General features: G+C 49.0%; 2 protein-coding genes across 3 annotated transcripts; one reads left to right on the forward strand and one right to left on the reverse strand.

Moving 5' to 3' along the window:
* Window positions 1–3,703: 3,703 nt before the first annotated feature.
* On the forward strand, window positions 3,704–31,064 carry DDX17 (DEAD-box helicase 17). Of its 2 annotated transcripts, none has more exons than XM_065415800.1 (13): window positions 3,704–3,754; window positions 8,338–8,476; window positions 17,981–18,080; window positions 18,406–18,539; window positions 19,857–19,922; window positions 20,258–20,399; window positions 23,408–23,568; window positions 23,653–23,825; window positions 24,177–24,287; window positions 24,740–24,801; window positions 25,198–25,257; window positions 29,475–29,714; window positions 30,494–31,064. In XM_065415800.1, the coding sequence occupies exons 1-13, from the start codon at window positions 3,711–3,713 to the stop codon at window positions 30,994–30,996; spliced, it is 1,935 nt and encodes a 644-aa protein (XP_065271872.1). In that variant the 5' UTR covers window positions 3,704–3,710; the 3' UTR covers window positions 30,997–31,064. The 2 variants fall into 2 exon arrangements, with proteins under 2 accessions (XP_065271872.1, XP_065271881.1); XM_065415809.1 differs by having other exon boundaries at window positions 30,497–31,064.
* Window positions 31,065–35,021: 3,957 nt separating this feature from the next.
* KDELR3 (KDEL endoplasmic reticulum protein retention receptor 3) lies at window positions 35,022–44,694 on the reverse strand. The gene is made up of 5 exons (XM_065418843.1): window positions 44,604–44,694; window positions 42,053–42,153; window positions 40,543–40,701; window positions 39,550–39,802; window positions 35,022–35,213 (listed from the first exon to the last, which is right to left on the reverse strand). Exons 1-5 carry the CDS (start codon window positions 44,692–44,694, stop codon window positions 35,173–35,175), a joined length of 645 nt encoding a protein of 214 aa, XP_065274915.1. The 3' UTR covers window positions 35,022–35,172.
* Window positions 44,695–66,840: the final 22,146 nt, after the last annotated feature.

A 66,840-nucleotide genomic window follows, 5' to 3' on the forward strand; every position in this document is an offset into this window, starting at 1 on the left:
ACAAGCAGTTTCCGCGGCTTTCCTGGCACAAGTCCTGATCAAGGAGATCTGCAGGGCAGCCACCTGGTCATCGGTGGATACCTTCACGACCCACTACGCAGTCAACCAGCAGGCCCGAGAGGACGCGGCAGTTGGCAGGGCGGTTCTCCGATCAGTTGTTCCGTGACTCCTACCGTCCTCCAAAGGTAAGCTTGTAATTCACCTAATGTGGAATGGACGTGAACAAGCACTCGAAGAAGAAAAAATTGTTACCTACCTTCTCATAACTGTTGTTCTTCGAGATGTGTTGTTCACGTCCATTCCACCACCCGCCCTCCTACCCCTCTGTCGGAGTCGCCGGCAAGAAGGAACTGGAGGGGGTTGGGCCAGCGGAGGTATATATGCACGGCGCAGTGGCGCCACTCGGGGGGGGGGCCCCCCGCCGGCCCGACGGGGAGCCGCTAAGGGGAAAATGTTCCGACGTTCGTGCACGTGGCGCGCGTACACCTAATGTGGAATGGACGTGAACAACACAACTCGAAGAACAACAGTTACAAGAAGGTAGGTAACCGTTTTTTTTGGAGTCACATGTCCATGCATGACTCAGTTTTTACAGGCAGCAGCCATTGCTTACCTGCTACCTTGAACATCCTCATGTAGACTTCTTATGTGGATTGGAGCCTCCCAAGATACATTGTCCCTTAACTGCTTCTTGACTGGGCACTTAATTTGCACATTCCTTTCTCAAGAAGCTGACCAAATGCTTTACAAAGGCTACATATAAATCAAGACAATACACAGCCAATATTAATAACTTTGAATACAAAAATGATGCATGCATACAAATAGGATGAATAGATTCAGTAGATCATAACCTTTACAGAGATATGTCACATGGCATACGTAGCATAAAACATATTCCAGTTATGTCATATATATACGGTACATTCCTAAGCATATTTCCATAAAGCCTTAAGGGATGCACCGTCACACTTGTCTTTTACTTTCAAGGCCCTTCCCAGCATATATATCCCCAAGCTACCTATCATCACACATTCACTATCAAGATGTCAACTCCCACTGCAGATCGGCCCACAATGCCAACCTCCATCGCCTACTTGTTAAATTTTCAAACAAGCACCTTCACGCTTTCTTTCATGCTGCCCCTCATGCTTGGGAGGAGCTCCCCACAAACATCTGAAAAACTAACAGATTATCCCTCTTCAAATCCCTCCTTAAAACTCTTTACCATGGTGCCAACAAAAAAATTGGCAATGGTTAGGTAGCTGGTGTCTATCACCAACCATCATGCCGACCAGTATTGTCTCATTGTTTCCCCCCATCTGTGTCCATCTGTTGTCTCTTGTCTTATCCTTAGCTTGTAAGCTCCTTGGGACAGGGACTGTTTTTTTGTTCTGTGTTTCTACAGCGCCTGGCACAATGGGGTCAGGGTCCAGGTGCACAACTAGGGCTTCCAGGCACTCCAAATAGTAAATAAATAATAATAATAAACACATTAAAATGGTGCTCAGATTAAATGAACTCATTTATTAAACAGAGTTGAAATTAGTTTAAGTGTTAAACAGGAAATGGAAACATTTTTAACCCGTATTTGTATATGCAGCCACTGAGTAAAAATGATGGTGTGCATGCTACATCCCTTGTCCATTTTCACAAAGATAATGGTAGTAATCCCAGTGTTCTGGCCATATTCTAAATCAGGTGGATAGCTGAAGTTCCCCTGTAGTTTCAAGTGGACACATTTTTAGTTACATTCCACCTGAAAGTTGTATTTTTATGCAGTTAAATAAAGCTGTGTTCCTTCACCAGAGGTGATGGCATTTGAGAGGTGTATGAACTGTGATGCCTGGATATAGTTTGTATGGGCCAGATCCTTTCCTCTGTGAGGGGAAAAAGCTTGCGTAGGACACAAAAATTATGCAAGGTTTCCCCTTTGGAGCTTCTGTTCTGCTGCTCACAGTTGAGGTATTGTGGGGTGATGCTGGTGCAGAGCGGAGACAACTCCTAGCCCTGCACCCTGCCTTCAGCCAGTGTTTCCAAAGGATTGGAATGACACTGCAGAGCTGACATTACCTTACCTCTTTCCACTTCCCCCACCGCTCAGATCAGTGGAGTTTCATGCCTTCCACTCATGGAAGCATAGAAAACATTTGGGCCATATAAAGTATTTTGGAATCCTTCAGCACAAAAGGACCAGAGGAATACAATATACAGAGCCAAATTCATTTTCCATTTACAGTACAAACCTATGAAATCCTATTGATACCAGTGGAGTTACAAAGATGTAATAGAAGGCAGAATTTTGCCAAATATTATTACAAGGTTGTGGAAGGCTTTAAAATATTGTCCTTATTCATACTTTTTAAAATGTAAAATTTTTAATTGTAACAGAACACTTTAAAGCACACAATATACTATCACACAAAATAACATTGTTTGCCCTCTTGTTGTAGCCGTGTTGTCCTGAGAGAGGCAAGATGAGGTAATATCTTGTATTGGACCAGCTTCTGCTGGTGTAAGACAAACTTTTTCAAGCTCCACAGAGCTCTTCTTCAGGTCTGGGCAGCAGAAGTGCTTTAAATGCTTCTGTAGTTTGGGTTTTTGTACAGGTCGCAAGGAATCTCCTTCCTATTGAAGGGGCTGTAACTACTTCACGCAAATAATTACATTAATTTAGCTAAATTTCCTTTCCCCTTCTATTTATTGGAAATAACGAGAGAGTAAATATCATGGCGGCTCCTGCTACTGTCCCTGTGCTGTGTGTGCACTGCGGCAAGATCGCCTTTATGGCATCTGTTACACTGCAACCCCTTGTGTGCTCCAGCAGACACTGAGCTTAAATGTTGTCTGAGGGAAATTCCTTGGGCAGCGGAGTTAAATTGCACACTGAGGCCCTAAACTCTGCAGCCTGCCACCGAGAAGAATTATTGTCTTTCCTGCCTATTGCCGCCTCCCACACATGCAGTTGCTGTTAAGGCAAGAGGCCTTATTCTCCAAGCACAATACGCTACAGAATGCACGTGATTTTGCACACACCCCTCCCCCACGCCAGCTCTGAAGAATTTAACGCAAAATGGAAGGCTCTTCCTTCCCCCACCTACGCTAACCCCAGCTCGGAACAAGCGACAGCTACGAAACTTTCGTATAATATTTACGTAATATGCTGCTTGGCCAGGGTTTTCCACACAGTTCGTAGCTGGGTTACATGATTGGCATTTTGCGCAGTCGAATTTCGGGAATAGGGAGAGCGTTGTCTCCACACGCAAAAAGCCGACTCAGCTACCGGGCACTACATAATTTGCGTACACTGTTCTGTTTTTTTCCGGCCTCGTACGTACCCGGATTTCGAGAATAGGCGCAGCGGCATTCACCCCCTCCCCCCGGCTATTCAGGGACGGAGTTTACGCAAAGTTCAAGCCGCCCTTAACGTAAGTAGAGCGGGCTAGGGCGGTGGCGGCCATTTTGTGCCGGGAGCCCGGAGGAAGAGGACGCTGTCTTGTCTCCGCGCCCGACGGGCCCTGACGCTAACCGAGCCGCTCTCGGCCCCGCGAACCAATCCCGGCCGGATCTCTAGCCTCCCCGCTCCCTCCCCCGGGAAGTGAGGCGGCCAAGGGCGACTCCGCGGGTACACAACTGCCGCCGCCGCCGGCCAAGCCCCCCGCCCCGCGCCGCCCCCAGCTCGCGCCCCTCGGTGCCCCCTCTGCGGGAAAATGCGAGGCTTCGGAGACCGGGGCCGCGACCGTGACCGCGGCGGGTAAGAGGCGGGGGGTGCGGCAGCCCGGTGTGGAGGAGGGTGGGGGTGGGGCGGAGACTTGGGCGGGGGGAGCTCGATCCCCGGCGGGAGGGGGCCTAGGTCGGGGCCTCGGAGTCAGGGCCACGGGAAGGGCTGGGTCCGGGCCTGTGAGGAGCCGAGTGACGGGCTGGGAACCCGGAACTGGGGGTGCCCGCGATGGGAGGAGGCCGGTGGGATCCGGGGGGGGGGGGTGAGGGGCCCTGGGTAGCCACAAGATGTGGAAGGAATCGCCCCCGCACACCGTTGTTCCTGCTCTGCAGTGTCTGGTGCGAGAAGACAGGGAAGTTTCTCCTGTGGCTGGCAGGATACTCCTTCCCTATCCCTAGGCCTGATTTCATGGCCTTTAGGAGTGAGGGCTTGTACTTTGCCTTTCCTTCCTCCACACTGTTCCCACTTCGCGCCGTAAGGATCCCTCTTCCTCCACCTGCTAACCTCGCTTTAGACGCCTTTGCTCACCATGGACGACACACATAACTTGTAGAGTGGGCTGGACCTGACCACTTCTCTGAATGTTATTACCATTAAAATGACCAGAAAGATTGCTATTAAATAACAATGCACATCTCTGCAGTATTCCCAGCCCCTGCTGACTGAGAGAGTGGAAACAGACCTGAAAGTTGAATGTGGGCCTCTTGTGTAGTAACAGAGCCCTGATCCCAGGGACCATGCCCCTGGATTAAGCCTCAGGAGTGTGTCCAGGGTTGGGAAAAAGAAATCCGCAGTCAAACACAATCTTCCATATTGCTGTGCAAAGGCCTAACAATTTGGTTCCCTGCTCTTTTTATTATTCTTGATATCACTCATCATGGGGCCTCATTCAGTTTAGGAGAATCAGGTTTAGTTGAGCTCTGATTTTTGGGAGCAAAACAAAAGTATAAGAAACCATCCAATATCACAAAATTCTTGATAGAAAATATATGAATGGTCCAGGGTTGTTTGTGGTGGTGGTGTTTTTTGTTTTAGTAGAAGGGGGTTAAGAAATGGCAGTACCCCAAGTTTTCCCTGAAAAAGACAAGTAGTGGGGATTAAAAAGGAGGAATCAGGCCCTGAGAGAGAGCAAATAATAAAATATACTCACTGCTCCTCTTATTCCTTCTTTGATGATTGATTTTTGAGTCAGGAAAAATGCCTGCTTGCCACATTTAAATTTATTTCCCCCTTTACTCTAGGTGAAGTTCAAGAATGTTTTCCTTGCACATGGAAGTGCTTGTTAACATTATCTTTCCTAGTAGAGCAGGGGAAGCTAGGAGTTCCACTCTAATTTTATATTCACATCCTCCATACATACAAACAATCCCCTTATGAAATAAAAAGATCCTTTCAGTTGTATTGCAGAGAAGAGGGCCCCACAGTACACAGATACTTAAAGGGGCACTATCCAAATTTTAAGGCATCAGCATTTGATCTGCCTTGACATTTACATGATCTCATTTGGGATAACGAGATGTTTCTTCTTTTTAAGAACTTTGCTTTCAGATTTTAAGCCATCATTGGTGTAGAACCTACAAAAGCACAATACTTTGTTCTCTTTAGAATTTTGCTGACATTGTTGATACACATTGCATCATCAAAATGTATTATGACAGGGTTTAGAGTGACCACAGGAAAGGTAATTTAAAATCTTATTTCATCTCCATGCTAAATGAAGGGGGGAGAAAAATATTTTAGTCAAATAGAAAAGGACAGAATCGGGAATGGGGAAACTACTTGACAATGGATCTTTAATAAAAAAAAAAGTTTAATTCACATAACTGCATAAGTAATGGGCTTTGGCCCTGATGTTATTCCAAGTAATACTTTGCTTTGTTGCATATCTTTATGAACTGCTACAAAAATCTCACAAAACTTAGTTTTCTGTAATATCAAAAACTGGGTTGCATGTGTCTATATCTATATTGTAAATTTGTTTTGATATCGAAAACTCTGTTCCTGGACAGTTATGTACCAGAAGTTCAGCACATCATGACTCTTTTTGAAAAAATCATTTCTGAGATGTAAAACAATGTTTCTAATGATTGCAGTCATCAAAAATTGTATGGTGGTATTTGAAAGATAATTGAGTACTCCACCCAATGTGCTGGACAAACTCCAGTTGGATGTTTACATTCTGTTTACTGTTCATTCCTGTTGTAGGGCAAACTAGATCTGGAATTTTTCTTTGCTTCTTGTCATCTACAACTCATTCAGGACTTTTTAGGACTGGGATGGTGCAGTTTTACTTTGGCACTTGAATAAGCTGCTGCTGCATTCAATTCTGGAGATGGCTGCATTTCATTATTGGTGAAGTGATCACTCAATATCTAAGACCAATCTGGACTCAGTCACTTCTGAATCAGGGGAAATGAAATAACTTTGTGCAAGTAAATAGAATTACTTGAGCTTTACACCAGTGTAACTGGAATTGTAATCTGTTTCATATCGGTATGTAAAATGTCAATTACCTCAGGATCAGTGAATGGAAATGATACATATTGGGGTATTATAAATGCTAAAAGACTCACTTTTTGGAAAGCCAATCTAAAGCTATATTGTGTATAAGCAAAGCAACGTGGAATTGAAATTCTGCGAACTGCATCCTGGTTTTGTGTATTGATGACAGTAAAGCAAACAATGTCCAAATATCTAAGGCTCTGAATTTGCAAGCATTCATGCATATATTTAATTTTTACTCACCTATGTAGTCCTATTGCCTTCATCAGAAAAATTACTTAGGTGCACACCTTCAGGTTCTAAACTAGCATAGTCTGAAGAATGTATTTAATGATTGTGAAATGCTCCTGTAACTAGTAACTTACACTGACAGTCCTAAGAAGTCATAAAAGATTCAAATCACTATTTAATTACAACAGAGGGTCCTGTGGCACCTTTAAGACTAACAGAAGTATTGGGAGCATAAGCTTTCGTGGGTAAGAACCTCACTTCTTCACTTGCATCTGAAGAAGTGAGGTTCTTACCCACGAAAGCTTATGCTCCCAATACTTCTGTTAGTCTTAAAGGTGCCACAGGACCCTCTGTTGCTTTTTACAGATTCAGACTAACACGGCTACCCCTCTGATACTATTTAATTACAGATGGTTGTAAATTACTTTTATGATTTATAGTGTTAAATATGATAAAAGTAAATAAGCAGCCATTTTAGCAATCTGATACGGAATAGAACTACATTTACAGAAAGGAGAAAAGGGCTGTCAAGACTGCAGCTTAACCAACATTTTTGAACCTATAACTTTATAGTTAATTTGATGTTGGTTAAAACACTTAATTTACCTTGCCTTCTACAAGTGTAATCCCGTTTCCCGTTCTGCTTTCTCTGAGTTCTACTCTGTATTGTCACTCTAGCTTCTCTTGGGAAATAACTTTCAGAGGACACTTATTTAACATTTAAAACATTTCCTTGCCAATATTACAAATAAAACCATGGATTATTAAAACAAAAACACTTAAATCTGATTTAGTTTTGACCAGAGTGTAAATTTTTTAATTTTTCTCAGTTTGGATCAAGTAAACCTTTTTTGTTGATAGTTTCTAGTTAGTTTCATTTTCTGGTACTCCAGTATTAGCATAATGTTCTATTGTTTCGATGGAAATACTGCAGGAGTCTTTATTCAACTGGAGTTTAAAAAAAATCAAACACTCTTTCTTGCCTTCAGATTTTTTCAAAAGCTTATTCTTTATCATACCTAAATTTAGAATAGCGTTTGATCTGACACTATTTAAAATAGCAGCTTCTTTTGAAATCTGGCACAATAGTGAAACAATAACAGGTTTTTCTAAGAACTATTTAAAAGATGTACTATTAAGTAAACATAATTATAATAGCTAAACACTTCATGCCAATCTGTGCTTCAGTTTTCAATACTTCCCAACTGTGGTGTAGGCCAGAAAAACCACGTTTATTCTCCTTTGGATAAATGAATAATTACATATAAATCTCCACCTCTTTTAAAAATAAATAAAAATTAAAAGCAGGGTGGAGTGTATACCTTATGTAGTGGATAAACTGTACTAATTTCTGAGTAGCTCGGCCAGTTTTTATTCTTTATTTTCTCTCGAGACTTTCTCAGAAGTGTCTAAGAAATGGGACTCAGTTTCCCCCCCCCCCATCCAAATACTTCTGCTGTGACCCTGGTAAAAATTGTGTCTGCTTTGTAATTGCATCAGATCTGCCTAGCAAAAACTCTGATACTGACATCAGCTTTTCTCTGTGCTTTATTTGTACGTTGACTGGGGCATATTGATGAGGAGGGAAAGAAAAGGTGAAAGAGGAATGATGAAATAGTTACTTTTAATGTAGAATCTAACATTATCGTTGGAGGAGTGGTAATTAGGCAATAGACTTTACTGAAGGGAGCAAGAGTACTGAAGACCTTCCCAACCCTTGTGTCTAGCAGTATTTTAAGGGCATTTTCAGAGTAACTAAAATTTCAATATTTGTTTTAACTTAAAGATAACCATGAAAGCATCTGAGGAATCTACAAATGCCAGAGCTGTGAAATCCTTTTATAAATGTTTTTTTTTAAAAAAACTTATGTTGGTACCCCCAGGTTTGGTAGTCCTCTGCCCCCAAAGAAATTTGGTAATCCAGGGGAGCGTCTACGCAAAAAGAAGTGGGACCTGAATGAGCTGCCCAAATTTGAGAAGAACTTTTATGTGGAGCATCCAGAAGTGGCCAGGCTAACGCCTGTAAGTTTCCTTCTCCTGTCCTTTCTGTTTTCAGTGCACCAGAGAATCTTTAAAAGTGGGAAAACTGGGGATATGCAGACTATATTCTAATTGTATTTCCCTGTATTGTTTTGTATATACACTCAGCAGACAAGTATTTCGAGTGCTTGCTCATGTCCATTCCAATGTAGGTGTGTGCTCGCCCCACGCACCGCCACTGGAAATTTCCCCTTGGTGGTGTGTACACACACACACACACACACACACACACACACACACACACACACACACACACACACACACACACACACACACACACCCCTCTGCTCCGCGGAACTAGTCCTTCCTGGCACCGGGGAGCGCCTCCTGCTTCGTGCCACAAGCTGAAGCCTGTCAGTGACCCCCATTCCAGCTGCCTTAGGTGCCTGGGGGAACCTCACATGGGGGAGCACTTCAGAATCTGCAGACGCTTCAAGGCCTGCGCCAAAAAAGAAACGGACACCAGGCTTAGGTTCCTCCTTGGAGGCAGCACTTTGCCCTCCTTCAGAGCCTAGTCACTCGGACTTGGCGCCGAGTACTTCAGCCTCGATAAGAAGCGCCCTGGCTTCTGTTAGGAATACTCAGCGCCATTCCACACTTCAGGCGCTGAAAAAGGACGCTTCTGCTTCTCGGGACTCCCAGCACCATCCATCATCCTAGGTGCCAAAGAAGATCACTCTGGCAAGGAACTTTCTGCATCGTTCTCCATCGCCAGTGCTGAGAGAGAAACCGAAGACGATGGACAGGGTGCGATCCCTAACTCCAAAGTCCACGAGGCAAAGAGACGCTAACAGGGTGCGACCCATGCTGGGCCACTCTGAGACCCCTGCAACTTGCCTGATGCTGTTGACTTTGGCCCCAGAATGGACACCTTTAAGGCTGGCACCGATGGACTCTCCGCCATACGAGAGCCACCAGAGCTCTGCTGCCCTTGCAATACCATCTGTGCCAGAGGTGTTCGAGGCCGCGAGACATTTACTATCTCTCCTGGTACCACCATCCCCTGCCGTATGGGAGATGTCAGTGGCGACAAGAGCTCCCATGGCACCAAGGCCCCAGGTGCTGTCATAAGGGAAACCAGTCATCCTGGGGCAGCCCCCGTCTCCTCCCTCCTGGCACTGTTTGCCGGTAGCAGTCGGCACCACTCCACTCTGGTTGCCTGGAAGGGAATCCTTGGAGGCGGAGTCATACGTCTCCTGCAGAAGCCGGCACCAACACGCTAGCCAACATCACCCAATGGCAGACATGGGCCAGGGCATCCCTCCTGCGGTTTGGCCACCAGCACAGTGGCAAATGGAACCCCTGGGTTTTTCCTCCAGTCTAGGGTTCATAGTCCATAAGATCTTACTCCATTGTATTGGAATCTAGAGCACCCCCAGTGCCCTCCTAGGAGCAGGACCCAGATCTCGGTACCGAGCCTGGGGCTGAATATCAAGACCTGGCACCATGAGATCCGTCCTGTGCTGAGAGCAAGGAGCCAGTGCCCCCTGCATGCGCAGGTTTTCTCTTCCTCCTCTCCAAATGAGGCAGTGATGAGAACGGACATTGTGTCCTCTCAGGTTGATTACAGGGCGCATAAGTAGCTCCTCAAAAGAGTAGCACAAAATCTGTGGATCCAGGTAGAGGAGATAAAAAGGAGTCCTCACATGCTCTGGTGGATATTCTAGCTGCATCGGGCCCCTCAAGAGTGACTTTGCCCTTCAATGAGGCTACTATGGACCCCATCCAGGCCTTATGGCAGACCACAGAATCCCTTCAGCTGATGGCAAAAAGGGTGGAGAAAAAGTACTTTTTTCCAGCTAAAGAGGTACGCTTATCCACCACCAGGCTCATTGGTATAGTATCAGCAGCCAACGAGCAGGAGTGACAGGGTCAGCAAGGTCCAAGGCCAAGGATGCCAAAACTAGACCTTTTTGACAGAAAGGTCTATTCAGCTGGCAGCCTCCAGCTCAGCAAGTGCTCCTGAGCAACTGTGATTTTAATTCCTGGGACTGTGTGGCAAAATGTAAAGAATTATTACTGTAGGAGTCCAGATGCGAATTTGCAGCCCTAGTTGAGGGAAGATTAGTGGCAAGGGTGTCCTTGCAGGGCGCCTTGGATGCGGCAGACTCTGCAGCCTGATCCATGGTCTCAGTGGTGGCAATGTGGAGAAGCTCCTGGCTTCACTCCTCGGGCCCACCCCATTAGATGCAGCAGACATTGCAGGACCTTCCTTTCCAGGTGTTCATCGTTCTTTTTGGAGCGGGCAGACTCCAAACTGCACAGCCTGAAGGACATGAGAGCCACGCTGAAGTCCCTAGGGCTGCGTACACCAGCTCCCTCTAGGAAATACTTCAAGCCCCAACCAGCTACTGGTTTCTTCCAGGCACCTGCCCGGTCAGACTATAGTAAGAGGGAGGAGCAGGGGCTATAGGAGAAGACCTCTGCCCCAGTCTTCATTTGGGGGGTGGGGCACGACACCTGGCAGGATCTAAGCAGGCCTTTTGATAGGACACTTTGGGACGACGTACCGGGAAAATTTGTGGAGCCAGTTTCCTAAGTTTTTTGTGAACCGATTATCCCACTTCTATCAGGCGTGGGCCCGTGTTACTTTGGAGCTCAGGGTGCTATGCACAATAGCACTGGGACACACCCTTCAGTTCAGTTCCCCTCCTTCCAACCCCCTCTCCCTGTTCCTCTTCAGGGACCCATCTCACAAACAACTTCTAGCCCAAGAGGTGCAGTCGCTCCTAAGGGTGAGAGCAGTGGAGGAGGTTCCACAGGAGTTAAGGGGCTGGGGGCTCTACTCCATTATTCCCTAATCCCAACAGCCAACGGCAGTCTCAGACCAATTCTGGACCTGTGAAACCACAACAGATCTATGAAAAAGCTCAAGTTCCGCATGGTTTCCTTGGCCTCCATCATCCTCTCCCTGGATCCAGGGCATTGGTACGCCGCCCTCGATTTGAAGGATGCTTTCTTTTATATTTCAATCTTTCAGGGACACAGAAGGTTCCTCAGATTTATTGTGAATCATGTGCTCCTGTTCAGCCTATCAGTGGCCCCTCAGATGTTCATGAAGTGCATGGCAGTTATGGCAGCCTTCCTGAGGAGACATGGGGTTCAGGTCTACCCTTACCTCAGTGACTGGCTGATCAAAGATCAGACCTTGCCCAGGTGGAATCCAATATAAAGTTAATACAGTCAACATTCCAGGACTTAGGTCTGCTAATAAATGTGCAGAAGTCTACTCTCTCCCTGGTTCAAAGAATAGAATTCATCGGGGCGATCCTCAACTTGGTCCCAGCCAAAGCCTTCCTCCCGGAAGCTCGATTCCCAGCAATAGGGATGCTTATCGAGAACCTCTGAAATCACCACAGCACCTCTTCAGGCGTGGTTGGCATCTATATACTCAATGGGCCAACACCACGTAGACACGGTCATCACACTTCCCTCATCAGTGATCACCTCCCTTCTTTGGTGGTTGGACCCACTGGCAATGTTTGCAGGAATCCCATTGTCAGGATCCCAACCATCAGTGTCTCTCATAGCAGATGCTTCTCGAATGGGCTCGGGAGCTCACTTAGGGTCCCTCAGAACCTCTGGTCTCCAGAAAAGCTCTCACTATACGTCGTCAGGGAACTTTTGCCTGGGCTGCCAAGCGTTCCAACCCCACATGGCGGGCAAGTGCATGTGAGTTCTCACAAACAACACAACGGTGATGTTCTATATCAACAGGCAGGGTGGCGCACGCTCCTCTCACCTGTGCCAAGAAGCACTTTGCTTGTGGGAATTCTGCATCTCCCACTCAATCCACCTCGAAGCCTATCTCCCAGGGTCGCAGAACAAGTTAGCGGACTACCACAGCTGATCTTTCTCCAGCCATCACAAGCGGTCCATCCATCCAGATGTTGTGAAAGGCGTTTTCCAGAAGTGGGGGGACTCCCCAGATCTGTTCATGATGCACAACAGGAAGTGTCTCCAGTTCTGCTCCTTCATGGTTCACAGTCCGCGGTTACTCGCAGATGCCTCTCTTCTCTCTTGGATGGGCTATCTTTTCTACACATTCCCTCCCATTCCTCTCATACACGAGGCCTTGCTGAGGGTCAGAAGGGACGAAGCGTGTCTCATCCTGGCTTGGCCATGTCTGCACTGGTTCACCACGCTCCTAGACCTTTTGGTAGAAACGCCAATCCATCTGCCACCGTTTCCAGACCTGATCTTCCAGGACCATGGCCGTCTACGTCATCCAAACCTCGAGTCCCTTTGTCTCATGGTCTGGAAGCTCTATGGCTGAACCTCACAGAGCTAGCATGCTGAGGGCTGGTTTGCAAGATGCTTTTAGGGAGCAGAAAATCCTCCACTAGAGCCACTTACCTGGCAGAGTGGAAAAGATTCGCGATCTGATCTACGAAGAAAGGTGCTACACCTACACAGTTAACTCTACATTCATTCTAGATTACTTGCTGCACTTGAAACAGGAAGGCCTAACCGTGCCATCTATTAGGGTCCATCTAGCTGCATTCTTGGCCTTTCACCCATGTTCCGTTTTCTCAAACTCCATTTGCAGTTTGTTTCTTAAGGGCCTTGAGAAATTGTATTCCCATGTATGGCAACCAATCCCTCCCTAGGATCTCAACTTGGTGTTGGTAAGGCTAACAGAACCTCCGTTTGAACCGTTGGCAACATGCTCTCTGCTGTACCTGTTCTGGAAGGTGGCCTTCCTGGTGGACATTACTTCAGAACCACCCCAGACGATACTCTTCAAGGACAAGGTCCAGTTGTGTCTGCATCCGGCCTTCCTCCCTAAGGTGATTTCACAATTCCATAGTAACTGGGATATCTTCCTACTGGTCTCCGAAGCCTTATGCCAACAGGGAGGAACCAGAGGCTCCACTTGCTGGACATCAGACGTGCACTAGCCTTCAACGTAGAAAGGACTACATGATTTTGGAAATCTATTCAGCTATTTGTAGCTATTGTACACAGGATGAAAGATCTTCCAGTCTCAGCCCAGAGAATTTAATCATGGATCACCTGTATTCGTACATGCTACGATGTGGCCCCACTCCTCCTGAACTGGTGATGTATTCCACAGGGGCCTAAGCATCTTTGGCAGCATTTATGGCTCAAGTTCCTATCCAGGACGTTTGTAGAGTGGCATCGTGGTCATCAGTTCACACTTTTGTATCTCACTACACCATCACCCAGCAGGCTAGAGATGATACTGGGTTTGGCCGAGTGGTATTACAATCAGCATATTAGAGAGCACACGAAGAAGAAGAAAAAATGGTTACTAGCCTTGCATAACTGTTCTTCGAGATGTGGTGTTCATGTCCATTCCAACCCCCCGTCCTCCCCGCCTGTCCCTCTGTTGGAGTTAGCCAGCAAGAAGGAACTGAAGGGGCTGTGGGTCAGCGGGACCCTTTATACCAGCCTTTTTCATCTGTCCTGTGTGCTTCTGAATTTCCTTTTCCCCATTGTTAAATTGGATTTTAAATACAAGACTTCAGTTTAATTATTTTCTAATCCATCATCTCCTTGGTTGACCTGTCTGGTTCTATTAGTGAGGCATATCTGATGCCATGATTTATTATTGTGGATAGGAGCTACATTGTTGCAAGCACTACATCAGGAAAGTTTTTGAACAAACTAAACAGTTGAAGGAAAACAAAACACAACAGTTTGTTTGAATCACAGATGCTGCTGCTAATGGATGAGAAATTTAGGAACAGTCCGTTGCCCTTTTCATAATTTATTTTAATCCCATCTTCCTGTTTTTTTCCCTTTAGACCCCCCCCCATATACAGAAAATAAAAGTATAATAAACTGAATTATCTTTTTAATCACCTTTCTTGACAAATTCCATACACCCTCCATAGGAAATAGTTCTTTTTATGTTCATATAAGTGCTCAGCTGTAGGATGCACACATCTGTGAGCTCAGTCGGAAGATTGAATCAGCAAGGTCCTCATCTTCACACTATGCAGCCTCGTGCCTCCAGCAAGGATATGTAGGGAGGCACAGAGCTGCTGCTGCAATTCCTTCTCAGACACCTGCAGGTCAAGACAGCAAATGCATGTCCACTGTGTCCTAGAAGCTCTTTCCAGCCTGTATTGTACTTATTTATTTCCTCTTACTTTGCACAAGATTGTGCTTTGGAGGGAGGGGGATTCCACCATCTCGGTTTCCTGGGAACATTTCCTTGGCCTTTCTCTTCAACCTAGTTTCTGAGGTATGCCAAAGGCCCCAGAATTCAAATCCTGCCAGACCTGCAATACATTTTTCCCCCAAAGGCAAAAGGTTTTCTAGCTGTCTTCGGTGTCCCAGAGACTCTCACATCCCATCCAAGTGCAAAGTTTGCACTGGGTTTAAGAACAGGTTTCACAAAGAAATGTTCTTGAAATCAGGGGAGTTTGTGTGCCAGTGTTTTCCCCACAACATTCAGGGTCACACTACTAGAGTAATGGATGGACAACAGGGTGGATGTGTACTATATAAATTGGGGGCGGGGGCGGCAAAATCCCAGTCTTTGTGCATAGAGTTACTAAAACTATGGAACTGGTGCATTGCCTACCACATAGAGATCTCCACAGGACCATGTGTGGGAGCTCAATAAATTGATCTGCCACAGCAACTGTGAAGAATAGGGCCCCCCATAGTGGATCTCTTTGCAACCCTGACCAGTATGAAATGCCAAATCTTCTGCTCCAAAATGGGATGCAGCTGCAACTCTTTAGGGGAGAGCCATTCTAGTCCCCTGGTCCTGTGCTGTTCTCTGTGCCTACCCTCCAGCACCACTAATCCCCAGCACTTTAGTCAAATTGAGGCAGGAGCAAGTGAGGGTCTTCTTAATAGTACCGTCTTGGCCCAGACAAGTGTGGTACTCATATCTACTCCACTTTTCTGGAGGAATATCTCAACACTTCCCTCTCAGCTGGGAGCTCCTGACACCCCAATTGTGTTTATCTGAACTTCAAGGCTTGGCTCTCAATGGGTCTCAAATTTTAGAATGGGACTGTGTGGTTTAGGTCCAGGCTGTACTTTTGAATAGTAGGAAGCCTTCCACATGTAAGACATACCTGCAGAAGTGGAAACGCTTCCTTTCCTGGTGTTCCTGTCACTCCATATCCATTTCTGAAACTACTCTCTCAAGGATCCTTGGTTGCCTGTTAGAAATTATCGTCTTTTTACCTGAGTTTTCTTTCAGGGTGCACCTAGCAGCTACTATGGCCTTCCATTTGCCTGTTGAAAGATTTTTTTTTTTTTTGGTTTGTTTTTGCTCACCCTACCGTGGCCAGATTCTTTAAGGATCTGTCCAACTTTTCCTCATATCTGGAACTCCACACCTCCTGAGGACCTTAACTTGGTCCTCAGTGCCTTAAACTCTCCTTTCCAACCTATGGCCACCTGCTCATTCCTTCATCTCTCCGTCAAGACCTCATTCCTGGTAGCTTTTGTCTCCGCTGGAAGCTGATCTGCCATACACTGCCTTCTGTTGTGACAGGGTCATGTTATGTCCTCATCTTAATTTCCTGCTGAAGGTCAGGATATCAGTCTACCAGTATTTTCCCCAAACCTCACCCATTGAGGGAAGAGGCTTGCCACCATACGTTTAGATGTTTTGAGGCCCCTCATCGTCTATCTGGACAGGACTAGATCCTTTAGAATGTCCCCATGACTGCTAGTAACCTCTGAAAGAATGAAAGGACAGTCTGTTGCCACTCAGTCTATTAAAGTGAGTTTCAGGTTATATCATCGCTTGCTCTGAGGCTTCCAGGGTACAATTCCCACCTCCAGCTTACAGCCCGCTCCATCAGGGCTCAGTCTGCTTCTTTTGCCCTTCTCAACGACCTTCCTATCGTAAAAATTTGCAGGGCTGCAATCTGATCCTCAGTTCACATGTTCTCCAAATGTTATGCTATCCTACCTGTGTCCAAGATGAATGCGTCCTTTGGCTACACAGTTCTCCAAACTGTCCTGGATCCACCTCCTCAGCACCCACTTCTTTGCTGAGTTACTGCTTGTGAACCTCCTGTGGTGGAGCACCCATAGGGATATATACTTGGAGGAGGAGAAGTTACTTACCTTTCAGTAACTTGAGTTCCTTGAGATGTTTTGTTCCTGTGGGTACTCTACCTCTTGCCCTCCTTCTGCTCTGCTGTGGAGTCTTTGGGTATGTCTACGCTACCCGCCAGATCGGCGGGCAGTGATCGATCCGGCGGGCAGCGGTTTATTGCGTCTAGTCTGGACGCGATAAATCGACCCCCGAGCGCTCTCCCGTTGACTCCTGTACTCCAACGCCTTGAGAGGCGCAGGCAGAGAAGAGTCGACGGGGGAGCGGCAGCAGTCGACTCACCGCGGTGAAGACACCGCGGTAAGTCAATCTAAGTATGTCGACTTCAGCTACGTTATTCACATAGCTGAAGTTGTGTAACTTTGATCCCCCCCCTTGCGCCTCCCCAAGTGTAGACCAGGGCTTTGGCTCTGTAGTTGAGAAGGACCTGGAGCGTCAGCAAATCTATGCCTCCATATACATCCTCGCTTGGGAGTAAGAGACTTCGTAGTGCGTAGTTGATTCACATGGCCAGTCGAGCACGTGGGGGTGCGTGCATCCTACAATGATGCGTCCCTGGGGACAAAACATCTTGAACTCAAGTTACTGAAAGATAAGTAGTCTTTCCTTAATTGCCTTATTTACACAATGCAAAGGGATATCAACTTTAACTCATTTAAAAAACAACAATGAATTTCATTAGTTGCAAGTACTGCACTGCACTTGAATGCCCCTGTTAATTTTTGTTGTTTTACAATCCCATGTTTGTATTTTCAGAATGTTTTTCCTCTCCTCTGTGTCTATGTGAAGGAGTCTCACAAATGGGAAAGTAACCATAGGTTTAATCCAAAACATACATTAGTGGGAGTCTTTCCATTGAGTTCCCTAGGTTTTGGATTAGGCCCTGTACTGGGGGAACAGTGAAACTGACTTTGTGCAAAGTGCTGTCAAATGTGCAAAGTAAACTGGAAAGGTAGAGAAATATTTTTCCTGATCCTTCAGTTAAGCTAACCTGGGATGTTACTTATAACAATAAATAAGTACAGATGTTTCAGAAAATGTTGTCAGTATCCCACTTAAAAAATATTTGGGCCTTAATTTATCGTTGCTATGTTTCTGAGTAATGTTTTCCACAAGAAAGGAAATGTATGTTCACAAGTGGTTCTGAGCAGCAGTTCTAGGTCAGGGCTGCTACCGCATGGAGCTCTGCATGGAGCTCCCATTTAATTGCATTGGAAAGAGAGGGACCACCCTGCTTCATGCCCCATCCTTAGTGAGTAGAAATCTATTTTGCTTCCTTACACAATCAGATCTCTCAACCAGGCTGTCAGCTAAAGCATTTGTGGAATTTATTAATAGTTGACATCAGAAACATGTATTAAATTGCTGCTGACAACCTGGAATTTTATGTTTTTTTGTTCCCCCCCCCCCCCCCCCCTCCACCTAAATAGTATGAAGTTGAAGAAGTGCGACGAAAGAAAGAGATTACAGTTAGGGGGACAGATGCCTGCCCCAAACCTGTGTTTGCCTTCCACCATGCTAACTTCCCACGTGAGTATTCTGTCATTCAAGATGCTGATCAGCTTTGTTGTTGGGGTAAAGGAGGAGTGCTGGGATAACCCCCTTCTGATCAGACCTATTTGGTTCTAGAAAGACTTCATCAGATCTAGTGTAGCTTTAGAGATCTTAATCAGAAAAGTAAACCTTTGAGAATCTCAGATATGACAAGCTGGAGGATTCCTTAAAGTGAGAAACTTTAAATTGCTCCCAAACTGGGTTCTGTAGGAAAATTTCCCCAGCACTTCTGTCTTCAAACTGATGGCTTTTACTCAGACGTACATAGTTTGTGTTCTTCACTTTTTTGTTTAACTTGCAGAGTATGTAATGGATGTCTTGATCGATCAGAATTTCACAGAACCCACTCCAATTCAGTGCCAGGGCTTCCCATTGGCCCTCAGTGGCAGAGATATGGTGGGCATCGCTCAGACAGGCTCCGGGAAGACCTTGGCAGTACGTGTTTGTGACCATTTCCTCTTAATTGCTTTGTATGAGTTTCTTCTTCCTTTGCATCTCTTGGTTGGTCATTCAGACATGTGCAAAGGGAGAGTTATAGCATTTTACAACATGTTCGGTCTGTGTTGTAAGTGGGATAGTTAAGTAGTAATGAGCACGTGGTTTGTTTTGTGTGCCTGATCTTGTCTATCTTCTACTTGGCTGACCCACAGCCAATGTTTCCATTTTTTAGAGGGGAGCATATGTTTGATTTTTTTTAAATGGACCTCACTTACTGGTTGACTTAGTTACACATTTTAAAATCACAAAGGATAATACAGGCTCGTACTTCCCACCGACATAGGCAGGAGTTGTAGGCAGTGTTCCCTCTAATTTTTCCACATCACCTCCATATTGGTGCACATAACAAAATTAATGTGGTGGGGGTGGGGCCAAAGGGTTCCGCGTGTGGGATGGGGATGGGGCAGAGGGGGGGCTCCGGGGTGGGGCCAGGGACAAGGGGTTTGAGGCTGTGACAGGGAGAGAGGACTTTGCCCAGCTCTCTCTCCCCACAGCAGCACCTGCGCTGGGGAGGAGAGGTGCCTCTCACATGGCCCCGTCAGGTCTGGGCTGGGGCCAGGGGAGGGGCACCCCTCCCCTGGACTCAGCCCAGCCTGGCCCGGAGCTGCCGCGGCCGTGGGAGAGGCGCCCCAGCCCAGCCTGGCCCGGAGTGCACTCAGCGCTCGCTACGCATTAGATGACTCCCTGGCTATTGCCTGGGGGAGCACGTTGAGCCGCCGTGCGGGGCATAATGGCAAAGAGAAGCTCCTCCCGTTTCGTGCACGGCGCGTCTGAGTCGCCTTGCTGCCAGTGTACCAGAGCCTTGGTGTGAGCGGGGCTCTACGGCAGCTCCGGGCCAGGCTGGGTTGGGGCCGCGGGAGAGACGCTCTCCCCTGTCCGCAACAGGTCTGTAGCTGGGTTGGGTTGCGTCTGGGGTTGGGGGAGAGGAATCTCTCCTCCTTTCCTCTCCCCCCCCCCCCCCCGTCCCGTCCCGCAGCCCTGAGCACCTGCACAGAGCTTAATAGGCCGTGCAGCTTAGAGGGAACTTAGGTTGTAGGTGCTCATTAATTCAGAAAGTCAGGCAGTCTTTTATTATGTATCTAAATGTAGACATCCAAGTTTGAAAGGTTTATTTTGCAGCCACTAAAGCTTGTGGTACTTGCCACTGCTTGAGGAAGGATGTTAAGCTAAATTCCCCATTACCAGGATCCAATATGATGATCATTGGCATGATCTAATATGGAACACCCGTCTCTTAATTTTCTTCTATTTCAGTACTTGCTGCCTGCAATTGTTCACATTAACCACCAGCCATACTTGGAGAGGGGAGACGGTCCAATTGTAAGTGCTCCTCAATTTTTTTCCTTTTTACATGTATAATATGCAGTTAACAGAAATGTGTAGATGAATTTTGCACCACAATGCCATAAAGAGGAAGTAGAGAACTGTTCATTGTAGCAGTGTGGGTAGCACGTTCCGTGTATCAAAAGCCCAGTGATAATTATCAGCGTGTACTAGAGCCGCTATTAGTTGTTTTTTAGGTAATTGAGTGCTGACAATCTAGTCAATTCTGCCTCTGATATCTGAGCAGAGATAATTAATTATCTTAGCTTGAGACCGTGTTCTCCACTCAGCTATCCTGGATGGTTTTTTTTTTTTTTTTCCCCCTCCCGTAGTGTTTGGTTCTAGCTCCTACCCGAGAGCTGGCCCAGCAAGTCCAGCAGGTGGCTGATGATTATGGCAAATGCTCAAGACTTAAGAGTACCTGCATATATGGAGGAGCACCCAAAGGTCCCCAAATCCGAGACCTGGAGAGAGGTAATGGTATTCTTGTGTGTTTACAAATTCACTGTTGCAGGAACTGTGCTTAAGGTAGCAGGAAAATATGATATTGTAAAATTATAGTAAGAAGTAGTGGTTTGGTGTTTTGTTTTTTTTAAGCCTGTTTGGAAAGGTGCTAAGCATGATCACAGCCCTATCTACTGCTACAATTCACGGCAATGGTACCTCCAGTCAGAGTGGTGGTGTGCATACAACAGTACCAGTCATCCATATTTGTCTTGTAACTTATTTAGATGGCTGTTTTTCCTCCTCTTTTTTCTCTGTACATCCTCCCCATATGACCATCTTTACAGTTGCCAACTTTCTAATTGCACAAAATGGAACACCCCGCCCCTTCCCCGAGGCCCTGCCCCCCGCTCACTACATTCCCCCTCCCTCGGTGGCTTACTCTTCCCCACCCTCACTCATTTTCACGGGGCGGGGGGTTGGGGAGGGGTGAGGGCTCCGTCTGGGGGTGTGGGCTCTGGGGATGAGGGGTTTGGGGTGCAGGGAGGGAGTTGGGGGGTGGGGCAGAGGGGTTCAGGGTGTGGGAGGGAGCTTTGGGCTGGGGCAGGTGGTTGGGGTGCGGGCTCCATCTGGGGGTGCGGGCTCTGGGATTGGGCTGGGGATGAGGGGTTGAGGATGCGAGAGGGGGCTGCGGGTTGAGGGAGGGGATTGGAGTGCAGGGCGGTGAGGGCTCCGTCTGGGGGTGCAGGCTCTGGAGTGGGGGTGGGGATGAGAGGTTTGGGGTGCAGGGGGTGAGGGCTCCATCTGGGGGTTCAGGCTCTGAGGTGGGACTGGGGATGAAGGGTTCAGGTTGTAGGCAGGGGCTCCATGCTGGGGGGCGGGGCAGAGGGGTTCAGGGTGTGGGAGGGGGCTCTGGGCAGGGGCTTGGGTGTAAGAGGGGGTGAGGGCTCCGTCTGGGGGGATGGGGCCGGGGATGAGGGGTTTGGGGTGCAGGAGGAGGCTCCGGGTTGGGGCGTGGGCTTGCCTCCAGCGGCTCCTGGTCAGCAGTGCAACAAGGCTAGGACAGGCTTCCTCCTGCCTGTCCTGACTCCGCGCTGCGCCCCGGAAGCGGCCAGCAGGTCCGGCTCTTAGGCAGAGGCGTGGCAGGTGGCTCTGCACCCTGCTCTCATCTCAGGCACCTCCCCCACAGCTCCCATTGGCCACGGTTCCCAGCCAATGGGAGCGCGGGGCTGCAGCAGTGCGTGGAGCCCTGTGGTGGCCGCCCCACCCCCCCGGCCTAAGAGCCAGACCTGCTGGCCGCTTCTGGGGTGCAGCGTGGAACCAGGACAGGTAGGGACTAGCCTGCCTTAGACCTGCCGCTCCGCCAACTGTACTTTTAAGCGCCCAGCCAGCGGTGTTGACCAGAGCCACCAGGGTCCCTTTTTGTCCGGGTGTTCTGGTCGAAAACCGGACACCTGGTCACCCTAAGTGTCCCCTTCTCCCTGTTTGTTGGGAAGACACCACATTTATTGACTGTGGGTCAAGGTTTAGGACTGACTGACACCCTCAGGTTGAACTCCAAGCATTCTGCCTCCAAAGTTGTATAAACGGTCAACCTCAATTTCTTAGCATATAGCAGAACTTTCTAAAAAAAAAACACTACAAGTTTCCTTCAGACTCTTTTGTTCTCAGAGGCTTGCCTTCCTAAACTGTATCTTCAGTTGGAGTGGGAGAGAACTGGCATAATTTCTGGAGTGTGATTTACACTAGAAAATTAGGTTGGCATGACTGTCGTTCAGGGGTGTGAAAAATCCACACCCCTGAACAACATAGTTAAGCTGACCTAAGTCCCTATGTTGACTTAGCACTGTCTACAGAAGAATTCTTCCGTCAACCTACCTACTGCCTCTCGGTGAGGTGTATTATCTACGCCATTGGGAGAACGCTTGCCATCAGTGTACGTTTTGCCTACACTGAAAATATTAGTATTTTTTCCTCCAGCTTTGGAAGCTGCTGTTCTTGGAATTTGGTCTGAAGTCCTGGCCTAGAACTAAAAGATTTGGTCTGCCACCAGCAGCTAGGGAGACTGTTGGATATGGAGTTTCTCAGAGGGGAAAATTCTCCCTTCCTCAGTCTCTAAACTGCTCACTGGACAGCTCCATGAGTTTGGAGGGCTTAACTGTGAGACGCAAGTGGAAATAATGTCTCCTTTTTAGGAACATAAGAATTGTCATACTTGATCATTAGTCTGTTTAGGCTTGTATCTCGAATAGTAGTAGATGCTACAGAGGAAAACAGATGTCTATCTTCCATAATAATTGCCTAATTTAAATGATATTGTACATCATTTCCTCTTTCTGTATACAAAGCCTTCTGAGCAAATGAAAGGTTGAGCTATCTAGTAGCTGTTGAATAGGGTGTGGCTTCCTGTGTTACTACAAAGGGGCTGATTAGATACAGTATTGCAGTGGTTCTCAAACTTTTATAGTGGTGACCACTTTCACACAGCAAGCCTCTGAGTGCCACCCCCTTATAAATTAAAAACACTTTTTTTTTTTTATTTAACACTATTATAAATGCTGGAGGTGAAGCGGGGTTTGGGGTGGAGGCTGACAGCTCGTGACCCTCCAGATCATAACCTCGTGACTCCCAGTTTGAGAACCCCTGCAGTATGGGAAACTTAGCTGGGACTTAAACTTTTATTCCTCTACAAAGTGAGCTCTCTAGAGTTAATAGCTTTGGATGAGGGGGATTCAACTGGACTGGAAGCATAGGTTAATTTTACCTTTTCTGCTGTTGTTGAGTCGTTACATTTCCTTTTCCATGTAATTTCTTGGAGGAGGCTGTCTGCTCCTGGACTGTATTCAAGGTTCTAATGGTAGTGTAACAGTAACTTCAGAATGGTTAATAAAATGATTAAGGATGCCTAGAGTTCCTAGTAAAATAGTAGTGGCTCAGTCTTGGGCACACATATAAGGGAAGTGTTATAACAAATTTACTGTCAAAAGTGGTTTATTATGACTGTAGAAATATAAGCCCATCCCTCTTGTATGTTGAAGGCGTTGAGATCTGCATTGCCACACCTGGCCGCTTGATTGACTTCCTGGAGGCAGGAAAGACCAATCTTCGCCGATGTACGTACCTTGTGCTGGATGAAGCGGATAGGATGTTGGATATGGGCTTTGAACCCCAAATTCGTAAAATTGTTGACCAGATACGGGTACGTGAACCTCTGATTTATAGTTTCCTTCAAATTCCCACTCAAAATATATCATCCAAATAACGTCTTTTCCCTTTCTTTTAGCCTGACCGGCAAACTCTGATGTGGAGTGCCACTTGGCCAAAGGAAGTGCGCCAGCTTGCTGAGGATTTTCTGCGTGACTATGTTCAAATCAACGTGGGCAACCTGGAGCTGAGTGCTAACCACAACATCCTGCAAATAGTGGATGTATGCATGGAGAGCGAGAAGGACCATAAGTAGGCCGTTGTTCTGCTATCCCAATTTTTTGAGCGGGAGAGGAGGAGGGAGGCTTAAAAACTTCATTGCACAGGAGTATTTTTAAAAATAATCAGTCCACTGCAGTTACTTGCAATCATGTAATTTTTCACTACTGAAACTTACTAACCAATATAATCCCATAGTCATCTAGTTGCTTGTAGCTGTTCGCTAATGTTATTAAATACTAAGATAATTTAACTCTTCATAAATAGTACTGAACCAGTTTTCTCTTAAGTGGTTGCTTATTACAGGCATTCTCTCAAAATAATAAGTTGAAAGTTCTCTCCTGTGTTCTTGTAAATACATCTTAGCTCTTCCTTTTGTTTTAGACTAATTCAACTGATGGAAGAAATCATGGCTGAGAAAGAGAACAAAACTATCATATTTGTTGAAACAAAAAGACGATGTGATGACCTCACTCGAAGAATGCGCAGGGATGGGTGAGTATCTTGTTTACAGTTATTTCCCATTAGGAATCCCTAAACTGTAGTGTGGGGAGGAGGAGGAGGAAATGCTTATGTTGCTAGTTTTGGAAGTGGTCTTTCCCTTCAGCCCCTTAGCCAGATGCAATGCTGGGGCTCCTGGAAGGTTCCATCGCATTGAAGCACTATATAAGAGGGACAGCATGCTGGCCTTCTTGGGACATACTGAATGCTGCAATGTGTATGAGACTGCCAAAGCAAAGGGATTTTCAGTATAATAGTGACGATTGGATTAAACACTAGTTATTAGTACCTGTAAGAATGATAGGTGCTTTCAGCCTCTACAGAAACAAAGGAGGGAAAGAATGCATGAGTATTTCTTAATGATTTTAATCCTTACCTGTTTTCTCTTAACATTAATAAAGCTGCTTGTTACCTCTCTAAAATAATGTGCATCTTCCATTTGGCAGCTGGCCAGCTATGTGTATCCATGGAGACAAGAGTCAGCCAGAAAGAGACTGGGTACTTAACGGTGAGTGCAGTGTCTGGGAGAGCTGGTAACTTGAACTATTGAAGAACTTCTGCTTGGTTTAGGCAAACACGTTTCCCCCTGTGTTTCTGTTTTTCTCTCAGATGCACACACTATCTGTGTTAATTGATTTACCTGTAGTCCTACAATGGTTTTTGTTTAGCCTTTGTACTTGTTAATTTCAGTACTGGGAGGTTGTTGCAGAGAACCACTCCTCTGTGTCTAACCCAAAAGGATTTGACAACTTCCAAGCAGTCTTTGTGTGCGTCCCATGTTTCTCTCTTTAAAAAATTCCCATCCTGTTTGGATTCTGGAAAGGTCATATATAAGTTAAATCCACAGCCTTCAGCATAGTTTGTGACTCCTAGTCTGTTTTCACAGTGGATTCTTGTCTTGCAGAATTCCGTTCTGGAAAGGCTCCTATCCTCATCGCTACAGATGTTGCATCTCGTGGGCTAGGTTTGTACATACAGGCCTCTCTTGCCTGCTGCTCCATATTTTTCTTCTTTGAACTCAAAAATATTTTCTTAAAAAATTCAAAGCGTGATTTTCCCCCACATGTGAAATACCTTTTTTTTAACATTACTCTTTTTTTTTCTTTCATATTCAAAGTCTCTTCCTGCTCCTAATGAACAGGCTTTGGTCTGCAGCAAGGCCTAGGCATGACTAATCGATCGCCAAGAGGGAGAAGAGACGTCCAATTATGCAACCCAATCCTTCCACTGCACCCCTTCCTCCCCACTTCCAGCTTTTTGCGGCTGGATGGCTAGGGCTGGATTGCTCCCAATTTACAGATGGGATCAGATAAAAGTTGAAATAGAGAGTCGTGTGGGAGAGTAGTTCAACATATAATAATTAACAATACATAGGTGATATATACAAATAAATCCCTGCATACACATAATTTCCCCATCAGATGTGCTCACATCTGGGAAAGCATTGCTCCAGCTTTTCTATTTTCACAAATAGCCTTCCCGGCTCTGTGTTGGTTGTAGGCAGGTTCTATTATATGCCTTCAATATATACTGTCCAAGTGTTGTGTTGGATCAGAATTACATAGATCATTTTCACATCAGTGAAATAAACTTTCTGGATGCATAAGTTAAAACACCCCCTTTTAATAAGTATATTTGTAGTATGAAACCTTTGTGTTTAAACATTAACCTTTCTCCCTTATACATTTGCCCAGAGTAAGTTTAGAAATATTCTAAAGCAATTTGGGTCCGTCTGCATTCTTACACTTCCCAGACGTGGCAAAGACCATTCCTGAGGGCCATATACCAGAGTTAGTGCCTCAGTGGTCTGATCCATTGTGGCAAATCTTAAGTAAAACTATTGCAAGTGATCCATCAAGAAGCACAGAGGGAAATTCTGTGATTACAGAAGAGTGTTAGTTATTTTAAACCGTTTTTTATATCGTGAAAGGGTGGCTGCACTGTGCATCTCAAGGTCATTTAAATGTTGGCAAACTAGTGAGAGACTTGGCAGCCTTCATTCACATAACCTTCACCCCACCCCCACCCCCAAAATTGTCCAACACTTCCTCTAAGAGGTGATCATATGGACTTCAGTCTCTGCCCTCTAGGGTCATGTCTGGACCTGTGCAGTTAGAACTTGGGCCTGTTGGGAGAAGGGACTGAGGCCGGAAACTAATTTTTATGAAAGAGAGCTGCTTTCTGTAGCAGTGTTTTTTTAAACAGGCTTGCTATGTGCTGGTAGCTTCTTTGTGCATCTTGCCTAGACATTTAAAACAGCCCCACCCCCAAAAATGCTCCCCCAAAACAACTCAATTGGATACCTCTCGAGAAAACACTCTCCCCCTTCCCCACTTCACCCAAGCTATGGGGGAAAGGTACCATAGTCTGTTTCTTGTTACTAAACAACATCTCTGCTTGTTTTGGGGCCCTGAGTTTGCTGCTTTTTAAAATAAAGTCACTTAACTGGCAAACTTCTGGACGACTTCCTCCAAGATCCTGGAAAGTGAAGGCTACTACATAAATAACTTAAAACAGGGGTGCGCGCTTTTTGGCTGAGTCACCAGGGCTTTCCCTCATCCCAATGGAATATTGGTTTCCAAAAAGCTCCTTCCAGGTAAGTTCTGGGTCCCATAATAACGTCTTGGTGATAATCTCCAGGAGAGAGGTCCTCCCTCTGCACTCATTTTTTTTTGTTTTTTTTTTTTTTTTTTTTTTGTTACTCTTCACTCTGTTAAACTAAAAACATTGAATTTGTTTTGTTTTGTTTTCTTTAACAGAAGCTTTGATATCAGCTGCAGATCATTCTCAGTGCAGGGTCGGGGGCATATCTGCACTGGTGGTCGAAGCAGCTCTCTAGACGAGCATGTCTGCTAGTTTATATCACTCCTGATTAACAGTCAGAGACTTGATCTGTGCCATAGGGTATTCTGGTTGTCTGACAAAGGGTGTGTGTCCCAGGCAGCTGGCCAGATCACTTTTACAATTTGTTCTTGATCTTGCTACAATATCTTCTAAAAGCGCAGGAAGATTGTGACTGTGCACAAATACATTGGAGCATGCTAGACTGGAGAAACCAAATCTTGTACTTGCTCTGATCTTTCTTCAGCCTGATATGTGCACATACAGGACCACCTTTTTAATCTGGAGAACATCCCCTGCTTTTTCTGGCCTTCCCCTCAAAAAAATCAAGTCAGCAGTGTCTGTGCTATTAGCTACAATTCCGGGTGCTTTCTGCCAGGAAAGCGCTTCCCTGTATCCACTTGATAATTCAACTCGCTTTGCTGCTCATGGATGTGCGGAATGGGATTGGCTAAGGATCACGTAGCCTGCTGCTTGTCAGACTCTAGTTAAACTCTGGCTGTGAAGATGTGATTGTGCCTATCATATTTTCCCCTCCCTTACCTTACACTTTTCCCATTAAAATATTCTTTGTTATTGCATCAAGGACCTTAGTTGGAGACTCGCGCAGCCCCCTGTGAAATCTGCCTTCTCACTCCCTTTTTGGTGTGATTCAGGACTTTGGAGTCAGCAAAGACTAAGGAGACCCCTTTGCTGTAATAAGAAACAGACATAAAGTCCCCTCTTGCCACTACAAACCCCTTGTTTTTATTTTCTCCCTGTCCCCTCTTTGAAATTGATGAAGTCTGGGCAATAGATGCAGTCTGACCCTTTGGATATAATTTTTGTATCTTCATTTTTTTGACATTCGCCCCTATTAACCCCGGGTGGGGCCAAAAAGCGTTGGAGGACCTGAAATTTTTACCTGAACCCAGGTTCTCCGGCACTTCACAACCAAATGGGGCTACAGAGAAGCATCTAAGCCAGTTCACAGAGCGAGCGTGTGTGGGGACTTCTCGCTGCCATGGACCCTTGATGCATGCTCCCCGCGCTCCAGTGGTCCCGTGTCAGAGGGCGGAGTTTTCGAAAGGAGGCCGCCAAAAATAAAAGGCAAAGAGACGGGATCGGCTGCAGCGGTTTCCCACAGGAGGAGGGAGTGTGCATCGGTCTGGTAACAAACAGAGAATGTTTCTCTCTTTTAAAAAAAAAAAAAAAATTACAAAAATCTGTGTTTTAACTTGGATATTTTCTGAATATTCTTCTTAAAATGCAGATTTTTTTCATGAACTGTAAGGACATTTTTTATTGTAATACCATTCTATTTTAACATTGCTTATCATAGCAAATATTTCTGCTACTGTAGGTGTTTTAACTAAAACGTTACACTAACATTTACTTAGTTTCTGCCCCATACATTTACAAAAATCTGATTTCCCAACAGATAATAGAATATTTTGATATCTCCTAGTGTTTAATGCTATTTTTGCATATGATGCAGCTTTTTTGTCTTTTCGGACACTCAGTTACCCAGTTCAGTCTAACATTTGAAGTTTTGACTTGGACAATTTTAAATTCTATGACTCAAATTCAAAAGTTTGCTAACACTGGGCTTAGTAGCATGGTGAAATGTTAGTGCAACGCATTCTCATGATAACTAAGAAGGCAGGTAAAATGTCTTAGTTGTGGTTTGATATATTTTTTTAAAATAATAAGTTGGCAGAATTTGACTACCGTGGCATAATTGGGATGCCTTAAATTCTAGGATAGGGGAAGTCATTCATTATATTTTATAGTCCTTAAAATTCATAGTGAAGTAAAAGCCTTTCATTTTTAATTTTCATGTGCTTGATTGGAAGGTAAGTGATCTCATTGCAGTTAGTCTTTAATAGACTTCTCCCAACAGAGTAAAAGTCCCTGTGGCAGATCTCTCCCTCTTCCACCCCAGCTTGCTGTGTCCACAACAATGGTGGCATTTTTATTTGTTCCAGATCATGTTTCTCTGAAGGAGAGGGGACTAAAGTCCGTTAACAAATTCAGATGATATTGTGTAAAGAACCTCTCACGTGGCACAAAGATGCAACAAGGGAAGGGTGAATTTGAATGGAGAGAACTGCTTTAAGACTTGCCATCAGTTTTCAGGTCATTGGCCTTTGACCCATGCATATGGCTCAAATTTAAACCTTCTACTCTTTTGGGATGAGTCTCTTGTTTTTATTCCATTCAGTTACTAACTTGTTTTTTTCTCTTATTACTGTCACCTGCATTCGTGCTCCCCACCTTTCGTTGGCACGTCCTTCTCTTCCTCTCCCCTTTCCTCCACCTACCCCTTCACTGTGCTTCGCTACCTGGGCACCTCGCAAGATGTGGAAGACGTTAAGTTTGTGATAAACTACGACTATCCGAACAGCTCTGAGGATTATGTGCACCGAATCGGCCGCACTGCCCGTAGCACCAACAAGGGCACTGCCTACACCTTCTTCACGCCGGGGAACCTGAAACAGGCCAGGGAGCTGGTCAAAGTGTTGGAGGAAGCCAACCAGGCCATCAATCCAAAACTGATGCAGCTTGTGGACCACAGAGGAGGAGGAGGTGGTGGTGGAGGTAAAGGCAAACGGGAAGGGGTTAGAAAGATGGAATAGGTGCTCCATCTTGAAGGAGGATAGGTGTAAAGAGGCAGAGCAAAACACCTTAATTAAACCATCTCAACATCAGACTGCTGCTGTCTTGCTTATTATATGTAAACTTATAGTAATAAATATTTTATTTACTAATTTTTATTAGTAAAATAGTATAAAACCTATTAATTTGGGGCATACATACCCAACTTAGGGTCCTTTTAGCTAACTGAAGGAGGGTGTTCAGTGTTTTAATCATAGCCATAGGATTTATTTCCCCAAACAGTGTCCTGCAGAGAACTGCCTCTGGGTGAATCGGTAAAGTAGTTATATTTCTTGCAGCCATGTCCTGCTTCCCACCTAATCGAACCACAGTCAGTAATCTGATACACTCCCCCTTCTTACTGGGTGGAGTGCTGCCTCCCAGCCCACAAGGAAACAAATGAAATTTGACCCAGTCCGTTTTAAGTCAGTGCTATATTTCTTCCAGTGTGTTTCTGTTCTGCTCTCATATCTTGGGGTAGATCATGATACAGGTTTTGAATTTGGTATCCACAGCTTGGATAAAAAGCGGGTCCATGGCAAAGTTGTGCAGGAATATTTTGCGACCCAGTCAATTGAAAATGTTATGGCTTCTGGCCCTATTGTCATGGAACTGTTGACTTTAGTGGTGAGGGAGTAATTAAAACCATTGTGAGAATTCAGTGCTTTACAGACCTTATGTGAGATATCCACAGTACTGAACCCCACTGTATTCACTACCAGGAGGTCGTTCTCGTTACCGTACTGCTGCCAGTTCAGCCAACAATCCTAACCTGATGTACCAGGATGAGTGTGAACGGAGGCTCCGGGGAGTAAAAGATGGCCGGAGAGACCGTGACCGTGGCGACAGTTTTGCCAATGGAGCCAACAAAACCTATGGCAGTGCTTATGGAAGTCCGAATTCCGCCTTTGGGGCGCAGCAGAGCCAATATGGCTATGCCCAAGGGAGCTATGGAGCAGCTGCCTATGGCACAAGTGGTTATGGCACTGCAGAATACAATGCTAGTGGCTATGCTGCCGCTAGCACTGCCACCGCTGGGAGAACCGCTCAAACCGCCACCCAACCGCAGTATGCAGGGATAGCTCGGTCAGGCCAGCAGCCTCAGCCTCTCATGTCACAACAATTTCCTCAGCCTCCGGCCACTAACATGATAGGCTATATGGGACAGACTGCCACATACCAGTATCCACCACCTCCCCCACCCCCTCCTCCTTCACGCAAATGAGACCACTTGGCTGCTGGTGACCAGTCTAGACCTCTTGCATTTAAAGGAACTTTTCTTTCTTTCTTTTTTCCCCACTGTGTTGTCTTTCTCATGCAGGTTAGATTTAGCATTCATCATCCCAATTCCTCCTTCCCACCAAAAATGGACCCCCCAGTCCACAATTACTTATCTTGTGGGTTTTTAACTATATATACACACACATATATATATATATATACACACACAACCACAATTGACTGGAATTTTATTTTTGATTTTTTTTTTTTTTCTCTTGCATGTTGAGGAGATTGGGGCAACTTTTTTTTATTTTCTCTTAAAATAGGTATAAGGCAGATAGGTCCCAGCCCAATCCTTTTGGTGAGGTTCGTGTGTGAAAACTTACTGCAGAGCTGAGAAGGCCTCTCTGCTATAACATGCTAACTGAATTTCGGGAGGTATTGAGAGGTGGGGAATTCTGGGGAGTCAAGGCACGCTTCCTTTAACGTAATAAATCCAAGGGAGCAGTGCTCATTTGTTTTCTAGATCTGAGGTGTGTGGTTTTTTTTGTTTTTTGTTTTTTTTGTTTATAACTGAATATTGATGCTTGTTCTCTGGCATAAGTAAACTTCTAAGGAAAACTCTGCTTGTTTGGCTCAGTTTGGAGGGATTCTGAGTGTTGCCCCACAAATAAAGTGTAAAACTGTTCTGGTTGGCATTTTTGCAGCTCCTGTTGCAGCAGCCTTCCTTCTGAAGTAACTTCTATGATGTGTGGTAAGGAGAAGGGGAATAAAGCCCCGGTGTCAGAGACCAGAAACGTGTTTCCATTTGGTGACTCAAACCCCAGATCTAATCACTGTAAGAACTTCTGTTGTTAAAATATAACATCTATTTGAAATACTTACCACGGAAGTTCTTTCCCAATGATCGTTAAATTGCAGGAATGGATGGAATCTGCAGATGGATGGAATCTGGTTACTGACTTCTGAAATCAACTTCTGCCCTCAAATTCCCATTGCTGGGGTCACTAAGATAACTATTCAGTAGAAGGCACAGAAACACTGACCAGAATTAAGATGGTGTTCAGTACTGTTTGTGTATATTCTTAGTGAGCAAAGCACCTGGTCATGGGGAGTGTTCAGAGTGCCACTGTGCTGAGTGAAATGTAGCAAAGTTTTCCCACTTAAAACTTAATGTGATTTGGTGTGGGGCAGGGGAGGTGCAACTGGAAACCCCTCTTCATGAGGTGAGGAGAGAGCTGGTTAGTGTCCTGATTCTGGAGCTGCTTTTCCTTCATACCTTGGACTGCCTAGTGCTTTCCCTGGCATTTCCCCAGCCCCAGCCGTCCCTTTTGAGATCAGCTCTTGCAGGTAGGTAGCATTCTAGGAAATGTTAGAAAAAAGTGGAAATTTAGTAAACATTTTAATTCAATCTTGTTTATTCTACAGGCCAAGGTAGGTGTGGGGGTTTTCCCCTTTAAATAGTAAAGTGTGTCTACTTTGTGATTGCCATGAGCAGGCGGTTCTGGGGCAGTAGATCATAGAGAGAGTTGGCTGCTCTTGTGTTCGGATAACTTGGCAGGAAATCAGAGCCATATACCGATTTTGCGAGGCATAATCCTTGCGTTACAAGAGTTTGTTGTGATTTTATTTTCTATTGGGGGAGTCTGTAGTAGTCACAAACAAGGCATCTCAACCCTTCTGAAAGGCAGCCCAACCCTTCGGTAGGAGAGCAGAACATTTGATAGCCCCAGGAGAGAGGGCTTGCTTAAAAAAAGCTTTTTTTTTAAAAGACATCTTCCCCTTAGGGCTTAGTGTGAAGGGTGGGATGAATATATGGTTTGTGTGCAGCATACAGGTAGGTTATCAGCACAATCTCAGGGGGACAGCTAACTTTCCCTTAACACCCCCATCTTTCTTAAGTTGAGGCTATTTTAAAAATTAACTAGTACTTTGGCAAGAAATTTTTGTGCTTGTGTGTTTAAATGATGGCCACAAATGAACTCTTACTGTCCCAGCACTGACTGATCTGTTGTCTTTTATCTCCCCCACAAGCAAGCGTGGAGCTATTCTTCATTTGTGAGTTTCTGTGGGCGTGGAAGGGCATGGGGTGGGACACACTGCCTGGCTGGCTTTACAAAGGGTCTCTGGAAAGCCAAAACTGCCTTGTGGTGTGCTGTAGCTTTCACTTCTTCCTTCAGGGACTTGGGTAGATGTAAAACAGTTATGCTGAGGTCTTGCAATGCTTTATTGTAACTTGATGTCAGCTGCAGTCCAGTCTCTCTCATGCCCAATCTTGAATGTTAATTTGATTGTTGAATGCACAGTAGCATGTGCTGCCCCGTCTCACCTGGTGCTTGCTGTTCTGTTCCATATACCAGCTGAAGAGCCCTTGTTGATACAGTGTTAACATCTATTAATGTTTGCATTGTTCTCAATCTGTAAATGTTTGTGGGAGTGTCAAATGAGTCTGGCATCTCCTCCCTTCCCACTTCCTGAAACAACTTACTGTGTGGATTTCTCTCAACAACTGAAGGGTTAGTGGCTTTTGTGGGGGATCAGTGCTCTGTTTCACACGTTTGCTGGTCTCTGGACACATTCCTGTTGTATTAACGAAGACTTGAATTGAGAGATTCATAAACTTGTGATGTTCAGACAGGATGCTAAGAGCTATGTTACTATTCTTAGTTTGTAAATTGTCCTTTTGATACCATCTTGTTTTCTTTTGTAGGTATAAATAAAAACACTGTTGTCAATAAAATGTAAGCATTTGTTTTTGTTTCCAGACTGTAAATGGTTTTTACCCCCATTCTCCACTTACCCCCTGTGGGGGGCGACAACTCACCCTCCCATACCCCAGTGCCCTTTGCCCAGGGGTTCTGCCCACCACGGTCTCCCCTCCCAGGGGGACCCCCCAACCCTCTAAACCCACCTTGCCTCAGTGGCTACTGCCAGTCATCATCTAGCCCCCGTTTCCTGGGGCAGACTGCAGTCTGTAAACCACTCATCGGCAAGGGGGGGTTGGACCAGCTTCCACTGCCTATCCTTGGGCTGCCCCTCTGCAGCCCTAGTACCCTTTTGTGGGCCCTCAACTCGGTCTGCAGCCTGGGGCTTAGCTAGGCTGGAGCTCCCCAGCTACCTCTGCCCTTCCCCAGCACTGCTGCACCCTAGGTACCCTCAGCTTCCCAGGCAGCCAGGTCCTTCTCTCTCTAGAAGCTAGAGAGAGAGTGTCCTTGTCTGTGGCCCTCAGCTCTCTTATAGTGCCAGCTGTGGCCTGATTGGGGCGTGGCCCCACCTGTGGCTGCTTCCTCCAATCAGCCTAGCCTTTTTCCAGCCACACTCCTCTCCCAGGGCTGTTTTAAACCCTTCAGGGCAGCACCCTGCTACACCCCCATTTTATATAACAAAAAATAATCCAGGGAATAGTCGTCTGTCAGCAACCAAATATATTTTAATAAAAATGCTCGCTATCAGTAGAACATCAGGGACTGTGATCGAAAGGGGTTGAGTAGAGCAGAATGTTTGAATATTTACAATATTGAAAGGTCTTCAGATGTAATCATTGCCATTTTAATGGAAAGATGTTCCCTTAAAAATATTACAGGGCCTGGATAGACTGGGATATGGGGAATTGCACCTCTTTGATTACCAGTTCATATTGGCTTAAGTGGCAGTAATCACATGGCTGCAAGACCATTGCAAACAAATGGCAGTAATTGTAAGTGGTCTGTCTGCCACTTATGAAATCGACTGGTGGTGTTTTGGGTACCTGTTTGCTAAGAACTGAGCAACTGTTTTACAGCTGGCAGTCTTTGAAAGACTAAAAAATAGGCTGTGGAAACCAAACTTTTCACTCCTTGAGGTGATCCCTTAGGGTCAGGTTTAAGGCAGATTTTGGAAGTGGGTGGGGGGAGGAAAAGAGAGAATAAAGCTTGCACTTCTGTATCTTCTATGAGAATAGAGAACTTCAGTCACTAGCCAGAACCATTCACCAGTACAAAATTCACTTAAGCAAAAACACTAGCACACATTTAAGGAAAAGCCCTACGCAGATCAAGAGCTTATCAGCCACCCAAGCCACACTGTATTACTGGCACTGAATTGAGATTCTTAGCTGAGCCATTTTTGTCAATGTGGGGCAGAAGAAGAAAGCTGTGATCCTGTAACTGCATCTGCAGGAACTTCTTGTGTGGTGCTGTTTTCAGACGGGCATTGGGAGACTTAGCTTCTTTCCCTTCAGGACTGTGCAAGGAAGAGGAAGAAAGCATAGTGAATGAAACTTGAGGAAAGTCACTGTTTCACTTCCCCAGTAAAGTCTCTGTGCCTGCTCTCTAAAGCGTAACACTGTCATCTGCAAGGTTAACAGCTCACAACTAATTAGAATGGATGTCACCAGGGGATTATTGGCAGCAGAGGCATGCCAGGGAGAGAGAGTTACTTTTAAGCCTCACATGACTGTAGTGCAGGTAGAGCATCCTTAACACAACCTTGTTCCTTATTCACTAGGACAGCTCTAGAGCCTGCTTATCTTCAAGAGCCAAACACCTTGTCCTGAGTTTAGTGCCATATGCTAACAACACCAAAGGCTACAACCTGTATTGCCAAGTTCTTGGATGTCACCCTCTCTAAGGGTCTTGAAGAACTGTGCAGGCTTAGTGGGATTCATGTGTGCAAAACAGGAGCTTTGGGAAGAGGGAGACATTCATATTCAGTTCTTGGTTGAAAACAGCTGCTGCAACATGGGCAGGGGGCCCTAGAAATGGAGGAATGCTCTTCATGAAAATGAGTCATTCTGAATTAACCTTATCTCCGTCTTTCATAGCCATCTGGGTCACGTGTGGATTCACTCTCTTCACTTATGAAATCCTTATTTTTTCTCAATTAGTGTAAATCGGTGCAATACGTGGTCAGGGATCAAACTTTGGACCACTGAGTGGTGCTACTGGGACTGTAGCCTGAACTCTACCAAAAAGCGTGTATGTCTGCTAAGTATTTCACAACTTGCTGCTAAATGTGCAGCATCAGTTTGTTTGGGTTTGCCATCTCATTCTTGAGTTGGACAATGAAACTGGACTATTGTGGCTGGCTGTCCTCCACTTGAGGTACAAGTGTGGTGATAACTTATATTAAAGGGAGAGCTGATGCTGACACTTTATAAAGGAAAGTGTTAGGCAACCTTAACGAAGACCCTGTTTTCATAAGTTTCCAAAACTAATCATTCAAGCTAGAGGTTCCCATGCCTTAGGCTGACTTTTGGGAAAGTGTCAGTGAAAACACTTCAGACATTTCTGAAAATGAGATTTGGAGAAAGTGCATTGTTTTGCCCATGTTTAATTTAAAACAAATTCTTGCAGCTGTTTCATTGAGAATCTCTACTGTCCCCAATGCTTTGGTGCAGGGACTTGAAAATTGGCAAAGGCAGTGGTTGCCTTTGTATAAGGGATGTGCTTTTTGCTGTTTCCATGAAAATCCACCCACATTTGACTCAATTTGTTGGAAAATCTGTCTGCATATGCTCTGTAGAGACTTGGTAAGAGTTTTACAGTTAAACTCTCTGAAGATTCAGTCTACTGAGCATTCCTCAGGAGTTGGGCAGGACCTTCCCTGCAATTAAAAGTTGTGGGGAGCTGTTTCTGCACTTAGATATGGGAGACTGTCTCTTAGGGCAAGTCTATACTTAAAATGCTGTCGCGGTGCAGCTGTGTTGCTGTAGTGCTTCAGTGAAGATGTACGCCAGCATAGCTACTGCCTCTTGCGGAGGTGGATTAACTATGTCGACAGGAAAAGCCCTCCTATCGACATAGTGCTGCGTACACCATGGGTTGGGTTTGTGTAACTGCGTTGCTTAAAGGGGTGGATTTTTCACAAATCTGAGCGACATAGTTATACCCATGTAAGTTGATAGTGTAGACCTGGCCTTATGCTTTTGTATTTCCTTTGCTGATACCTGAGCAGTGTGGAGAAGAAGAAACAGCCTGATTGAAACAGAGGGTGGAGGAATCAAGGCAGGGGGGCAGAGACTGCAGTAGGGAACAGAGAGGCTGTAACGGAACAGGCAGAAGGAGGGGATGGTGAAAAAGGGGTCTGAAACCACTGAATACACTCTTCCAAAGCCTGGAATGGAACCTACAGTTGGAGAGTTTCAACATTCCTCTGCTGTTCAACAAATGGCTGGCAACGTGTCTCATCCCCCTCTAGTGGCTTGCCCTCATAAAATGACAAGAGGCAGCATTTGCTGTGGATTTAAAGGTCTCTCCCTTGCTGATGACGGGGGGGGGGGGGGGGTTTCAACATGGTTCCATATAAATTTCCCTCCCAAAACCTAGGAAACTACACATTGAGGTTGCAAAGTCAAGCACTCAAAAGTTAAGAAATGCCTGAATTAGAGTTCTCTATACAACTTTAATTTGGCCACCTTGTATATATGCATTATGTGATGGTCTTTAATTACATGATCACAGAGAGAGGTTCTTTTTCCACAGGACCCCTGCCTCAGTACACAGGATAATCCTACTCTGGGGAGGAACCAGGATTGTGAAGGAGGCTGTGGGCTTGCAGGACCCCTGCCTCATTTGTTGCAGTACTTGGAAGGTACATGATAAATGAGGCAAGAAACTTGAGCAAGAGAAAGGATGGTCTTCTGGTTTAGGCAGTTAAGTGACACCTGGATAGTTGGATTCTATCCCTGCCTCTGCCAGAGTTCCTATATGATGTCAGGCAGGTCACTTAAACTGCATTTCAGGTGGCCACTGTTTGTGTTTCTCATTGTCTGCCCAGCTTGAGACCTTTGGTTCTGATTTGCAAAAGTATTCATCATTCACAACTCCACTAGCTCTGTTCTGAACATAACATACTATAAAAATGCAGAGTCCTTTAAAAACTCAGGCCAGAAGTATCTCTATATAGGAACCCAACATTAGTGGACATGTAACAATTTTGGCCTTAATCTTTCTGTGCCTCATTTTCCCCATGTTTGAAATGGAGATACTTGCCCCCCTCATAGGGGAGTTGAAGATAATGTTTGTGAAGCACTTAAATATTGCAGTGATGAACACCATAGAAAAGTCCACAAGGACAGTAATTGTATATGCAGAGCAGGATTTGGACAAAGTACAGCAGTGGTCACCAACCAGTTGATTGTGATTGGCTGATCGATCCTGGAGCCTCTGACAGTGGATCGCTAAAAGTCTGGCGGCACAGTGGGGCTAAGGCAGGCTCCCTGCCTGCCCTGGCCCCCATGCTGTCCCGGAAGCACCACCCCCACAGCTCCCATTGGCCAGGAATGGGGAACTGCAGCCAATGGGAGCTGCAGGGGCAGTGCTTGTAGGCAGGAGCAGCGTGTGGAGCCATGTGCCCCCTCCCCATGGCTGGCTGCTTCTGGGAGCAGTGTGGGGCCAGGGTGGGCAGGGAGCCGGCCGTAGCCCCACTGCACCATTGACTGGGAGCTGCTGGAGGTAAGTGCTGCCTGGTGGGAGCCCACACCCCAGCCCTGAATCCCCTCCCAGAGCCAGTATCCCAATCCCCATCCTGCACCCCAATCCCCTGCCCCAGCCCTGAACCCCCTCCTAGAGCCAGCACCCCGAGCCCACTCCTACACCCCAAACCCCAGCCCTGAGCCCCCTCCCAGAGCCCACACTCTACACCCCCTCCTGCACTCCAACACTCTGCCCCAGCCCGGAGTCCTGTCCTGTATCCAACCTCCCTCCTAGAGCTTCCACTCCTCACCCTCTCTTATACCCCAACCCCTTGCCCTGGGCTCAGCCTGGAGCCCCCTCCCACATTCCAAACCCCTTGGCTCCAGCCCAGAGCCCACACCCTAACCCCCTGCCCCAGACCAGTGAAAGTGAGGGAGGGTGGTGGAGAGCGAGCGATGGAGGGAGGGGGAAATGGAGAGGGTGGGGCAGGGCCTTGGGGAAGGGGCGGGGTAGATCCTGGGTTGCACTTAAATTCAAAGTTATTTTGTGCATAAAAAGATTGGAGATCACTGATGTACTGTAAATAGGACCTGGAACCACATACTGAATGAGGAGGAGCAAACAAAATAGTGAATAGCTTCTCTTTCAATGAGCACTATCCCTCCTTTTGCACTGACTGAGGGAGAGGCCCTACACTGGGGGGGATGGAGCATGTGATCATGTAATTAAAGACTGTCGCAATGAATTTGCACAAGGGGGTTGAATTAGGTTACACAAGCAAACTTCATTCTGGCATTTCTGATTTTTTTGGATGCTTGACTTTGCAACCATAATGTTTTAAACATTGTTTTGTATGTAACTGTATCCCTTGCATCTGACATGCATCCGACGAAGTGGGCATTCACCCACGAAAGCTTATGCTCCAATACATCTGTTAGTCTTAAAGGTGCCACAGGACTCTCTGTTGCTGTATCCCTTGAAAGATTGAAAGTCTGAAGAGGGGTGAAAACAAATGGAGTCTGCTACAGTATCTCTTGTTTTAAGGGTAGTTATGAAGATGGTCAAATGCCTAGCTTCCATCCCCACCCTAACCTGCTTATGGAGGTGAGCCAAATATACCCCTTCTCTTCCTGCTTTCACCCTCAGTCCAGCTCCCTACCTACCTTTAGTGACGTAGAGATAGAAGAAATCACAGTAGAAGATGGTCTGTACCACCCCAGAAACCACGGCAATCTGGTCATAGAAATTCTCTGTGTGGTAGCGCCAGATCCAGTTGGCAAGGTAGAGCGCACGATAGAGCCCCAGGAAGAAGAGGTAGTGGGTCGTGATGGTCTCTGCCTCCCCTGTCTTACTGATCATGAAGAGCTGAGGAAGGATGGCCACTGATTCCAGGTAGATGGAGAAGGTCCAGAGGATCTGTGGGAAGAGGGAAACAATTCAGAGGAGAATCTTACTGGCCAATTAATTTCAGTAGCCTTTAAAGGCTTCACTCTGGAATCAGAGCCTGTTGTGCTGATGCACGGTACAAACTGTCCCTGCCCCAAAGAGCTTTCAACCTATTCTAAGGCCAGAAGTAACAAGTAAGCATAGCAAATAATAGGGGGAAAGGGGAGGATGAGCGTAACAGTGCTACTCTGTTTGCGTAGGCTGACAATGCCCAATTTGATGGTTCTAAATCATTTAGATCTTCGGGTGGGAGAAGGAGAGTGTTTAAATACATAACTCAGCTGTTCCTACTGGCCCTTTACCTAATCAGATGTGCCCTGTTGAATGCAGGTGCCAGTCTCATTTCATTTCTTTGTGAAGCGGGGAGGCTCAATCCTGAAAACCACTATACTCATTGGTTTTGGTTGGTTTCCTTGTTAGTAGTAATAGCTGAAAAGCCGAAGATTGAACTGAGTTATGAAGAATGAACCTTTAGGTGTAGCTCTTCCAGGTCAGGACTGAGGCATGAGTGAGGTGAGGCTGCAGAAACTTGAACAGCTGTTTGTCTTGTCTGTCAAAGAGTCTGTCTCCAAAGACTGCCAGTCTGGCCCCTTTCTTCACAAAATTTACTTCCAGGCTCTGCTGATCATCTAAATCCCAACTAGTTTCCACTAAGTGGTTATCACCTTCTTTTTTCCCCTCCCATCCCTTCAATTTTTGGACTTCTTTACCTCTAAAGGGGTAAAGCTGTGGTTCTCCAGAAATGACAAGCCTGTGACGGGGACCAAGAGGAATTCCAGACGGAAAGAGTCATGCTCTCTGTCAAATGTTTTCTGGAACTTCACGTAGATCATATACACTGTGATGTAGGCGCACACCAAGAAAATGACCTGCAGAGGGGGGAAGTAGCAAAAAAGGTCTTTTGAAAGACATTTGTCTTGCATCCTATTGTCTTCTCCACTGAAAAGGGACTGGCTTGCTTGCTTGCCTAATTCAAGTCCTACTTTTAAGCTGCTGGTGGTGGGGAAGTTAGTGCTCTGGACTGCCCTCTGGAAGACCCAGGATTGACTCCCATCTCTGCTGCTCTCCCTCCTGGGGATGCTGCAATGGCTGGGTCACGTGACCCTAGGACAGAGGTGGGCAAACTATGGCCCGCGGGCCACATCCGGCCCGCGGGACCGTCCTGCCCGGCCTTTGAGCTCCCGGCCGGGGAGGCTAGCCCCTGGCCCCTCCCCTGCTGTTCCCCCTCCCCTGCAGCCTGAGCTCACCATGCCATCTGCACTCTGGGTGGCAGGGCTGCGAGCTCCTGCCGGGCAGCATGGTGGTGTTGCTGGCTCCAGCTGGGCAGAGCAGCTGCCAGTCTTGCTGCTCTGAGTGGCAGGGAGCGGGGAGGGGGGTTGGATTAGGGGCAGGGGGTCCCGGGGGGCAGTCAGGGGACAGGGAGCAGGGGGCAGATGGTTGCGGCAGAGGTTTTGGGGGGGGGACAGTCAGGGGTTGGGGAACGGGGGGGTTGGATAGGTGTGTGAATCCTGGGGGGCCTGTCAGGGTTGTGGATAGGGGTCGGGGCAGTCAGGGGACTGGGAGCGGGGGGTTGGATGGGAGTGGAGTCCCAGGGGGGTGGTTAGGGGTGGGGGGTCCAGGGAGGGGGCAGTCAGGGGACAAGGAGCAGTGGGGGTTGGATGGTTCTGAAGGGGACAGTGAGGGGGTGGAGAGGGGGCTGGGGCCAGGCTGTTTGGGGAGGCACAGCCTTCCCTACCCGGCCCTCCATACAGTTTCAGAACCCCGATGTGGCCCTCGGGCCAAAAAGTTTGCCCACCACTGCCCTAGGAGTTACTGCTCCTGTACTGCCATGTAGAAGACCCAGGTCTTTTCTCTTGCTACTTTTGTCTTGACAGGAGGTGTTGGTCCTGTGCCTACTGTGCAGGACACCCAGGTTTGAATCCCAGTCTCCTGCTTCTGGATTTGGTGGGCAGTGGAATCAGCTTGTTGGAGCTGCTGTGGTGAGTTGGCTGTTGTCGTTTGTCTCTGGTCAATGGAGGAATAGTAGATCTAAAGGACAGTTTTATCCCTCCCAGGCCAAAGGGAAGTTTACTGTAATTTTGGGGGTCTTGTAGAAAGCTCCCCGCAAAATTTAAAATCCCGATTTGGTGAATGTCTGTCATCACTTTCCCCAAGTAACTACAATGAGGAGCCTATGGGGTTGCCTGCAGTGGGGCTCCTGCAGCGTCTCCCTGCCGTTACCTTCATCACGGTGTTATAGAGTGAGATGAAGGTGGTGAACAGGTCAAGATAGCGGGTCGTGAAGACAAGAGTGAAAAGGATCTGGCTCTTCCCGGAGATACCTACACATCAGGGGAAGGAATGGGAGATAAGACAAGTAAGAGAGGAAAGGTTTGGAGACACACACAGCTATTGAAAACTCCACGTGCACATGCCCCCTCATCTTGTGATCAAGGTATCTTCTCCTCTAAGTAACAGTTCAGGGCAAAAAATCCATCAGCCTTGTTACCTGGTTCTGTTGTTGTGTTTGTAGGACAATAGCTGTTATACAAAGTGGGTATCAGCCCCTCCTTCAAGTGGGAAAGCAGCTACACGTGCAGTCAAATTAGTTCACTGAACTAAAATGCAAAATTGATTTGGAAAGTAAATAGCTATTGGCATTAATATCCTACCAGACCCATGTCTTCCCTCTCTGCCTAACTAGCATGCTGAAGCTCATGTTTGGCTGAGCTGTGCATGGCCCAGTAACTGGCCACTTTGCCCTGAGCTATATCTTCCCTGAACTAGGGGAGTGCTCAGTGCATCATTAACCACCCTGTGCTAGATCAAAGCAGTGCAGGGGGTGAGTTACACTGAATACATAGGGAGAAGAGATGGTGGGAGGATTTTGTTGCAATAGAGCCAATGTGTTTCAAACCATTTATCTTGGCCTGTGTTAAGTGAGCTTGGCACAGGCAAAACAAGCTAGATTGACAGAACAGGTCTTGTGTGGGCAGTGGCAGTGCAGGATTCCCCAGGCTTGCCTTGCAGGGCTCAGCTCTGGGGTGAGAGGGTGGTCATTTTTCATGCCCCATTCAATACTGGCTCCCCTGAGCCAGGGCTGCCCAGAGGATTCAAGGGGCCTGGGGTCTTCGGCGGCAGGGGGCCCCCCGCCGCCGAATTGCCGCTGAAGAAGCTCCGGGCCTCGCGAGAGTTTTCCGGGGCCCCCGGAGCGAGTGAAGGACCCCTCTCCAGGGGCCCCGAGGCAAATTGCCCCACTTGCCCCCCCCTCTGGGCGGCCCTGTCCTGAGCATGCCTTTCTCCTCTCCCCCTACATCTTGTTCGCACTGATGATATTTTGTGCAATGTCTGCTTCGGGAGCAAGCTGGCTGAGAGATCAGGTCCCAGCCCGTAAATGGTAATAGCTTTCAGTCACCAGTGAACTTGGGGGCAAAGTTGAGGTACACTAATGAAGAGGCTGGGGTATGGAGGGAAACTGGCATTATTTCCACCTATGATGTCCCTGCTGTGAAAGGATAATGGAAAAAAAAGACTCCAGGCGGTGGGGCTCTCAGTTCAGCTTCTTTCATCAGCCCGAAAGTCACTCCGAAATTGTGTCAAGTATCAGGGGGTAGCCGTGTTAGTCTGTATCCACAAAAACAACGAGGAGTCCGGTGGCACCTTAAAGACTAACAGATTTATTTGGGCATAAGTTTTCGTGGGTAAAAAACCCACTTCTTCGGATGCATGGAGTGAAAGTTACAGGTGCAGGCATTATATAATGACACATGAAGAGAAGGGAGTTACCTCACAAGTGGAGAACCAGTGTTGACAGAAAATGTAAATGCTAAAACTGTTCCCTCTGCTAGGAACCAATGGCTTCTCCTTGCAGACAGCAGCTCAGCAGGGGGTCTCCCTGTTCATTCCCATGGCCTAGCACTTAGAGAAGGGAAAGGACCCTACAGTTGAGTTCTGTTCCCAGCTCGGTCACTGACTCACTTGGTGACCTTGGCCAAATGACTTCACCCCTTTCTGCCTGGGTTTCCTCATTTGTAAAATGAAGATAAAACCCCCCTCACAGGGGGTTGAAGCTAAAGGAAGGTTTGTAAAGTGCTTTGAGATGCTGAGAAGGTGCAGAGTATTATTACAGCTCCTCTGCATCATCTGGCCAGCAGAGGCGGCCTAGGGGGAGGGACAGCCATTTATCTCCTGTAGTGTTACACACCTGGAATTCAGTTGCCCTTTAGCGGGAATGCCTCATAGCCTCTCTTTGTTTCTTTTGCCTGGAAAGGTTTTTACAGCTGCATGCATGCTAATCCCTCCCTGGCATTCTCCACCCCTAATAACAGCTCTCATGTTATCGCCACCCCAAGATAAGCACCTGTGCTAAGAGCTGATGCTTTTTGCCACGTCACAACACCCTCCTCCCAATCACATCCCTGTCCCGCCCTCCGACGGAAATAATGTTGAGCCAGGATGGCTTTGTTGGCCCCTCTGTGCGGTGGAAGGGTCCTAACAGGGCAGCCCACCAAAAAAGTGGGGGACACAAGTGGGGAAGGAGGAAGATGGGGGAAGAGGTAGTGAGATGGCAGAGTGGGAGGGATGGAGAGAGAGAGATTTAATTCTCCCTAGGAACCCAGTTAGTGGCACTCTGTGCCCTCCCTAACTCGCAAGCCATTGATTCTCCCCACTCACTGCCCCTTCCTCATCTCCACACTGTCTTCTTTCTCACAGCCAAAGCCAACTGGGGCCCTCCTTCCCAAGCATGCATACACACACACACACACACAAAATTGTGGGGGAGAGAACTCACCAGCACAGGACTTGGATCTCCAGATTTTGACCAGTAATATGATCATAGCCAGCAAATGGGAGACATCTCCCAGGATCCGGAATATATTCATTGCTCCAAGAACTTGGTTTCTCCCAAGAGATTCTCTCTGTTACCTGGTAAAACTCTGCAGTGAATCTTTTCCCTTTCCTGTCCCGGATCAGTTAAACTCTCTCTCCCAATTAAACTTTCTTTCTCTGTGGGTATGGAGTCCCCTGTTCCTGTCTCCTGGCAGACGAATTAACTCTCTCTTTCCTAGTATAAAAACTTTCTCCAGTGATATTCTTACCTCCAGAATGAACTGGTCCCCTCACTCCTCCTGGTATATTTAATCTCTGTTCTATCAGACACAATATCTACCTACTCTATGATCTGCCTACGGCCCTTTTCCTCCTGTGTGCCAGTGCAAAGTAGGGGATTGTCCCCCAGAATGTCCCTCCCAGTCTGAGCCTGCTTAGCTGTCCCAGTGCAGGCTGGGTGACGTGGCTGCTGTCTGCATGGGAAGGGCGGAGGAGGAGGCGGGAGAAACTCAGCCGAGTTATTTTCTTTCTTTCTTTTTCCCCACTTGGTCTTCTCAAGTTACAACCCGAACCGTCCTTAAAGGGGAAAAGGCAGATGGAAATGATCAGCCCTTGTCAGAGGCATGGAGCCTTTAGTGATGGAAGAGATCCATTAGGTCACATCATGTTCCTACCCTGATCTGAGCAGGGCAGGTTGTTTCCTGCAGTATAGTCCCTGGGGCTTTGTTCAGTCCCGTTTTAAAGGCTTGCAGAGGCCTGATTCCCCACCTCTAACAGAGGTCGCAGGTGGGAAATATTTCTTGCTATTCATGTATAATCCCCCTTTGCTCAATTTTGTCTTTTTAGTCACTTGTGGGCAGAGTGTTTAGAAAATGACAAGTGCAGTGTTACGTCCCTGGTTGTTTGTTTATTGCGTCTCATTGAAACCTCCTGATCCATTTCCCCTCCTGCTCTGGTGCTGCCGCCCCTCACAGAATCACAGGGTTAGAAGGGACCGCAAGGGTCATCTAGTCTAACCCCCTGCCAAGATGCAGGATTTGTTGTGTCTCAACCATTCAAGACTGACCGTGATCTAGCCTCCTTTTGAAAACCTCCAGTGAAGGAACTTCCACAACCGCCCCACCCCAAAGTAGGATGGGGTATGCATACCACACGACATTGAGATTTAATCTAAATCTGCTATGCTGTAGTGTGAACCCATGGCCTTTTGTCCTGCCCTCTGTGGCAAGAGAAAACAACTTTTCTCCATCTTTTTTATGGCAGCCTTTCAAGTATTTGAAGACCACTATCATATTCCCCCCCTTAATCTCCTCTTTTCCAATCTGAACATACCCAGTTCCTTCAGCTTAGGCTCCCCTCTGCCATTTAACAGCTCTCTCCATACTCACAGAGAGAGAGAGAGCTCCATTTTCTTTTGTAGCTGCACGAGCATGTGCACGCGCACACACACACACTCACACACAGCTCTCTCCTATATAAAAGCCCCTCCTCCGGACACGCCCAGAGCGTCCCTCTCCCAGACGCTAGCCCCTCCCACACTCAGCCGTACACAGCACTTCCCTCTCCCATACAATATAGTAGCCTCTTCCCAGGTACACATCTTCCTTCAGTGTGGCAGGCATGGTCATTAGTACCAAACTGGCCTATCCAGTGGGTTGTTTAGCTTTCTCTGAGCTAAGCCACTGATGTCCCAGCCAGGGCCGGCTCCAGGGTTTTGGCCGCCTCAAGCAGCCAAACAAAACAAAAAAAAAGCCGCGATCGCGATCTGCGGCGGCAATTCGGCGGGAGGTCCTTCGCTCTGAGCTGGAGTGAGGGACCGTCCGCCGAACAGCTGAACGTGCCGCCCCTCTCTGAAGTGGCCGTCCCAAGCACCTGCTTGGTAAGCTGGTGCCTGGAGCCGGCCCTGGTCCCAGCACCACTGTAGTGTTGTCAGACAAGACCCCTATGACAGATATGTCAATTTCCTACATATCCTCGGGAGAGCTTATTGAATTAAGTTTGTCTCTTTGGGATCCATTGCTTTAAATCAGTGGTTCTTAACCTGGGGAGCACGCACCCTCTGGGGGTGCGAGATGCCCTTTCTGGGGGTGCGAGACATGCCAGAATTTTTTAGAAGGTAAATCATTGAAAACACAAATTAAGCACAGGCACGTAAGTACAACTCCTTTGTTTCATCAAACCTATGTATTTATTAACATTATACATTTTTAATGATTACTGTAATATACAAATAGGTTTAAAGAACTGACCTACTTCAACGATTTTTGATAAGGGGTGCGAGAACATATTTTGAGAACCAAAGGGGTGCAGGCTGCAGTAAAGGTTAAGAACCATTGCTTTAAATGAATGGTTCATGTACAATGGTGTTCTACTCCATGGGGAAGAGCTGCCATGGCTCCTCTGGGAACTAAAACCAGTAGGTGGTAAGTAAGGCAAATCAGGCAGGTTGTAACCCCACCAGAGAGGTACCACCTCCTGGGGACCCTCACAGGTACTAGTTCAAACTGGATTCTCTAGAAACCAACAGACAAAAGATTTTGGGATAAATAGCTCACTGACTCGGGACTTACTTTCTGATCCAGCAAATGGATAGGACCTTCTGTCTGAAAGGGCATGGCCCAATCCTGGATTGGAAGGGCTGACCCTGACCAGAGCCCAAGGCTGGAGTTGGGATGACCTCTGCTAACCTTTTTAGCATGTGTGTAGGTTCTTTTATTATTGTTAATACTTTTTTCTCTGTAATGCTTCCACCTTAAGAATAAATGTGCTTGCTTAGAAGGAGCTGTGTGGTAACTTGTAACTGTGAGCAAATGTGCTTTTCATAGCCCTTGAAGAGAGAGCATGATGCAGAAGCTAGCCTTTTAGGCAGTCTGGCTTGCTGGGGATTTCGCAGTGTAGGTAGGGAGCTGTGCAGCCTGGAAAAAATCATGATCAGGAGGGAGAGAGCTTCAGGTCTCTGCCCAAGAGAGATGGCAGCGGAGGAGCCAGGAGCCTAGCATGGGTGCCCTTGGTGGACCACGGAGGGGGTGTATAGGTGCAGTTATCTGAACTATGACAACCCTACCTATGTCTTCCAGAATGAGTTCAATAGGGTTCATACCCTCCCGCATTTCTCAGTCTATCTAGCTGGTCCTCTCTTTGCCCCCCAACCTCAATTTTCCAGAAGCACAGCCAAGCATGAATAGGCAGGTACAATCACATTTCCTTTCGCAAGATCTTGAACTGACTGGACAGACAGCCTGCATGAATGAGGCAGCCACAAGGTAAAGGAGTGAAACCCACCAGTGCCCACACAGCATTGAAGTTGGTGGCTTAACTTTTCCCCACTGAGGAGCATCAGAATATCTGAGCCCACTTTGTTCAGAGATCACCAGTGCCTGAGAGGAGTCAGATGCTGTCAGCCCCTAAACACACCAGTCTGTCCTGTGCTGAAGGAACCAACAGCAGTAGCGATCTCACATGCTATTGTCTGGGCTTGGGCCCTTCGCTCCAAGGAAGAGTCATTGAGAAAGACATGGTGGAAAATCTCCAGCATTATCTGCCTGCCTCAAATATTTTGGATCTCTTCCTGCCAGGTTTAGGTCTGAATGTGCCATCATGGCTGCACTCTTTGCACTGATAGATCATCTGTGGAGCCCTACCAAATTCATGGTCCATTTTGGTAAATTTCACAGTCATAGGATTTTAAAAATCGTAATTTTCATGATTTCAGGTATTTAAATCTGAAATTTCATGGTGTTGTAATTGTAGGTGCCTGACCAAAAAGGAGTTGTGGGGGTTGGAGGGTCTCAAGGTTATTGTAGGGGGGGTTGCGGTACTGCTACCCTTATTTCTGCTCTGCTGCTCGTGGTGACGCTGCCTTCAGAGCTGGGCAGCTGGAGAGTGGCAGCTGCTGGCCAGGAGCCCAGCTCTGAAGGCAGCGCCACTGCCAGCAGCAAAGCAGAAGTAAGGATTGCCTGGTATGGTATTGACACCCTTACTTCTAGGTTGCTGCCTGCAGAGCTGGGCCCTCTGTCAGCAGGCGCCACTCTCTGGCCGCCCAGCTCTGAAGGTAGCAGCGCAGAAGTAGGGATGGCATGGTATGGTGTTGCCACCCTTACTTCAGTGCTGCTGCTGGCAGGGTGCTGCCTTCAGAGCTGGGTACACAGCCAACTGCCACCACTCTCTGGCTGCCCAGTTCTGAAGGCAGCGCAGAGGTAAGGGTGGCAATACTGCAATCCCCCTAAAATAACCTTGTGACCCCCCTCCAACTCCCTTTTGGGTCAGGACCACTAATTTGAGACACGCTGGTCTCCCCTGTGAAATCTGTGTAGTATAGAGTAAAAGCACACAAAAGACCAGCTTTCATTGTGGGGGGAGACCAGATTTCATGGTCCGTGATGCGTTTTTCATGGCTGTGAATTTGGTAGGGCCCTGATAATCTGGTCTAGTTATGGCAATGGTTAGAGAACAAAGTTAATTCTGCTAGAGCTTTTGACTGCATTTGGCAGCCCTTGTGGAGAATTACGTCTTTCTTCTTCGAGTGCTTGTTCACGTCCATTCCACATTAGGTGTACGCGCGCCGCGTGCACGAACGTCGGAAACTTTTTCCCTCAGCGGCTCCCGTCGGGCCCGCAGGGTCTCCCTTCCCGCCAGAGCGGCGCCCCGCCCCAGCGTATATATACCCCTGCTGGCCCGACCCTCCCTCAGTTCCTTCTTACCGCCCGTGGCGACGTTGGAACAACTCTAGCTCTCGCTTGAGAGTGTCCCTTAGCATAGCCATTAGCAATAGTTATCAGTTCATTGTTTAGTAAGTGTTAGAGTTAAGTAGTTATTTAGTTGTGACAAAGACCAACCAAACTCTCGGTGATAGGGGTTTGGTCAACCCCGGCACCGGCCCTGGGCGGCGGGGCATGCCGCACGCCCAAGGCTTCAAGGCTTGTGCCGCGTGCCGCAGGCCCATGCCAGTGAGCGACCCGCACGAGTCGTGTCTCCGTTGCCTGGGGGAAGCTCACCAGAAGGAGCGCTGTAAGATTTGTAAGGCTTTCAAGCCCAGAACTCAAAAAGAGAGAGACTTTCGCCTAAAACAGCTCCTCATGGAGATGGCGTTACAGCCCTCCGCTTCCACGGCACCGTCGGCTTCGGTGCGGAGTGCCCCGGCATCGGTCCGCGACCCGACACAGGCGTGGCAGACTAAGTCTACGGTGCCGCCTCGGCGAGATCACGCCCGGCACTGGTCTGCTTCGCCAGCCAAGCCCAAGAGCCAGCCCAAGGCCCAGGGTCGCTCCCCGCACAAGAAGGTGGCACCAACGAAGACCGCCAGTGCGTCCAAAGCCGTGCCGGCCCCGGCACAGGTCCCGGTACCAGTGGCTCTGGCACCGAAAGGCCCGTCGAGCCCCGGGACAAGCGCGTCGAGTGAGGAGGAGGGGCTGGAGGAACTGTTGGAACAGCCCTCCACCCCGGACACATTTGAGGCGGCAAAGGACCTCATTGAATTGTCCTCCGTCAGCACACTCCGCGCCAAAGACATTCCGCCGAGACTGCCTTCCAAGGGCAAGCCGGCGATGATGCGCCCATCGTGGTCGCCATCTCGGCACCGCTCCCGGCGCCGGTCCTGGTCGAGCTCCGCCTCGGTGGACTCCCGGCTTCCCGCCGCGCAACGGGCCTCCAAACAGACAGGCCCCGGCGCGAGCGAGGCACCGTCCCAGCAACCCGGCCCGAGCAGGCAACGGGACGCTTCGACGGCGAGGACCCCAAGACCGTCCTCCCGCAGCCGTTCCCGGTCCCGCGGTCAACGGTACCGTTCGCGATCCAGATCGGTACGGCGCTACTCACGGTCCCGGTCCCGACGGCACCGCTCCCCGACACCGGACCGGCACCGCTCCACGGCACCGCCGTGGCCGTCCAGGTCACCGTCGCTTGCGTCGGAAGAGAGTTCGGGACTGTCGAGATACGGCCGCAGAGGGCATGCCGCTACACGGCACGAGGCCTCTTGGCAACCGCATTGGAGCCATCCGGGACAGTGGCCGTTCTGGACCCCGTGGGCCTATCATCAACAAGGCCCGCCATCCAGGACTTCGAGATCGGGCCCTTCAGGGGACCGGTCCCGCTCCCCACGGTGCCGCCCCACCTCCCGTGCGGAGGCCACGGTCTCTAGACCGCCTGAGGCCGAAAGGGCGGACTCGGCACCGAGCCCGGCACCGTCCGTGACCCAGGGCAGAGGACGCACCCCGGAGGGCCAGCCCGCTGAGGAGGACTTACAGGAGGATGAGGACGCTCAAAAGGCCATGCCCTCCTCCTCCTCACCAGATGAAGCCGTGGCGGGCACAACAGTGTCCGGCCCTCCCCCAATTGACCACCGGGCACACCAGGACTTGCTCCGCCGGGTGGCCCTCAATTTGGGGTTGCAGGCGGAGGAGACGGTCAAGCAGGAGGACCCCATGGTAGACATTCTCAGCCCGGAGGGTCCCTCCAGGATTGCTCTTCCGTTAATAAAGACTGTACAGTCGAACTATAAGACTGTGTGGCAGACGCCAGCCTCCTCTGCGCCGACCGCACGGAGCGTCGAGAGGAAGTACTTTGCCCCATCCAAAGGGTTTGACTTCCTCTTCTCCCACCCAGCCCCATGTTCGCTGGTCGTTTCGGCGGTCAACGAGAAGGAGCGCCATGGCCAGCAGGCCCCAGCCCCCAAGGCCAAGGAGGCGAAACGATTAGACTTGTTTGGCAGAAAGGTCTACTCGTCGGGAGGCCTCCAGTTGCGGATTGCGAACCAGCAGGCGATCCTCAACAGGCATAACTTTAACTCCTGGGCGTCGGTGTCTAAATTTAAGGATGCCTTGCCTCAGGGATCGCAGCCCGAGTTTGCGGCCATTGTGGACGAGGGAAAGGCGGTGGCCAAGACCTCGTTACAGGCCTCGCTCGACTCGGCTGATGCGGCCGCTAGGACTATCGCGTCCGGCGTGGTGATGAGACGCTCAGCGTGGTTGCAAGCGTCTGGTCTTCCTCCAGAGGTGCAAAACACCCTCCAAGACCTTCCGTTTGAGGGGACGGGGTTGTTTTCGGAGCAGACAGATGCCAGGCTCCATGGCCTCAAGGATTCGCGGGCTACCCTCAAATCCTTGGGGATGCATACCCCTGTGACACAGAGGAAACCCTTTAAACCACAGCCTCCACAGAGGCAGTACCAGCCTCGCCCTCGACACGAACCTTACCGTAGGCGGGGCAGAGACAATAGGCGTAGGCGCAACAATACGCCTAACCAGGGTCAAAGCCAGGGCAACAACAAGCCCCAGCCGGGCAATAAGCAAGGATTTTGAAGACGCGATCGAGGACAACGTACCGATCTCTTCCCCAGATCCTCCCCTGTGTTTCAGGGACCGCCTATCCCGTTTTTTCCGTGCCTGGTCCCGTATAACATCAGACCATTGGGTCCGCCGCATGGTAGAGTCAGGATATGCCCTCCAGTTTTCCTCGCCCCCCCCTCCCACCCCCCCCCGTCCCTCTTCAGGGACCCCTCTCACGAGCAACTTCTTATGTAGGAGGTACGGACCCTCCTCGCTGTAGGGGCGGTGGAAGAGGTTCCTCCAGACCTCAGAGGAAAAGGGTTCTATTCCAGATACTTCCTCATTCCCAAGGCGAAAGGGGGCCTCCGTCCTATCCTGGACCTTCGCAAGCTGAACAAGTACTTGCAAAAACCACGTTTCCGTATGGTCTCCCTCAGTACCATCATTCCTTCCCTGGATCCGGGGGATTGGTACGCTGCCCTCGATATGAAAGACGCTTACTTTCACATCGCTATCCGCCCGGCTCACCGGCGGTTCCTGCGCTTCACTATCCAGCAACGCCATTTTCAGTTTGCGGTCTTGCCCTTCGGCCTCGCAACGGCCCCACGTGTCTTCACGAAATGCATGTCCATGGTGGCGGCCTTCCTTCGGAAACGACGGATGCGCGTCTACCCGTACCTAGACGACTGGCTCCTAGCAGGCCGGTCAGAGGCAGAGGTTCACGCCCACGTGACATTGGCGCTACAAGTGTTCCGCGATCTCGGCCTGTTGGTCAATGTGCCCAAGTCCTCACTAGTCCCCACACAGAGACTGGAGTTCATAGGGGCAGTCCTGGACTCAGTGGCGGCGCGGGCGAGCCTTCCCGTATCGCGTTTCCTGGCAATCCAGGAGGCCGTGACCTCCATCCAGAGGTTCCCCACGACCATGGCCAGACGTTGCTTACAGCTCTTGGGGCACATGGCGGCATGCACCCACGTGGTTGGACACGCCCGCCTCAGGCTCCGGCCTCTGCAGCTGTGGTTGGCCCAAGTATATCGCCCCAACAGCGACCCATTAGACATGGTTGTCACGATCCCGGCTCGGGTATCAAACGCCCTCTGTTGGTGGCTCGACCAACAGCAGGTCTGTGCGGGGGTCCCGTTCGCCGCCCCACATCCAGTTCTGACGCTGGTGACAGACGCGTCGGACCTGGGTTGGGGGGCGCACCTAGGGGACCTACGCACTCAGGGCTTGTGGTCCAGGGAGGAACAGTCGCTTCACATCAACCTGAAGGAGCTGAGGGCGGTTCGCCTCGCCTGCCAGACCTTTCGCGCCACCATAAGAGGGCACGGCGTGTCAGTTCTGACGGACAACACTACCGCTATGTTTTACATAAACAAGCAGGGCGGGTCCCGGTCCTCTCCTCTCTGTCACGAGGCTCTCCTCCTCTGGGACTTCTGCATAGCCCATTCAGTGTACCTTCGGGCGGCATATCTCCCCAGGGTCCAGAACGGATTGGCGGACCGTCTCAGCCGGTCCTATCTCACACACGAGTGGAGGCTGAGGCGGGACATCCTCCGTTCAATCTTCCTGAGGTGGGGGTCTCCCCAGGTGGACCTGTTTGCCACCGTGAACAACAGCCAGTGCCCACAGTTTTGCTCCTTCCAGAACCGCAGTCCGGGCTCTCTGGCGGACGCCTTTGCATTCCCGTGGGGCGGGAGCCTGCGGTATGCCTTCCCCCCGTTCCCACTCATCCACAGGGTCCTTCTAAAGACCCGCAGGGACAGGGCGAAGGTCATTCTCATCGCCCCGGCGTGGCCACGTCAACACTGGTTTACAACTCTCTTAGAGCTGTCCGTGGCCTCTCCGATAACCCTCCCCCTCCATCACGACCTCATAACACAAGACCGAGGTCGCCTACTCCACCCGAACCTGCCATCGCTGCATCTCACGGCATGGCTGCTCTCTGGCTAAATGAGGCGGAGCACAGGTGCTCGCAGGAGGTCCAGCAAATCCTCCTGGGTAGTAGGAAACCCTCCACAAGGGCAACCTACCTGGCCAAGTGGAAGCGCTTCTCCCTCTGGTGTGAGCCTCAGCGCGTCCAGCCCTTGCGGGCCTCGATACCGCTGATCCTGGACTACTTGCTGAGCCTCAGGCGCCAGGGCCTTGCCCCCGCTTCTATTAAGGTGCATCTAGCCGCCGTATCGGCGTTTCACCCGGGGGAATTGGGGCTGTCCGTGTTTTCCAACCCCACTGTGGTCCGATTCATCAAGGGGCTGGATAGGATGTTCCCCTACACTCGCCCACCTATACCCCCGTGGGACCTCAATCTGGTCCTCACTAAGCTCATGGGGCCCCCCTTTGAACCCCTGGCCTCTTGCTCCCTCACGCACCTTTCATGGAAGGTCGCGTTCCTCGTGGCTGTCACCTCGGCTAGGAGGGTGTCGGAGCTGAGAGCCCTCACCTCGGAGCCTCCTTATACTGTTTTTTATAAGGATAAGGTGCAGCTTAGGCCTCACCCTAAGTTCCTCCCTAAGGTGGTCACGAGTTTTCACATGGGGCAGGACATCTGTTTGCCGGTGTTCTTCCCCAAGCCCCATACGGACCCACGCCATCGTAGCCTGCATACCCTCGATGTGCGGCGGGCGTTGGCTTTCTATCTGGACCGTACCAGGCCTTTCCGCAAGTCGTCCCAACTATTCGTGGCCATTGCGGAACGGATGAAGGGCCAGCCTATTTCAACGCAACGCCTGTCGGCGTGGATCGTGCTTTGCATACGCACGTGCTACGAGCTCGCCAACGTGCCTGCACCTCCGATCCGGGCTCACTCTACTAGGGCCCAAGCGTCCTCGACGGCCTTCTTGGCGCAGGTCCCGCTTCAGGAGATCTGCAGGGCAGCCACCTGGTCGTCGGTTCATACCTTCACAGCCCACTACGCGGTCCACCATCAGACCAGGGATGACGCGATGGTCGGCAGGGCGGTGCTTCAATCAGTTATTCCTTGACTCCTACCCTCCTCCAATGGTAAGCTTGTGAGTCACCTAATGTGGAATGGACGTGAACAAGCACTCGAAGAAGAAAAGACGGTTACTTACCTTCTGTAACTGTTGTTCTTCGAGATGTGTTGTTCACGTCCATTACACTTCCCACCCTCCTTCCCCTCTGTCGGAGTCACCGGCAAGAAGGAACTGAGGGAGGGTCGGGCCAGCAGGGGTATATATACGCTGGGGCGGGGCGCCGCTCTGGCGGGAAGGGAGACCCTGCGGGCCCGACGGGAGCCGCTGAGGGGAAAAGTTTCCGACGTTCGTGCACGCGGCGCACGTACACCTAATGTGGAATGGACGTGAACAACACATCTCAAAGAACAACAGTTACAGAAGGTAAGTAACCGTCTTTTCCCACCCATCTGCAGGACCTGGGGGCATAGGTTGTCCCTTTCAGACAGACCCCAGAGAGTCATGGGGCTACAGTAATACAAATAAATAATAATAATAATTAATAGCAGCTGCTCCTGTTCCCAGGAATCTATCCTCTCATTCAACACCAGTATGAAGCCACAAGGGGAAACTGTCAGAACACACTACAAACTGAGATGCCATCAGTGCCCAGCTCTGTGCCTTGTGAACAAATGTGTCCACCCCAGTTCCCCTTGAGAGGCAGTGCCTGAGAGGGGCTGGATGAAGAGTAACTGGCTAAATTCTGACTCAGGCAAGATGGAAATTATGGCATTGGAAAGGGGAAACACTGTGGATCTGGCTAAAAAGCTGACCTCATTCCTGCATTGACAGTGGCTGACCTCTGGTGAAATCATTATGGGGTTTCAGGGTCTTGCTCATCTCCACGCTTCTCCCAGATGCTCAGCAATGGCAAGAAGTGCCTTGTAACACTTCTGACTAGCTGAATCGCTCTGCCTATTCCAGTCCAATGCAGACTAGCAACGGTGACTCATGCATTGTCTCCCCCATTGTAATGCACTCCATCTTGGGCTGATGCTAAAGGCATGGGGCCTTCCTCCCATCAGACCTTCACACCCTGAGGTGGCGCCCAATTCTGGGTCCATTTCAAAGTCCTTTTTCTTAGGCCCTGTTCTCTCAATGACTGCCTCTTCACCTGCTCCACTATGTTCTGCGGGTTCATTTTGGTCAACAGAAACCATGTTGGAGCTTGTGATGGGGGAAGCAGGGCATTCTCAGTGGAAGGCCTACATTTATGAGACTTAGGCCTGGTCTACACTACGAGTTTAGGTCGACTTTAGCTGCGTTAAGTCGACTTAAGCCTGGACACGTTTACACGACGAAGCCCTTTCTTTCGACTTAAAGGGCCCTTTAAACCGGTTTCTTTACACCACCTCGACGAGGGGATTAGCGATAAAATCGGCCTTATGGGGGTCGGAATTGGGTAGTGAGGACGGAATTCGACATTAGTGGCCTCCGGGAGCTATCCCACAGTGCTTCATTGTGACCGCTCTGGACAGCACTCTCATCTCAGATGCACTGGCCAGGTAGACAGGAAAAGCCCCGCGAACGTTTGAATTTCATTTCCTGTTTGCTCAGCGTGGAGAGCACAGGTGACCATGCAGAGCTCATCAGCACAGGTAACCGTGATGGAGTCCCAGTCCCAGTCTCAGGATCGCAAAAGAGCTCCAGCCTGGACCGAACGGGAGGTACGGGATCTGATCGCCATCTGGGGAGATGAAGCAGTGCTGGCCGAACTCCGAAACAGTAAAAGAAATGGCAAAACATTAGAAAAGATCTCCAAGGCCATGAAGGACAGAGGCCATAACAGGGACGCACAGCAGTGCCGCGTGAAAATTAAGGAGCTAAGGCAAGCCTACCACAAAGCCAGAGACGCAAACGGAAGGTCCGGGGCTGAGCCGCAAACATGCCGCTACTACGAGGAGCTGCATGCCATTCTAGGGGGTGCAGCCACCAGTAGCCCAAGCGTGTGCTATCAGTCCCTCTCTGGAGACAGGGAATCGGGTTCGGCGGACGAGGAAGATGAGGATGGAGAGAACATCATAGATAGCTCACAGCAGCAAGGAAGCGGAGAAACCAGTTTCCCCAACAGCCAGGATATGTTTGTCACCCTGGACCTGGAACCAGTAACCCCCGAACTCACCCAAGACCCTGTGGGCACACAGGGGACCTCTGGTGAGTGTACCTTTGTAAATATTACACATGGTTTAAAAACAAGCGTGTTTAATGATTAATGATTAATTTGCCCTGGCAATCGCGGCCAGTACAGCTACTGGAAAAGTCTGTTAACGTGTATGGGGATGGAGTGGAAATCCTCCAGGGACATCTCCAGAAAGCTCTCCTTCATGTACTCCCAAAGCCTTTGCAAAAGGTTTCTGGGGAGGGCTGCCTTATCCCGTCCGCCATGGTAGGACACTTTACCACGCCAGGCCAGTAGCACGTAGTCTGGAATCATTGCATAACAAAGCATGGCAGCGTATGGTCCCGGTGTTTGCTGGCATGCAGACAACATCCATTCCTTATCGCTCTTTGTTATCCTCAGGAGAGTGATATCATTCACGGTCACCTGGTTGAAATGGGGCGATTTTATTAAGGGGACATTCAGAGGTGCCCCTTCCTGCTCTGCTGAACAGAAATATTCCCCGCTGTTAACCACGCGGTGGGGGGGAGGGGTGAAGTGTCCAACCCAGAGAATTGGGTGTGTGGGGGAGGGGAGTTAGTTGGGTTTGTGCTGCATGTTAAACCTTAAACCTCAGCCCCTCCTTTTACATTGCAAACCCATTTTAAATGGCCAACCCAACGGGTGCTTGGTATGGTTAATGAGAGCAGTACTGTTTTAAACCATCCCCACTTGTTAACAAGGTTAAAAAAGCCCAAAGACTGTGTCTTACCATGGCTGCCTGCAAGCTGAAATCTGTGGCCTGGCACTGCGTGAGTGATCTCTCACACCAAACCGGCAGTCCCTCAATGTAAGAGGAAAAATGCGACCTTGTAACGAAAGCACATGTGCTGTGTGATGTGAACAGCAAAATCTAACGTGAAAGAGTGTACCCATTGTTCTAAAAAATGTATCTTTTTTAAACAACTCTCCCTTCTCCTCCACCAGCTGCAAATGTTTCACCTTCACAGAGGCTAGTGAATATTCGAAGAAGGAAGCGAAGGACACGTGACGAAATGTTCACTGAACTACAGACTGCCTCCCACGCTGACAGAGCACAGCAGAATGCGTGGAGGCAGTCAATGACTGATTTTAAAAAAGCCCAATATGAGCGAGAGGAGAGGTGGCGGGCTGAAGAGGAGAAGTCGCGGGCTGAAGAGCAGAGGTTGCGTGCTGAAACGCGGGCTGAAGAGGAGAAATGGCGTCAGCTTGTACTCAGAAAGCAAGAGTCGATGCTCCGGCTGCTGGAGCATCAAAGTGATATGCTCCTGCGTATGGTTGAGCTGCAGGAAAGGCAGCAGGAGCAGAGACCGCCGCTACAGCCCCTCTGTAACCAACAGCAGGAGCAGAGACCGCCGCTACAGCCCCTCTGTAACCACCAGCCCTCCTCCCCAAGTCCCATTGCCTCCTCACCCAGACGCCCAAGAACACGGTGGGGGGGCCTCCGGCCACCCAATCACTCCACCCTAGATGATTTCCACAGCAATAAGTTTTAAAGTTTTAAAGTGCAGTGTGTCCTTTTCCTTCCCTCCTCCCCCACCCATCCCGGGCTACCTTTGCAATTATCCCCCTAGTTGTGTGCTCAATTAATAAAGAATGCATGAATGTGAAGTAACAATGACTTTATTGCCTCTGCAAGTGGTGCTTGAAGAGGGGAGGGGAGGGGAGGTTGGGGTGCTTGGTTTACAGGGTAGTAGAGTTAACCGGGTGCGTGGGGGGGGGGGCTGCGATTTCATCAAGGAGAAACAAACAGAAGTTTCACACCATATCCTGCCCAGTCACAAAACTAGTTTTCAAAGCCTCTCTGATGCGCACCGCGCCCTGCTGTGCTGCTCTAACCGACCTGGTGTCTGGCTGCGCGTAATCAGCGGCCAGGCGATTTGCCTCTACCTCCCACCCCGCCATAAATGTCTCCCCCTTACTCTCACAGATATTGTGGAGCGCACAGCAAGTAGCAATAACAATGGGGATATTCTTTTCGCTGAGGTCACAGCGAGTCAGTAAGCTGCGCCAGCGCGCTTTTAAACGCCCAAATGCACATTCCACCACCATTCGGCACTTGCTCAGCCTGTAGTTGAACAGGTCCTGACTCCTGTCCAGGCTGCCTGTGTATGGCTTCATGAGCCATGGCATTAAGGGGTAGGCTGGGTCCCCAAGGATCACGATAGGCATTTCAACATCCCCAATGGTTATTTTCTGGTCCGGGAAGAAAGTCCCTTCCTCCAGCTTTTGAAACAGAAGAGAGTGCCTGAAGACGCGAGCATCATGTACCCTTCCCGGCCAGCCCACGTTGATGTCGGTGAAACGTCCCTTGTGATCCACCAGGGCTTGCAGCAGCATTGAAAAGTACCCCTTGCGGTTTATGTACTCGGTGGCTTGGTGCGCCGGTGCCAAGATAGGGATATGGGTTCCGTCTATCGCCCCACCACAGTTTGGGAATCCCATTGCAGCAAAGCCATCCACTATGTCCTGCACGTTTCCCAGAGTCACTACCCTTGATATCACCAGGCCTCTCATTGCCCTGGCAACTTGGATCACAGCAGCCCCCACAGTAGATTTGCCCACTCCAAATTGATTCCCGACTGACCGGTAGCTGTCTGGCGTTGCAAGCTTCCACAGGGCTATCGCCACTCGCTTCTCAACTGTGAGGGCTGCTCTCATCTTGGTATTCTGGCGCTTCAGGGCAGGGGAAAGCAAGTCACAAAGTTCCATGAAAGTGCCCTTACGCATGCGAAAGTTTCGCAGCCACTGGGAATCGTCCCAGACCTGCAACACGATGCGGTCCCACCAGTCTGTGCTTGTTTCCCGGGCCCAGAATCGGCGTTCCATGGCATGAACCTGCCCCAGTAACACCATGATTTCCACATTGCTGGGGCCTGTGCCTTGTGAGAGGTCCATGTCAATTTCCTCATCACTATCGTCGCCGCGCTGCAATCGCCTCCTCCTCCTCAGCTGGTCCTCCTGGTTTTGCTTTGGCATGTCCAGGCTCTGCATATACTCCAGGACAATGCGCGTGGTGTTCATAGTGCTCATAATTGCCGCGGTGATCTGAGCGGGCTCCATGATCCCAGTGCTAGCTATGGCGTCTGGTCTGAAAAAAGGCGCGAAACTAGTATCTAAAGACCAGGGGAGGGAGGGAGGGAGGGAGGGGCGGGCGACTGACGACATGGCGTACAGGTACAGGGAATTAAAATCAAGAAAGGTGGCTGTGCATCAGGGAGAAATACAAACAACTGTCACACAGAATGCCCCCCCCCCCCCCAGAGATTGAACTCCTAAGCCTGGGTTTAGCGGGCCGTTGATTTGACGGAGGGAGGGGGGAAGGAAATGAATAAAACACAAATCTATTTTTTACATCTTAAGACGACAGTGCAGCATGACTGATAGCCCTTGGCATTTTCTGGGTGCTTGGCAGCCAATACTTGGCAGCAAATAGTATACTACGACTGGTAACCATCATTGTCCAACGAGGACGGTTAAAGGCAAGGGGTTGCTGCTGTGTAGCAATGTAGCCCCACGTGTGCCAGCCACATGTCTGCCAGCACCCAGATCGCCCTCGGCCTTTTCTGGGTGCTTAGCAGACAATACTTGGCAGCAAATAGTATACTACGACTGGTAACCATCATTGTCCAACGAGGACGGTTAAAGGCAAGGGGTTGCTGCTGTACAGTAGCCAGAAGGCTCGGTAAAGGCGCTCAGGCTACAATAATCTATGAGCATTTCAGGCAACCTCTAAATTTACTTGCTTTCAGACCTGAGGAAAGCTCTTCTTTCAGATCTGCTGAGCACCCAGATTGCCCTCGGCCTCTTCTGGATGCTCAGCAGACAATACTGACAGGACGGTTACCAGTCGTAATAAACTATCTACTGCCAAAAGGCAAGGGGCTGGTGCAATGCAGCCCTACGGCTGCCAGCCCCACAGCTACCAGCATCCCGAGCGCCGATGAAGGCTACTACTCATGCTGCACCGTCTACCGCCAAAAGGCAGTAATCTGCTGCTGCTGTTTAGCAATGCAGTCACACGTTTGCCGGCACCCGGAAGACATATGGTGACGGTGAGCTGAGCTGAGCGGGCTCCATGCTTGGCGTGGTATGTTGTCTGCACAGGTAACCCAGGTAAAAAGGCGCGAATCTATTGTCTGCCGTTGCTGTGACGGCGGGGGAGGTGCGTGACGCAATGTACCCAGAACCCCCCGCGGCACTGCTTTGCATCATTCGGGCATTGCGATCTCAACCCATAATTCCAATGGGCGCCGGAGACTCCGGGAACTGTGGGATAGGTACCCATAGGTACCCATAGTGCAATGCGCCGGAAGTCGACGCTAGCCTCGGTACTGTGGACGCGGTCCGCCGACTTCATGCACTTAGAGCATTTTATGTGGGGACACACACAGTCGGCTGCATAAAACCGGCTTCTATAAATCCGGCTTCTATAAATCCGACCTAATTTTGTAGTGTAGACAAGCCCTTATTTCTGTAGGGCATCATACTGAGCTTGAATATCTCTACCTTCAAATCATGCCATATCTGTTCAAAGTTTGTATTGCCTCCAAAAGCCATAGCACAAGACACCTCAGACAGACGGAGTCAACTACCCGCTTCCACTCATACTGGAAATCAGCTTAATAGGTGAGTTCTTCCTTCAGAGGGCCATGATCTAGCTCTAATCTCGTAAGGTGCTCTCCTACTACAGTGAGATGGGTGCAGCAGATGCCTATAAATAAATTAACCAGGACAAGGGCAATGGAATAGTGATCAATTGTCCCTGTCTCAAGAGGTGCCATGTTTCACCCCAGCCCTCATCAATCCCTTCCTGGCTCTCTGATACCAACTCAGTCTTGCTGTTTTTAAGAGCTGTCGGTGTTTTCCTCCCGTTTTGATGCTCCTTGAATACAGCTGTTCCTCCTACGAGGTGCAGCTTCACTGTAGTAAGCAGAAGGGAAATGGTAATGCCATTGCCTGTGGCAGAGGCTCGTTCTTTTTAACCTCTGACTTCACAGGATCTGGTGGTCCCATGTGACACTCCCCCATCCAAAGGGTGAGTTCTGTCCGTTGCTGGGCTGAGCACCCTGCTGACATTGTGGGGCTGGCCTGGAAGGGCCAGTCGGAGGGATTCCATGGATGTCGCACTGACTGGGCATCATGGCCTCTGTGTGGGGTTTTGGCAGAGATGCCCGGGGCAAGTGAGGAGATGCTTTGACGGTGACACCACATCCATTCTTCTCTGTCACTGGCTGGGCCTTGATGCAAAGGAGCAGGCTGGGAAGTGAGCAAGGGGAGCTCTGATTGTCAGCTGTGGAATCCCCGTGCCACTAAGACGCCTGAGAGAGCAGGTGAGGGAGGAAGGGCCTGGAGGAGGGGGAAGAGGCATCCAAACTTGGAACTCTTAAAAAAAGAAAATTGGCACATGAAGTGGGAACACCTAAAAATAAACCTCTTCTCCCCCCCACCTCCTTCCCTGCCACTAAATAAGCTTGAAAGCCTCACACCAGGTGTCTCCCTGCCTCCCAAAATAATCCAAGACACTGCCACTGTCTTTCGCTGTGATGCTCTCTCTCCATGCCTCGGGTTTCCATGGTGACTGCAAGCCATGTCGCCAGGGTGACAAGGAGGAGAGGAAGCTGGGATTTGGCTGTTGAAACTGGAAGTTTTTTGGATTCTATTTATTTTCTCTCCATTTGCTAGTTTTGGGGCCTTGTTTTCCCCTCCTCCTGGGGTGAGGGTAGTAACTTTTTGGAGAACAGTTTTTCATCACAGGCCCTTTCCTTATCAGAGCCATTCCATTACATGGTAAGAGGGTGGAGGGGAGGGTAAGGAAAGCGTGTTGCTAACTCAGGTTTGCAGCTCTTGTTAAAGCCCAGAGGGAACGCTGGGGTTGAAAGCCATGTCTACACTGCTGTTTTAAGCCAAGTTAACTAACTAACCCAAGTTGAGAGCACACTTTTTGTTGCAGTGTAGACATACTCTCTACCCCAGGGGTGGGCAAACTTTTTGGCCCGAGGGCCACATCTGGGTGGGGAAATTGCATGCAGGGCCATGAATGCAGGGCTGGGGCAGGGGGTTGAGGTGCGGGAGAGGGTGTGGGAGGGGGTGTGCGGTGTACAAGGGGGCTCAGGGCAGGGAGTTGGGGTGTAGGAGGAGTTTGGGGTGTGGGCTCCGGCCTGGCGCTGCTTAACTTGAGCAGCTCCGGGGTGGCAGCAGCGCAAAGCAGGGCTAAGGCGGGCTCCCTACCTGCCTGCCCTGGCCCTGCATCGCTCCCGGAAGCGGCCGGCACTGCGGCCCCTGGGGGACGGGAGAGCAGAGGGCTCTGCAGGGGTTGCAGGGACATGGTGCCAGCTGCTTCCAGGAGTGGTGTGGGGCCAGGGCAGGTAGGGAGCCTGCCTTAACTTCACGGCACCACAGGGGTGGCAATCCCACAGGCTGGATCCAAAGCCCTGACAGGCTGGATCTGGCCCGCGGCCTGTAGTTTGCCCACCGCTGCTCTACCCTCTCCTTCCTGCCAAACCCACCAGAGCAAGGCTGCTGTGCCTCCCCACTTAACCAGTCAGTCCCGCTCCTCACCCCGGTCACCCACCTCCATTTTCTTTTGGTCTGTGCCTATGCTGAAAGCCAACCCCACCACACTGGCTGAGCTGGTGCAAAGCCTTGGTAAGCTCCCCTTAGGACCCCCAAGGGTTGAAAGGAGAGTGGAGGGATTTTTAATCCTTTCAACAGGGAAAAAACAGAGCCTGGCTCCAGTCTCCCGCTTGATCTCCATTGCCAGCACCTCAGCCAGCCAAGGGGCTAGCTCTAGGGAGTGTCTCTTGCCCCAGTGAAATGGACATGTCCCAACATGCTGCCCCATTCCCCTTGCCCACCTCTTCACATCTCTGGGCTGTACATGCTGCTGACACTCTGATGCCAGAAGGTGGAGGAGTTAAGGTGGTCGCTGCCTTCTCTGAATTCAGCCCCATGAGCAGATCACCACGTCTCAGCTTGGCATTGTTACCTGATCTTGGCAGATGCTGTGGGGCTGTGGCTACACTGCAAAGCAATAGGGTTTGAATCCTGGCTTGACTCAGGCTCAGACCCTCCGCTCCTGTGGGATTCTAAGACCCTGGGTCCAAGACCTGGATTAGCATGATGTGTGTGTAGACAGAAAGGGGGTTAGGCTTGAGCCTGAGTTCAAAACCTGGGCTTACAGTGCAGTGTAGACATACTCCTAGACAACTGCGTATTTACATAGAATCATAGAATATCAGGGTTGGCAGGGACCTCAGGAGGTCATCTAGTCCAACCCCCTGCTCAAAGCAGGACCAACCCCCAACTAAATCATCCCAGCTAGGGCTTTGTCAAGCCTGACCTTAAAAACCTCTAAGGAAGGAGATTCTACCACCTCCCTAGGTAACCAATCCAGTGCTTCACCACCCTCCTAGTGAAAAAGTTTTTCCTAATATCCAACCTAAACCTTCCCCACTGCAACTTGAGACCATTACTCCTTGTTCTGTCATCTGGTACCACTGAGAACAGTCTAGATCCATCTTCTTTGGAACCCCCTTTCAGGTAGTTGAAAGCAGCTATCAAATCCCCCCTCATTCTTCTCCTCTGCAGACTAAACAATCCCAGTTCCCTCAGCCTCTCCTCATAAGTCATGTGCTACAGCCCCCTAATCATTTTTGTTGCCCTCCGCTGGACTCTTTCCAATTTTTCCACATCCTTCTTGTAATGTGGGGCCCAAAACTGGACACACCCACTTGCAGAACTCCAGTCCCCACCCCAAGGTCAGAGCCTTCTAGTTCAGGACATGGCTTGCAGGCTGGAACATGGAGTGTTCTTCCCCCACCTTGCGTTCTTTGTCCTTGACTAAACTGATCCCTTCCTTCTTCATTTGTGTTCCAGTGTGGCTTTCTATTTAACCCTCAACTTTCCAACTTCTGGATTCCTTTGTTCTGTCTGTTGGGTAACTTTCCATCCCCCCCACCCCCCCCCCGCCCCCAACAGGGATAATATAAAACTGCTTTTCCAAGAAGGAAGCTACTTTGTAGCATACCTATTGTTACTAAAGTACATTGTTAAAAGTTAAGTACCTTCCTATTGTTCTCAGTCTGGGGGAAACATGCTTTTCAGGCTGGGAAGACATGGCAGATACATGTACAGAGAGACAAGGTGGGTGAGGTAATATCTTTTATTGGATCAACGGCTGTTGGTGAAGGAGACATGCTTTCGAGCTCCACAGAGCTCTTCTTCAGGTCTGGGGAAAGCATTCAGGATCCAGCAGTTTTGCTAGTAGCACTTCATGATAACTTCATAGCATCAACCAGAAGTCATAAGCTGTATAGACAAATTCCCCAATCATCACAGCCTGATACGGAGCTGGTTCCACTGGGTTTTGGGCAAAGACAATGTGACCCTCCTATGTAGGGGAAAAAGCTAAGACTGGCTGATACTTCCAGCAACTAGTAGCTTCCTTCCTGCCCTGCTCCCACAGCACATGGTATTCCCCCTCCCCAAGCTGCTGTTCGCCCGCAGGCTAAGCCTCGCCAGACAGCCAGGTGTGGCCCTGGCTACACTCTGCCCGAGGCCCCTTCCTGCTCTTCCCCTGTGGCCCCAGCCCAGGCTGCTCCTCTTCCCTGAAGTGGGTGGAGACTGGCCTGCAGCCTGGGACTCAAGGTGGCTGGGACCATTGCTTGGGCCATCTGCCTGGTGCTACGGCGCTCGGGTGGGGCAGCGGCTGCAGTGGGGGGCTCGGGGCTCCAGCAGGGTAGGGGGGTGGAAGGGGAAGGGTTGGAGGCTAGCTTTCCTGAATGGGTGGTTCACATGCCACCGGAAATGCCATACTGTAAACCTTTCCTCCCTCCCGCCCCCCACCCCGCGTTGTTGTATGCAGTGTTGTTGTAGCCATGTTGGCCTCAGAATATTAGAGAGACCTGAGGAAGAGCTCTGTGTAAGCTCGAAAGCTTCACAGAAATTGATCCAATAAAAGATATTACCTCACCCACCTTGTCTCGCTAATACCATAACCCTGTCAGGCAAGAGCCGACCTGATGTGTGTGAAGAACAGGCCAAGACAGGAGAGCACAATAGCGGAGCGGGGAAAGTGCAAGGGAGAAACTCCAGTGATTGAGCCTTCTTCCTAGCATAGAGCTTGACAGTGGGATGGCCCAGGCTACTGCTGTCTAGGCCAAAAAGAAGGATGCCCAACTTCAGACGTTTAAGGCCTGATTTTTCTCCGGGATGCTGCGCACACACAGCTCCCATTGACTTCAGTTGACCCCTCTGAAACTCAGAACCATGGTGTGTCATGTTTTGGCACTGTGACAAGAGCTGGAAGGGAGTGGTGGTGGTGGAAGGCAGGTGTATCTGTGCTAGAAGGCTGAAGACACTTTTCCCTATGAACTGAAAAGAGGTTACCTCAGGTTAATTAGAGACACCTGTGTCCAATTAAGGGCTGCTGGGGACCTTTTAAAACCTCCCTCTTCCAATGAGAGAGAGAGAGAGGTGGAGGAAGAAACAAAAACAAGAAACAAGTTGCTGCAGGGAGAAAAGGCTTCTCCTAGCTGCAGGGCTGCTCTTCTCCCAATAGAGGAAAGACCGAGTTTCTTTCTGTTTGGGGAGGGGCTAGTGACCAGATGCCAGCATTAATAAGTCAATGCTCTGGTGGAGGCAAGGAGAGGCATTTCTTTTGTGGATATTTTTGTGTAAGAGAACTGCTCGGGCCTACCCTGGGGCCCACCTTTAAATACCGTGACTAAACCAAAGTTAAGGATTAAAAACCTCCAGAGTAGGACTGATTTACTCCAGCCGCGCTGCCAGTGGGAGAAATGTTGAGGCTGATGGGGCAAAAGA

Source organism: Emys orbicularis, chromosome 1 (assembly GCF_028017835.1).
Source record: "Emys orbicularis isolate rEmyOrb1 chromosome 1, rEmyOrb1.hap1, whole genome shotgun sequence".
NCBI lineage: Eukaryota > Metazoa > Chordata > Testudines > Emydidae > Emys > Emys orbicularis.

Coding starts and splice junctions, on each gene's coding strand:
- KDELR3 (XM_065418843.1), bottom strand. CDS start 44,694: ATGAATATATTCCGGATCCTGGGAGATGTCTCCCATTTGCTGGCTATG. Junction 39,803..40,542: donor ACAGCTTTACCCCTTTAGAG/GTAAAGAAGTCC, acceptor CTCTTCCCACAG/ATCCTCTGGACCTTCTCCAT. Junction 35,214..39,549: donor CTATCTCTACGTCACTAAAG/GTAGGTAGGGAG, acceptor TTCCTTGCACAG/TCCTGAAGGGAAAGAAGCTA.
- DDX17 (XM_065415800.1), top strand. CDS start 3,711: ATGCGAGGCTTCGGAGACCGGGGCCGCGACCGTGACCGCGGCGG. Junction 25,258..29,474: donor TGTTGCATCTCGTGGGCTAG/GTTTGTACATAC, acceptor GCACCTCGCAAG/ATGTGGAAGACGTTAAGTTT. Junction 29,715..30,493: donor AGGAGGAGGTGGTGGTGGAG/GTAAAGGCAAAC, acceptor ATTCACTACCAG/GAGGTCGTTCTCGTTACCGT.